This window comes from Chiroxiphia lanceolata, chromosome 5, assembly GCF_009829145.1.
Source record: "Chiroxiphia lanceolata isolate bChiLan1 chromosome 5, bChiLan1.pri, whole genome shotgun sequence".
In the NCBI taxonomy this organism is placed as follows: domain Eukaryota; kingdom Metazoa; phylum Chordata; class Aves; order Passeriformes; family Pipridae; genus Chiroxiphia; species Chiroxiphia lanceolata.
Window position 1 is genome coordinate 22,116,623 of NC_045641.1, and position 69,200 is coordinate 22,185,822.

The 69,200-nt window shown below is 39.6% G+C and overlaps 2 protein-coding genes and 1 pseudogene across 4 annotated transcripts in view; all 3 read right to left on the bottom strand.

The window, feature by feature from the left end:
• Window positions 1-5,628: 5,628 nt before the first annotated feature.
• On the bottom strand, window positions 5,629-43,087 carry SPAM1 (sperm adhesion molecule 1). 3 transcript variants are annotated; one of them, XM_032689050.1, is made up of 5 exons: window positions 43,041-43,087; window positions 11,317-12,507; window positions 9,744-9,833; window positions 7,531-7,974; window positions 5,629-5,856 (listed from the first exon to the last, which is right to left on the bottom strand). In XM_032689050.1, exons 2-5 carry the CDS (start codon window positions 12,283-12,285, stop codon window positions 5,824-5,826), a joined length of 1,536 nt encoding a protein of 511 aa, XP_032544941.1. In that variant the 5' UTR covers window positions 12,286-12,507; window positions 43,041-43,087; the 3' UTR covers window positions 5,629-5,823. The 3 variants fall into 3 exon arrangements, with proteins under 3 accessions (XP_032544941.1, XP_032544939.1, XP_032544940.1); XM_032689048.1 differs by lacking the exon at window positions 5,629-5,856 and having other exon boundaries at window positions 6,389-7,974; XM_032689049.1 differs by lacking the exons at window positions 5,629-5,856; window positions 43,041-43,087 and adding an exon at window positions 42,962-43,027 and having other exon boundaries at window positions 6,389-7,974.
• A 9,626-nt stretch (window positions 43,088-52,713) lies between these two features.
• On the bottom strand, window positions 52,714-57,526 carry LOC116786815 (annotated as a pseudogene).
• Window positions 57,527-68,108: 10,582 nt separating this feature from the next.
• The window catches only part of LOC116786816 (hyaluronidase-1-like), an 8,822-nt gene continuing 7,730 nt past the window's right edge, over window positions 68,109-69,200 (bottom strand). The window contains exon 3 of the mRNA XM_032687826.1: window positions 68,109-68,537. Coding sequence (XP_032543717.1) covers window positions 68,109-68,537 — 429 coding nt within the window. The remainder of the gene's footprint in view (window positions 68,538-69,200) is intronic.

Here is a 69,200-nt window from a genome sequence, read left to right on the forward strand (position 1 = left end):
GAAATTACAGCCACTGTTACAGTTACAGTCACTGCCAGGAACTGAAATTATATGTGATGCTCTGTAAAGGTTACAGTGCTGGTTGTATTGGTTGATGAAGGACATTCATGCGAGTATAAACAAGGCACACATTGAATGTGGATACCTCTACTATTGAAACATAGCAAATTCATCAAAACATTTTGAAATTGATTTTTGTGGTCATTTTAGAGACATAATTCAGCAATTTAGAGAATGAGGTTTGCGACAAAACCTCACTGGTTACATCAGTCGGGCCACAAAATCTGAAAGGTCTTAAGACTGCTCTGAAGAGCAGTTGGTTCTGGGCTAGCTGTAGAGGTGAAAAACTTCATGCTTTTTCATGCCTTGGTATTGGATATAGTCAAAATTACTCATAGTGTAATTCTAACAGATTTTTTTTTTTTTTACAGATACTCATTTATTTGCTCTTGTAAATTTAATTGTGCATTTCCAAAAGGAAATTGGACACTGGAGCTGGCCCTGCTACGCAGTGGGATTATTTTTCATTGCTTCTCTTAAATATGTCAGCTTTCCTCCTGATTTTGTGTTCAGTGGCAAGTCTCAAACGAAAGAAGGCTTTTTTTTTTTTTCATTTTTCTGCTATGTATCTTTTTATTTTTAAAAGTTTGCTTTGGCCAAAGCAATTACCATATTTTGGGTGAATAGGTGAAATGTTTCTGGCTGCCTTAAAGCTGATAAATGTAAGAATTTCCACCATCTCCATATACCACTCATCTGGTAATGTGTGGAATAAAGACCATCCGTTTGTGAGAGTGGTTTCTGGGAATGAAGTGGTTCTGATTACTGCATGGGTGAAATCTCACATAAAATTGAGCAGTCTCTAGAATTTTTGCAAGAAATATTAGATTTTTCAATAGTACTTAAGGCTCATAGTGATTGAAGTTTAATAAACAATATATTGCAGATACAGTAACATAGTCTCAAAAAGTACATTTTGGGCATATCCTCATAAAAGGCTGGCAGAGGATGTACAGATAAATTCTAAAATATTAATTTAGTTGTACAATGACTAAAGTCTTTTACAGTATCCAGGGGTCAAAAAAATACATGAAAAAGTCTTGGAGGGTTTGTCCCAGTTCAAAGGTCTGTTACATTATTCTAAAATCTGTTACATCTTTTGCGAAGCTATATGATTATGAAAGGCAATTCTTTATTTTACAGACAGTTTGGTAATAGAATATTGTATGTAAAAATATTACTGCCTTGCTAAAATTACCAGCTCAGAGGACATTTGTTCTTGTCGCTAAAAGCCTGACCTGGGGCCACAATTCGTTATCCTGTGTGACTGTAGAAAAGTCACTTAATCTTTCTGGGAAACATTTTACTACTGATAAAGAATTTCACTTTTCTGTCTTGTCTATTGAGATTTACACAATGCAGGACCAGTTTAGCAGCGTTACAGGACCAGGCAGCACCTAACTTACTGAATCTTCCAGTGCTCTGTCTCTGAAGGGGTACCAAAGCAGCTTACTCCATTGCAAAGACTTATTTGTGCTATATAACAATGTATCTCATGTTTCTGGTGAAGTTGTGGTGATGCTATAAACACATGGTTAGCAGAACTTGACCTGAATTCACACTGCATATCCAGATGTTTCACATTTGGGGAGGAACGAAGTATTTGAGACTCAGATCTGTATTTCAGAGCACTACCAGAGATCAGATCACATTCTCTGTAGTTTAAGCATGCATTTTAGTGACAGTTGAAGATCATAGAATCATTACAGTTGGAAAATACTTCCATGATCATCAAGTCCAACCTTTGACCTTTTCAACTAGACCATAGCACTAAGTGCCATGTCCAGTCATTTCTTGAACACTTCAGGGATGGTAACTCCACAACCTCCCTGGGCAGATCTTAAGGAGAAGAAAACTTCAGCTGAATGAAATCTCCAGAGAGGAGAGCATGAGATGAGGTAATATCTCAGTCATATTTTCACGTTTGTCCTGATATACCAAATGTTTGTGAAAAAACCCTGTAGAATAAGTCATGCATCTTTTCTGCTATTGAGGCACTGTGTTAGGCAGTGACTAGTCCTCTTTTCTGTCTGTAGACCAGAGTCAAGCAGCTGTGTTGCTGAAGGGAACAGAAAGACTGTGTTGAACTTTTCAGTGAGTGCCTTGTGATGTACCCACCGGTGTCTGCGTGCATCATCTATGTCCTCTGCTGGCTGGAGCCTCAGAGGCTCTTTAGTATGTACCTTAAATTCTAGTCACACTCCAGTGAGGGAAGAGGTGAAAAAGGATTCCTGTTTGTTCCTGATTGTTACGCTGGCAGAGGGGGGTTGATTAAGGTTTTTAACTCAAAAATGCTGTGGTTGGAATACCTGGACTTGGTCTATGCAGTTCATGCTGAAACAATGCACAGGATTTACAGACAGCCTAAGTCTGTTATTAGTCCAGCACCCTTAATTACTGACTGCCCAAAAAGTAAGGTACTTTGTGCTTTGTTGTGCCATTAACCATTTTATCGTTTTGGGACTGCAGGATGCCCTTAGCCTCCCTTTAAATGGGTGGTTGTTATGTCCCTGCCTCAGGAAATCACCACTTGACACAGGCAAGCTGTCATCTTGTCTCAACCTGCTATTAGCCTGAGGGAGCAGTGTCCTCCATGAGACTGCCAAAATATAGTATATTTCTGCTGCCAGATTTTGAAGTTCTATTGAATAAATATATTTCCTAATATGAAAACAAAGGCAGAAACAGGTGACTGCATGTTGTCTAGTGTCCACGTGTATATACTGCTGAACATGACCATCTGGAATTGTGTGCACAGAGCCAGAATGTTGGCTGAATATATAAAGTAGTGATTCACATTAATTTTCATACTGTCTGTTTGTGTCTGATTGCTAATCAATAAATACCTTATCAGTTATAAACTAAGGGTTATACAAGCATACACTGAAAAATGTCATCTAATTACTACTGACCAAGGAGAACTATAATCAATATACCATGATGCTGGTAACACATTAGTGAGCATAATGAAATCCAAAGTTATTCCCTTAAGGATGCTAATATTGATAGGCGCCCTTTACCTCCTTGCCCTTTACTTTCTTGTGTATAACAAGGGGACAATAAATGTAAGCCTTTGCAGTCCTGAGTAGTACTGACAGTGAAAGGTAGCTGCAAAAGATTCAGAACAGCTACACAAAAGAACTGTTCTATAAAAACCCAGATCCTTGTCTGGTATACACAGTAGCTTAGGATTGATCTTGAATATGGCCTGTTTACATGACCATCATCATAATGAAAAGTATCATGAGGCAGGGTTAATTTTCAATGGATTCTTTCCAGAAAAACACACAGAAGGATCTGGGATAGCCACACATTGGGAATCACTTAGAAGTGATAAGGGATGAAGTTAGACTAGGAAGCTTTTTGAATCTCTTTCCAGCCACCTATACAATGGTTTTCAGTAGCACAGGAGAAAAAAATACCAAGAAAGAACAACAACAAAGCATTAAGGAAGAAGAAGTTGTTGTTAAATAAACAGTAATTATTATTTTCTTTTTTTTTAAGGCATGCAATTTTTTCTATCAATGTTATTTTTTGGAAAGAAACTCATTACTCCAACTTGAAATCTCAGACCCTAGTTTTGCAGGCTGTTCTGCTTTGGCAGAATGGGCATCTGCCAAGTGCAAAGGAGCTGACACAAGCACATTGTGAAAAATCTTCCAAGTTTTAGGTATGCATGTTTGAAGGATGGAATTTAGTTGTCGTCTTAAAAAGGTCATCAGTGCTCTATAACTGAATATGTTTTAAAATTATATAACTGTCTTTGCTGTCTTGTTGTTGGTATTGAAAAGTGATGGATAAGTACATGTACAAATCTAATCTGTCTGGGAGTTGTCTAGTACCTATTGCACAGGTCTGAAATCTTCCACACAATTCTTTGCTGATATATATACAACAGGGTGTCCTAGTGTGATGCAGGGATTAAAGCAAATTTTGCTGAATTCCTTGAGATGCTAGTCACATCCTGTGCTGTCTACAAAGTGGTCTTACTGGCCTCTCAAAATATCTCTCCATGTTGCTATTTTTAATACAGAAAAGCAAAAAAAATGTAAGGCAGGGACTATGTTTCACTTCTGTTCCGTTTCTCTAAATGTCAACTGCCATCTCTCTTTGAAGTGCCAATATCTTTAGGTGTCCCAGAATAAGCAACACAATAAACCAGACTCAGATTCTTCAGACAGAAAAGCAGAATTTCAGATAAAATTTTAGCAAAATGTCTAGACATTGAAGGAGGGCATTCCAGGTAGTTAAACTGCTTTCACTTAGACTCTTTCATCAAACCCACTTTAGCATTTCCCTGTCCTTAAATATTGCCAGTCTGAGTTCAGCCTAGAACAGAAGTACGAAATAATGAATGGCAATCAAAGTGAACTGTTCCTCTAGTATTTAATCTTTTGAAAAATACAAGAACATAAGAAATTAAAATTATAAGGCTAACTAACGATTACAGGAAATACAGTGAATGGAAGGAAATATTTTTGGAAGGGGGTCCACTTTAGGAGAATACAAGTTTGGCTTTTAACATAAGATGGTCACCAGCAATGCAAGGCATAGCACCCCTTTCCTTCTTTTCTGCTTTTACTCCATGGAGACTCATTGACTCCATGGTGACTCTTAATCATAGAATATAGGTAAGACAAATGAAATACAGAGCAAAATAATATATTTGGAAAATGTTGTAATTTAACACATACCAGACCTAAATCCTGAAGTTTGTAAGATTTCAAGCATGAATTGCAGATACGTGTGGGTAACCAAAACAATCCTGAATGAACATTTAAAAGGGGGTTGGTAAAGTATGCATCAGAGCACAAGATAGATAGCTACTTATAAATGCATTTTAGGAAGACACAGTTTATTGCAATAGTCTGCTTTCCTCTCACCTTCCTTTTATTTTTCTGGTCCTGGCTGCTTTCAAAAACAAAAAAAAAAAAAAAAAAAAAAAAAAAAAAAAAAGAGATGGGATCAGATGAATAGGTCTAACATATCAGTTATTGTGTTCTGTTGTGTTTACAGTGAGCCTTGGGGAAAAGTTGTTAACATTAAGTACTTGGTAGATAAAAACTGTTGAATGGAAAGAGACTGGTCTATCTCCACAGCTTCACTCTCGCTTTTGCAGTTCACTTCCTCTGCGTCCACTAGGTGGTCCTGGGTGCTCTGTTTCAACTCTTCTGTGATTTTAACTTCTCATTCTTTCTTTTCTGGTGATTTCCTGCTTTCTCCATCACAAGTGTTCTGCTTGCTATTACTTGGCTGATAGTGAAAATATTTACGGCAAGACTTGTAGATTTTGCGAACCTGCAAGTGATCTTAGCACAAAATGCTATAGATCCAGTGTCTTTCAGAGCTCTGGATAGAAACAAGCCTGACCTCAGGAAGCTTTGCCAGACATTTAGCAAAATTGCACAGCCTTTAAACTAGAACTTTGTGTGCCAGCATAAAATTTTAGGCATTCTGAAAAAAATCAAATTTCATATAAGTCATGAAAGTTTTACTAAGATATTACCAGTCATGTTTCCAGTGAAAAAGCATGTTTTGACAAAGGTGATCAAAACCAGCTATATTCTTTTCTGCTGAGCAGTCTGCTACATATACATATATATTTATATTTGTGATTCCACTTGAAACATTAATGGCAGAAATAGCTTTGACTCGTGGACTTATCACCGTAACTGGGATGAGAAAATTGTCACATCCTCTTGATAACTTGCGGTTCAAAAGCCATAAAACACTATTTCTCCATGTTAAGTCTAAAGACTTCATCTATTTTTCTGCACCTCTGTTATGACCAACAACCTGAAAATTCAAAGAGAATGAATATAATTTTTGGTTTTTTGCTGAATTAAGGAATGAACTTTTTATAAACAAATAGCTACTATGAAATCCTTGTTATTTTCACTAGTGAGGCAAGCTCTGTCTGTGGAAGGGGGTGAATTATTTATGCAGATCATGCCTAGCTCAAGGGAGATTTTTTAATGTGTCCATGCCAGCAGCCACTCTTCACTCATCAGAAGTCAAACTGTCTATTAAGCATCTGACATAACAATTTGAAAAGGTTATTTTATCAAATAAACTGCTGTTAATTGCTTCTGAATGCTTAAACTGACTATATGTAAATCATAACCAGATTCCTGATATGACATTGGGAGTACTTTTCTTCTGAGGTATCTCTGCTACTTTCACACTGCTTTTGGCAATGGAATAGTACTAAGCAAATACTCAGTTCTGTCAGCAGACTGGATCAAAAAGTGGTTCTGAGATTGAGGACCATGGGAAGTGAATAAAGGGAGTCCCAGGTCCCCAGAGTCACTCATCTTGCTGCCTCCACTGCTGGGTTTTCCTGAGGAGCAAGCTGGTTTCCACCAAAGAAAATATGCTCAGGAAATAATGAAGCATAAAGTCCCATGTTCACAGACTTTTGTCCAAATGGCTCATACAGCCCTATCCAATTGGTAGGGATGGCTGGATGGGGAAACTGGGACTGGTGACCAGTGCTGGCAGGGAGCGCAGAAGCAGAGCAGATGAGTTGTCAGCATTGGCCAGATAAAACAAGTGGAAGCCAAGGAAGGGACATCTGAAATAAGGGGGAGAGTTTGTGAGAAGAAAGGATAAACCATTACAGCTCAAATTTTAACTAATGAAGCTGTAATATTTGAATTCAACAATTACATTAAAGTTAGAACCTTTTGAAGAATTAGAAATATATTTAATTACAAGAAAAACCACAGTGTCCCTATAGATATTGTGAAAAGTGGAGAAATATTACATAAGATAAATTTTATGCTGCAAAGTCCCACAGATCTAAAGTTAAATCAAATATTTTTAAGAGCTAATTCCATTCATATGGAATGAAATTAATTCTTGCATAGAGCATCAAACCTGATGAATTATTTTATGTATTATATATTTAACTGTCTTGACTGGAAGTACACAAAACAGCATTGTCACAATTTTTTTTTAAATATAACAGTAAAAAATGTAAACTGTAAAAAATGTTTTGTATTCTGGATTATCCTCTCATATAGCATAGTCAGTATAACAGACCAGTATGTCTTTGGCACAAATAGTAGTTTATAGAACTAAACTGAAGAAATACATTCAAGCTGAAGTGTCATCTATGAATTATGAAAAGTTACCTGATACAGATAAGACCATAAGCCTTTAGGAAATTGTTTGTTTGTTTGTTTTGTAAATAAAACCTTTAGAATTTCAAACATAGCCAGGGAAAAGAATATTCTCACTTTCATGGGCCATTTGTATTAAGGTTCTCAAAAGTACAATTAAGCAAAACAGATTAAACATCTTTATCTTATAGGATGAAGAGCTACTGAAAGTACGAGTATCATTTGCTTCTAAATCATATCTACTGGCAGCTGTGACAGTGTTATATTCTGCAGTTGTTATATTAAGTGTATTATTTCCAAAGGTAGATTGGAAATCTTCTATTTCAGGATGTGTAGATAATGTCACCTTACTCTCAGAGGGAAATGAAAATGCCGTTCTGTTAGACAGGATCTTTTCTTCAGAGGCTTCTATGTTAGAAAAGGAATTTGGGGATATCTGAATGCAAGTATCTTCTGAAATGCAAGCATGGAGGTAATGGATGTCATTTATATCAGCTCTAGGTTCACAGCTGTGCCCTGCATAACAGTGGCAATCAAATTTTTCTATCAATGTTTGCAGATCCTGAAGTGATGGTTGCCCTTGCAGAGTGTATTTCCCATCCTTTGTCATTTGAATTACAATATTCTCAGGGTTCAAGTGAAGATAGTCACTGGAATTCCATTTTTTCCGTGCACAAGCACCAGAGTCTTGGCATAACACTTGGCTACAGATTCTGGCTGCCATTGTGACGTTGATGAGGTATGGGATCAAAGTCCTTCTGAGGTAGTTGTCCAGAATTCTACAGGTATTCTGTGAAAAGAGCATCATACCTCTGTAGTTTAGTATGGAAACCATTAAAATGCTATCATTCCAATAACAGTACCATGGTGTATATCTATAATTGTTTCTCCTGAGGTTTTGATAATAGCTATAACTGGTTGTTGGAAACAAGTTTATCTGAGAAGCTATTATAAAATTCAAGGATCACAGCAAATTTACGTTGTGTAGTTGCTGGAGATGTTACAAAAAGCAGACAACTTTAAGCTTTCATTTTACCTCTATATTTCATGTAGTTTTTTGAATCAGATGCATTTAAAGAAGTTTCATGAAGGTTTGAAGTTCCTTTTAATGTCTTGAATAGTTCAAAGAGATCCAGTGAGAAAACCTCACTTCTTCAGCCTGAACAAATATTTTTTCTCTCGAGTCATCTCTGTGAGACTCTTCAGCTTTCCCCTGGCCTGAATAGCTAGGCTGCAGGGTAGGGAGCTTTCATGGCATTTTGGAATTGAAACAGTTTTGGTTGGAAGGAGAGAATACTAAGAGATCATTCTAACTGATCATGAAATTGGCATATATTCTGTGTATGCTTAGCACGGTTTAATAACGAGAGGTTTTGGGAACTCTTTCTTTGTTTCTGACACTGTGCCTCCTTAGAGCGTTTGCCCAATGCCACATATAGATTCAGATAATGTCTATATCCATGGAGATAGCTGAGGTATATATAGGTTTTTTTGTTTTTCTTTTAGGTATATATAAAAACACAAGAAATTTTGGTTGATGCAGAAGTACAATAATATTTCATTTCTGAAGGACTAGTTAATGTGAAAGCTGTAAAAAAATAGGTGCAATTAGTGCACAAATGCATAGTCTGACTGGGCTGTGGAAAGTTCATTTTACAGGAATCTCAAAATTCAGGTAATAAAACTTGCTGCTCATCTATGTTCTAATATTGGGATAATGGGCAAAAAAGTTCTAGGTGCAACCTGATATCCTTTCTCAGGGGCAGGCATATACAAAAAAGTCAAAGTGGAATGCCTTGGTGAATAAGACTCTTACAGAGCTGTGGAGGTTTATTTGCCCATACTTTCTGTAACAGGAGGTGTGGCAGGGCTGAAGAGTTTCAGTTCTTTGAACGCAAAGGACTTCACTAGAGTCTTCCCAGTTCGTTATATCTAACTTGCCTGGTTATGAATGAACTAGCTAGAAAGATTTTTTGAAATATCCTTGTAATAGTGTTTCTCAAACTATGTATTTCCCCTTCCTAAAATAACCTAGAGGTTTTTTCCTCTTCTGACTCAGATCTTTCATACAATTAAATGAAGTAGTACTTAACAACACACAGAACAGGCTAGGGCTGAAATTTTACAGACTGACTACTCCTAGCACTCTAAATGTTATTACCAAGTGCATTCAAAAAGCAGAAGGGTCTTCTAAAAATTGTTCTGGGCAAAACCAAGTAATTTTTTCTTTATCTCATGACTGGAATGTAAAGAAGATATAGCAATTCTTTATTTACATTAATTAAACAAGTGATAACTTGCCTACAGTTGTCATGATAGTTTGTCACTTACTCAGGGCCAACAGCACTGATACTTTAAAAGACTGAGCTCTTGTTCTGTGAAGTCAGTGATGATCTTCATAAGCCTCAGATGTGCTTGAGTTTTGACTATAGAAAGCTGCTGGCAATATGGAATCATCATTTTAAAAGTAGAAGATATGATGTAAGTAATCAAAATGCTTTATATTCTCTCCACTTTATTGCTTCTTAAAATTTTCATGTAGTAATTGATCTGGCATACCTTATTTTGTGTTAAATTCATATCACCCCAAATCACAATTCCAGAAGCACCCAGTGCAGCAGATTCTCCAATGGTATTTACCAGGTCATCCTGAGGGAAAATGTGCAAAGAATCATACTAATGTAAGTAATCTATAACACAAGGACAAAAGGTATAATGCATATAGAAATTGCATATCCAAAATAACTATTTTGAAGACAGCAAGCAATTATACATGGTGCAAATGTTTTACTCTCAACTGCACAATTTTATTCTGGGATTGAATTGCACAGGTGATGCCAGAAAATTTTGCCAACTATATCCAATTTATATATGTCATCTGTTAGAAAAACAAGGCTGTAAAACTGAGCCAGTGCTTAGGCATATGACATACACTCCTCCAACCATTCTAAGGTTTATTTTGCTGCATTGCTTCCTTACTGCTCAGAGTTGGTAGCAACGGGTTTCAGTAATGTTGAGGGAAGAAGATGTGGAAAGCACAACTTTTTTTTTTTTTTTTAAACTTAATTCCGGTTACCAGGAAGTGCTAAAACAGAAAAGTAGCAAGAGAAAGAGCTTTCACCAGCAAGAACCTCTCTTCTCCAGAGAATGGCTCTGACCTTTTACAGATATTGATTGGGGAAAGTTGTTTCTGTTCATTTCTCCTTTTAGGGTAGCTATTAACACAGTCCTAGCAAAATGCTGAAGCCTATCTGGATGGTAGAGGACTATGGTAATGAAAAGAATAATATAAAAACAACTTACTATGGGGGGACAACACCAGAAAAGGATTAATGTAAAGATTATAGGAATTAAATTATTAAGTAGGATCTCAGCAAGGCCTCTGACATTACCTCTTGTTCCCTGATAGTATACACAGCCTGGGGGGAATGCCTGCTGATGTTCTATGGAGAACATGAAACACCAGCTACAATGCCATCAGCAGGACCACAGCCTCTGACTTCCCCTTCCTCATGTCCTGGAACACCAGGAAGAGATTCTCTAGATCGATGGTATCTCTGATGGGGTGCGTGTCCATAAAAATGTGAAGGGAAAAGTATAGCCAGAACTGCAATAAGATGATTGGATCTTAATCAGAGCCTAACCTTAACTAACCCATAAGTTGCTGAAATACCATTTAGAAAGCTACCCAAGTACAACTAAGGACACAATTTTCTAACTAGCTTTTAACACTTTTTAGGGAAAGAAAGACTCCATTTTATTGTATTTTTTTTTCTTATAACCTAAAATGCAGGCATTAGATCAGCCCAGTTTTAATATTTCTCTTTGAAGAGGTTACCCATATTTCTTTCCTCTGAATTAATGTACTAAATATGCTTTCTAGCTTTGTAATATTTTGTTACAAGTGAGGACAACTCAGAGAATAAAACACTATTTGATAAATATAATGAGACAGGTTTGAAAATAGACCTCATTGTTCTGATTGATCAAATTTCTTTGATGGATGAATTTAATTTTTTGTATAAAGTTGCACACCTTTTTCTGATACAAGTTAGCGTATTTGCTAAATAAGTGTCACCTGGTAATTTCTTTCCACATAAATTTGAAATATTTAGGGTCTAGCTTCACTCACCTCAGAGAGATATTCCTCATAGACATCTGTGAATACTGGACGTGTATATACAAAAACTGGAAGGGGATGAGTAGAATTAGAGACATAGGAAGTTCTAATGGCTTCTTGAACTCTGTTGCGAACAAAGAGCTGGGCATTTCTGGAGGATCTTAAAGCTGTCTCTAGATAGACAGATGGATAAAGTGCTGTACTTTTCTTCCATAACCAATTAAGCTCATTATTTCTTTCTATTTCAATATCTAAGCAGGCTCCTGTGTAATTATGTGGGTTTTGTTTGTAATCATAGTTATAACAGTCTGGATAAAGGTAATATCCCCACAGACGATTTGGCTTCGTTTCTATGCCCAGCTTCAAAGTTTCCAACATGAATGATTTTGCTGCAGCTTCAAATTCCATTTTAGCTATAGTTCTGGCTTCAGCCTCAGATAGACTGAGGTCTCTCTGCTGAACCAGTTCAATGGATTCCTGTCTATAAATGTCTTTTGATCCCCAGTTCCTTATCCACACAGGTCTCCAGTTTTCCCAGTCAATGACAGCCAATCCAAGCTGTTCATCTGAAGGAATGTAGAACTGGATGTCCTCTTTGGCTTTTCTTAAATGATTCTCCAGCAGTGAGAGTTGAGGAAGTCCTCCATTGAATGCCTCTCCTGTGACTTCGTTTTTGTAAGGGTAGTAGCCAAGCCTGTCTGGATAGAAGAGTGTGATATTTTGCCCGATGGATGTCTTCAGTGTGCTTCCAATGAGAGGAAAAAAATTCATGTCCAGCTGCACTCCAGTCCTTTCAGTACAAAGTTCTGTAGGAGCATTCCAGATAGAAAGAAAAGGTGAATTAGGAACAAGTGGACGAGCTCTTATGGTCAGAGATGAGCAGCAAGAAACTAGAAGAGCGGTGAACACCACACCTGATACTACAGGATATGTACGGGTAACACAGATGCCAAAGCTTTGTATTTGTCTTAGAGTTTCCATTGTTGCATGTGCAGTGACATTAGGTTCTTGTGATTAGACAAAAATTAAATGCTCTCTGGGTGTTCAGAAGGTTGGTAGTCTGTCAAAAGCCTTACCGTACAATACATTTCTTCAGATTAATACCTATTAAGCAATATTCTTTAGGTATAAAATAGGGGTGTCCTTTTTACAGTGCTCTCTGTCATTTCAGGCTGTAGGAAGCTTCTCAACAATTTCTGAGACCTAATGCAGAAAAGGGGGCAAATGTAAATAAAGTAAGAAATTATAAATATTTCATTTCTAACCATGAAAGAAATACCATTTGTGATTTTGAATATATTGTAACGTTTGAATATAATTCCCTTTTGAAGGAAAAGAACATTCCCTTTTGAAGGAAAAGAACAATGTACAATCATATACATATAAACTGTATATATATAAAACTGTAGATATAAAACTGACAGTGGAATACTATTCAGTGACTCTCATCAGAGTGAGTGTGCTTGGAAGTAGTCCTGATTGTGCCATTTACTGATGTCTGTAGACATGAGCAGTTTCACAACGGCTTCTCTTAATCAGCAATAATGTATATGTAGTATTTCTCACCTACCTCAAAATAAAATTCTAGCTCTTAAATTTGTTAATTTTACAGAGCACTTAAGGAAAGATATAAGATAACAAAAATTGAAACCTGGACTGTTTTACACTTGCTAAAAACAAATCCATGTATACCCATTTAAATCAATGAGGTAACTGAAATATTTTAGGCACTCTATCTTCTGTCCAGAGCTCTTTTAAACAGGCTCAAAAACCTATGGTAAGTCTTGGTATATAGTCATCTGTGTGTTCAGGCCATTTGAGATGTACAGGTTAAGTGACCCCGAGTCAAAGTCTGCCCAGTTCATTAGGAAAACTGAGGCTGTCAGTACACCCACAGTGAGCAGTCACATTTAATTTAAATCAAAAAGATATTAGTGGTGGTAGCCATGGTACAGTCATCAACTTTTACATAGTAGCCCAGAAGCTAAAGCATTCCTCTGTGCAGTAACTCCTGAATCCCCTTACCTTTTGATTTTGAAATTGGTCAAACCTGAATCTGTCACTTTCTGCAGAGGCCTCATGATGAGGCTGTAAAGTATGTAAGGATTATGTGAGTGGGCCTGAAAATATAGGAGTCACCATGAAGAGGGCCCCAGGGTGGCTGACAGTGCAAAATCTCCGAGGACAAATTAAAAACAAAGCAAAGAAGATTTCGCTCTGTATTTATTGAATTCAGCTAGAAGCAGAAACTGCAAACCTTGATATAGAAGCAGTGAGTGGACTGAAATCTAAAAATTCCTACAGATATTTTATCATTCCACAGCTGCTGATGTGATAACTAAAGAAATCCTGCCAAGAATCAGTTTCATAAGCTAGACTTAGATCATAGATCCGATCACCAGGAAAGAAGGTATGGCTCTGTTCATTTAAATTGCTCCAAGAGCAATACCTCATTTGCATAGGATCAGCTTGACGAGACTTGTAGAAAACAGGGCTGCATGTACTACTCAGAGGTGACAGTAGAAGAAATACATCTTTCCTTTGAGCTAACCAATTTTGTCTCTCTCAGCCTCTCCTCCTATGACAAATACTATAATCCCTTATTCATCTGTGAATTTGCTGGACTTGTTCCAGTATGCCCATTGTTTTATTGTACTGAGAAGCCCAGGGGTGCACATAACACTGCAGGTGTGGCATTACCAGTTCTAAATAGATGGGAATAAACACATTACTACATTACTTGACCTGTTGGTGGCAGCTACTCTTATTAATGTCATCCAGGAGGCTCTTGGTCTTCATTGTTGCAAACATGCATTGCTCACCCTCTAAATGGCAGCATGATTCTCTGATGTTATCAACCATTCCTCCCAAGTTTGGATTGTTTGTAAAATTGCCAAGGGAGCACTCTGCCCCATTGTTCAGCAAATTAATCAAGACCTTAAATAGTATGGGAGCCAGTATGAACCCTTAGTGTACATTACAGGGAACAGGCTTCCAGCTGGACTTGGATGGGCCTCCAGCTGGACTTCCTAGCACTGATCACAACCCTTTGAGCCTGGCAGTTCAGCCACTTTTCAGTTTCACTGTCCATTTATGTAGCTTGTACTTAATCAGTAAGAATGTTACAGGAGACAGACTGTAAGTTGAAAGACTTGCCAAAACCAAGATCAATAAGTTCTTTCTTGTGCTGTCTGCCAGTGCTCTCCCCTTGTCCTCTCTTTGTAGGAGGCTGTCAGGTTTGGCAGGCATAATCTCCTCTTTATTAATACATGCTGACTACTTCCAATCACATTCTTGTCCCTAACATCTGTAGATGTTTTCCAGAATTATTTGCTCTCTCAGCCTCCCAGGGATTGAGGTGAGGCTGGTCTGACCAGCCTATATTTCCTTGGACCTCCTTTTTTAACCTTTAAGACATTTACTTTCTTTCAGTCCTTGGAACCTCCCCCAGTCACTGTGACCTTTCCAAGATTATCAAGAGTGACCTTACAATGACATCAACAGCTTCTTCAGCACATATAGCTCCTTATGGGCGCATACTGTTGTGTCCCAGTTTGTTTAAATGTTCCCTAACCTGGGCCTCCTAAATGGAAGGTGCATCTTCCTTCCTCCCATGTCTTTCCCATGGGTCTAGATTCCTAAAGGCCAGTCTTTCCACTAAAGATTGAGATGGAAAAGCCATTGAGTACTTCTGCCTCTTCCTTGTCCTTTGCACTGGATCTCCTGCCTGCCCCATTCAGCACTAGGCTGCTGTTTTCCCTTGTCTTCTGCTGTCCATAGACCTGTAGAAGCCCTTTATGTTGCCCTTCACATATTTTGCCAGAATCAACTCCAAATTGGCTTTGGCTTTCTTAACCCCAACCCAGCACCTCAGACAGTGTCTCTTGTTCACTTGTCCCTACTTCCACCTCATGTGTGCTTCCTTTTTGTGGCAAAGTTTTGTCAGGAGCTCCTCCTGCCATTGCTTGATTTCCTCTATGTGGAGATTTTTGAGCTTGGAAAAGCTGACTCTTGAAAATCAGTCAGATCCTGGACACTTCTCTCCAGGGCTGTCTCCCATGGAATTCTTCCAAGCTGATGCCTCAAGATGCCAAAGTGCACTTTCCTGAAGGAGTGGTTATGATCTTGCCATTTGCCTTGTTCCCTCTTTTCAAGATCCTGAACTCTATCTCATAGTCGCTACAGCCATGACTGTCCCCAGCCTTCACCTTCCCTGTTTGTTAATGTGAGGTCCACCAGAGTATCTCCCCTTGCTGGCTCCTGCATTATCCCACTTGAAATTTCCTGAGATGGTACAGACTGAGACTTCGAGGACTTAAAGAATTCCATACAGTAATTCTGAAGAAATATATTTTACATTTATGCAAATACAACTTATTCAAATGAAATAAAATTATCATACATAAACAGCTTATACAAACTGACATTTGCCGGGACAATGATCCTTTATGTAATTGGTTTTGTCATTACAAAGTGGGATCACCTCAGAGAGGAGCTGTAGCAGTAGTTCAGCTTTTACCGTGCCTCTGGCTTTGATTATAAAAGACTTTTTGCCCCCGTTGACATCAGGAAACTACAATTAAATGTTAACATATTTAAACTTGGAACCCAAAGCAGAATCCAAAGCTTTTTTTTTTAAAAAACAAAAAGAAAAAGGTACCACCAATATTGATACAGCCATAAACTTAGTTTCTCCGTATAGTATGAAAGCAGCACGCACTGCTAGGGAAGAGCTGCCTAAGGTCAATATTTGTGTTTTTCATAAATCAGTGCAAAATATTTAAGATGACTGATAAATCCCTCCTGCTATTGTGAGAAATGACCCCATTCACTCCCATTCTGCTCCGGAGGGGTCTTTCTTCTGATTGAAGGGAACAGTATCACTGTTGGAACTTCGAATTAAAACCTCCTGCTATTTTAGAGGTACATGTTCTGGGCTAGAGACTGTTTGTGATAAACAGGTGTCAGTCATGAAGGAGCCACAGAAGAAAGGGAAGAGTAACATTGTAGTTATATTGCAATCCCCACTTGTATCATTTTGGCATTTCTTAAAGAGAAGGCAATGATTCTCAATTAACCGAAACACACACGGGTGTTGTGATCATAACATTAACATTTGTGAGGAATAGGAAGCTCCACAGAAAGAACATCCACTTCTGGAGGTATGAACTGTCTGTGCTGCACAGCTGATGGCAGGTTTGACCTGCGAAGGGTGGTCTTTGCATAGTAGGATGTAGCCTCATTGTTACAAATGCATTAAGCTACACTTGTCTGTAAAGTCAGAATTTGGTAAGCACCAATCTTGACGGTGGTTTTAAAAGTCCACCCTCATTTCAGTTGGGCTAAGGCAACTGTTAATGAGGCCATGTAATGAATTGTTTAGGTTGAAAACATCTCAGTCGAAATAAAAGAGAGGAAGGAGTTTTTTATGACTGAGTACATGAACCAGCAAAACTGGCTAGTTTAGCCAGCATGTCTGATTTAAGACTGCTTGTCAAACTACACCCCACTCCTGTGGGCTGTCCTTATCATCAAGAACTGCCAAATCATCGCTTTCATCATTGCTTACCCCCATTATTTATTTCTGAACACAGGGCAATGAGTGCATGAGGACCTGAAGCCTGAAAAAAACTCCAAACAAATTTCATTGCCAGCATTTCTGACTGTTGTCTGTGGAAGAACTCAAAATGTGCCAATGATGTAGAGGTCAAGAACTGAGGATCCAGGTTGCAGACAGCCCCCCATAAAAATGGGTATGCAAAAGATTTAGTCACACTACTTTTTAATTATTTAAATGAGTTAAATATATGTTTTTAACTCATTTTATTTAAATGAGTTAGAATATATGTTTTTGCTAATATACCCCAGTTATTTTCATAGTCTTATGATGACTACTGTGGTGTTCCATGACTAGTTTCTTGAATTAGGAAAACCTCTATCCTCCTCATTCTCTTTTCTCCTGCAAGTTCTAATTCTCAATTTTCCAAAAATTCTCAATTTTTAAAAAATTCTTAATATCCTAACAGCCTGTTTATTGATGTTGTAATTTGGTTTTTAACAAGTTAGCCAAATAAACTGTCTAAATACATTTCCAAGAGTATTTGGAAAAATTTCCTTTCCTGTGTTATGTGTAACTAGGTTTAGCAGAACTCAGATTCTGTAATGACAGTTTCCATTGCAGAGGAATCGGGGACAAGATAAAGAATCTGTCACGTGTGACTTTGCAAAGTATTCTATCTTACTAAGGTTATTCTGCAAAATGTTCACCATCTGCTGAATCTCTAGTATTTTGTGACAAAACAAGTCCAAACATATTCTCTCTATAGCAAGAAATCATTGCATTAATCATTACATTAATCTAGATAATTAATAAATTATTTACACTGTGGCAAAAGTAGCTGTGCCTTTGGAAAAAGGGAGATTGCTCTCAAGAATGCCCGGGGAAGAGACTAGAATAGGCTTTTGATTAATCATTGAAAGTACTGCAGTATTAAAATTAACACAGCAGTCAGTTCTGTACGTGAAACTGTTTCAGTCACAGAATTATGCCCTCTTTTTTAGAAAAAACAGAATCTTCAAGAAAGACGGTAGTGATGTTCCCTTTCAAAAGTAAGGGAGAAGATACACTTCTGGGGTAAATGAAACCTGAATGGATTAAATTGTTCCTGGATTTTCAGTAGCCACGCTCCATGGAGTGTGTTGTTAGAGCAACAGGAGGTGGAGGTGAGGGGGAGTCCTCAAAGCAAATTATCCTTGGAAATAAATATGTATTATTAACCTCAGTACCAGCTTGTACATTAACATGTCTCCACAGTTGCAGTTTCAAGTTCTCTTTTGCAATACCTGAATGCTCTCTCTTTTTAATCTTCCTCTCCTGGGACTTTAATTCATTCCATATTCCTTTCTCCCACATGATTATATATAAATAAATACAATCTGAGGAAAATACGATACTACAGTAAAGAAATAAACCTTGCCTCAAGAGTAATTTCTCTTTCCTACAGTGTCTCTTTTCACCTGCTGATTCTTCACAGTCCTCACACAGCCTTTTGTTATTTTGATAAACCTACCAATACCGAGGAGCTGGTCTAATTGCCACCCATCCCTGGAGATAAGTGGGAGAGATGGGAAAGCAGATGTAGAAGTCTCGAAACAAAAGCGAGTACAAAGCTATGCAGAACACCGGTGATTTATGAAGGAGACATTAACATTATCGAGCATTGTTTTGGGAAGCAAGTGTGCAGAGAATTAACAGTTTCAATGGAAAAGAAGAAAAGAGCACAGCTGGGCCTGCCTGAGCAAGCGCATTAGCATAACCCTTGGAGAAAGCCTGAGGAAAAGGATTTAGAGGCGGGAGTTAAAAGCAGTGTCTCCTGGCTCTGAGCTGAGCAAACAGCGAGTTCTGTTTATTTGGACCAGCCACTGCTTAGGACGGCAAAGCTAAGTGCTGTCGCTATGGACACACAGCTGGGACATCTGACCCCATCACCATGTCTGCTTCTAACTGAAACAACCTGCAAACCCTCACAAATTTTGGCTAACAGCAAAGCTGAGAAACACAATGATGTCTACTGTTTTTAAGGTTAAAAGATCTTAACACCTGTCATGTTGAGAGAGTGAGTTTGCACCACTTGCATGGGAGCTAGAACTTGGACAACGTGTGCCATTCAGGTCTGGCTCTCACTCCTCATATCCTCAGTCCCCTCCTGGGCAGCTTCAGTGGATACTCATTGCCAGCCCACACCTGTGTGGGACTGCCCAACACGTGCTCCAATACTTACAAGCAATTCTGACTCAGACCTCTTGCCTCAGGTATTTTGTGGATTGTCTTGCTGGCTTGTGGCTTCATGTAAAAAGTAGCTATTACACTGCAATGTATCATTTACCAGAGTTGAAAGGCTGAAAACATGCAGGTGTCTTTTCTTTCACCCCTGATTAGAAGTATTTGCTAGGGACAAGTAACTTCTTATTAAGCTTTCACAGTCATAAGTGTATTCCAGTAGACTCCTAAAGAAACAAAAATCCCTATTAGCCTACTCTTACCTGTAAAGGAAACGTATTCCCACCCACTAAGAAAAATTGCCTAGACTTACAACCTAAATAGTTTGAAACAAGACTTACTTAAAGCAAGATTGTTTTAACAATTTTATCTGGAGAGATAGGTCTTACTCAATACTTCTGACAGCTACATATGTGCAGTTAATAAGTAATTTTATGTGTGTGTAATAAGTCAATGAATCATTTGCATTGAAAAAAAAAAACTATGCTGAGAGAGAAACAGGTGATAGTGTCAAATGCAGCTCAGTGTGTGTAACACACAGGTAAAGTGGTTGTTATACCTCAAGATGCCTGGCAATCTTTCTGTAAAGTCCTACCAAATTTAACTTCCCTGTCTGAGATTGAATTTAAAAATAATAAAAATTTAAACAGCATAAAAATAATGCACGGGTTAGTAACAAGTGGTTGTTACACTTTAGGATTCCTGACAATCTTTCTGGAAAGTCCTACCAAACTTACCTTCTCTCTCTGAGATTTGAATTTAAAAATAATAAAAATTTAAACAGGCATAAAAATAATCAGTAAATACTCACCTCCAGACAGGCCAGGTCTTGCTGGAGTGAATGAACAGTGTGAGTGGACCAAAACAATTATCTTGACTAGAAAGGCAGGGCTCTGGCCCAGCCAATGGGATTTGTCATTTGTGAAACCCTTCGCATAATTATAGGGTAGTTGATTAAAGGTGTCTCTGACACAGCTGATTGCAGTAAGTAGTATAATAACACATTACCTGTTAGAGGTCTTGCACCATGTTCTGTCGTTTACTGAACAAATTCTTTGAAAGAGTTCTTTTTTTCTATAATAAGAAATAGTTTGACTTAATTTTGTTTTTCGATGTAACAGTGACTTGTTCAATGGAGGTAAAAATTTTTTTCATGGCTATACAAAGGTAGGGTGGGGGGAGCAAAACCGTGTTCTGCTTTGTCAGAGTGTAGAGTACCCTCAGGCAGTGGGTCCATGCAGAGTGGGAAACAAGGTTGAAGGAAGAGATCCTGTGCTGGAGAGCAGATACCGAGGTTGGCATGCTTGGAGATCACTGAGCTGTGTGCCACATTGACACTCTGACTGCTCTCATAGAGATTTGGCCAGGACCGCTGGAGCATCCTTAGCAGATGCTGATGCAGCATTTGTTAACACCCACATATAGATAATTAAAAAACCTTCCACTATTTGTTTTTAAAGTGCTAGCTCTGATTATGCTCATACAGCACTTTGGATTGAGCGCTTTGCACAGCAATGTAATGGCAGCAGTGCCATGGGTTAGAGCAGTTTTGAGCTGTGGACTCTCTGTTATACTTGCAACATGGCAATTTAAAAAGTATTTTTCTTCTTCCCCAGCATAAAACAAATTTTGTCTTTGGAATCAACTTCAGTGTCAAGATATTAATTTCTATATTGAAAGGTTTTTGTCATTTTAGAAGTCGTATATCATGTTTGTGAAATATTTTTACTAAGTTTTTGGTACTTCTCGACATATCCTGCTTAAATATATATAATGATAAACCTCCAAAATTAGAAAATAGTAAAAATATTCAGTTATCTAATTTTTTAAGGTCAGCTATAGAAAAATTATTTTAGATAATGATTTAGAAAAGAAATTAAAAATATCAGTTTATAAAACTATTCTAAAATTATAAGAAAAATACTCTAAAGCTATTTGCTACGCTGAAGAAAGAAGATGGCATAGAACTTTTCAAAACACATATTTTCATTCCTCAGTAACATCCTACTATGTGTTACACTTATTTTACGTAATAATTTTAAAACAATATTGCTGGTAAAGGTCTAGAAAAAATGAAATAAAGTTTTGAAATTTCAATGCCAATGCTAAAATATGTTTTTGTCTGGGTTGGATTCTTCTGCCTGCTTTTTTTCATAGAAAATAGGCAACCAGCTTCATGTGTCAGAAGAACAAGGAAAATAAGATGAACAGTAATTAGACTATGTAGGTCAAATTACTGCAGAGGGACTCGGGGTTGCCGTTGCTGTTTCAGTCCAAGTTGTGGACTACAAGACTTTTCCACTTCATGTGTAGCAGCAGCTTTCTTTACTGTAACATTGCATCTTTATAATGCAGGATCCACTCCACAGAATTCTTGCAGCCAGAATCCCATCTGGTATCTTTAGGACTCATTTTCAGTCTAGCATTCACTTCCTTAGTCAAATAGGGATTTCCTCCCAGAATACACCAGCTCTTTCTGGCTGCAGTATTAAATAAAGAAGTGAAATAATTCTCAACATTTGAATGAAGCATTACTGTACTTGGTGGAAGTGATGGGGAGTAGAATAAAGCCAAGGAAGGCTGAGGAGATACAGAAATGGGTTTGCAGAAGTACGAGAAACACAAAGAAAAGAGGTGCAGAGAACAATGATCAAACCATTCTTCACACCCCATTAACCTACCAATTTGTCTCCTCCTTCAGGCACTATACCCTCTGGCTTCTATCATCAAACTATTTCTTTCAAAACAAGACCTACAGTTACTGGTGTAGATGGTTCTCATCCCCACAACAAGCCCCAAAGAGGAATGGTCTGCAAATTATCCATTCCAGTGCCCTCTGTGGGCACTGCTTAGTGTAAGAACAGCCTCACTGCCTGCTGAGGCTGCCAGCAAGAGCATTAATTTTTGTTTGGGGTTTTATGATGTGGACATCTGTCCATTAGCAACTGGAGTAGAGCCACCAGTATCACGCCCCACAGCTGCCAGCCCATCAGCAGGCACTAACCATTTCCAGTTGCTACTGAATGAGCTGGATTCAACCCAATAACCTGGTCCTAAACATTTCTGTGCTCCTCCAAATCATGAGTATGACTGTTGGGTGGCTCCTGATTTCACTTTGATATAACACAAATTGGAATATGTTCCTCCCGTCAGTGGGGCAGCAGGAGAAGATGAAATAATAGAAGAGCCACAGCTGGCAGCTACTAATAGAGGAAATGTCTTCCCAGATGGGAAGAGAAGCTGGATATCTACAAATACCACACAGTCTATATCACCGAACACCATAAATAAAAAAATAGGATGCCTAATGTGCAAAGACAGAGGTGGACCAAAAGTTCTAGGCAGTGTAAACAAAAATTGAGCTTGGCTGACCCAAGACTGAAGCATGATAATAATTGATCTCATTATTAATGAGTGGCAAAAAATCAGCATTGTGATTTTGCCAAAATGGGTTGCAAGGCTAAGGGCACATGGTGGAGTGAAGGGAGGCAGGAGACTGAGCTGAAGATGTGGTATCTCCCTTCCCTTCTCTCCACACATCATCTGCTCTCCTGCCAGTCTGATTCCACTGAGATGAATCCTACATCCCTGGCACCACTTAATCTCTCAGGAGAACAAGTCATTAAGGCACCTGTAACATGTTTCTCAGCAACTGTCCTCTGAGCCTCTGTCACACATGTCAGATCCTATCCTGCACACACCATACCCCCTTCTCCCACCCTTCACTGAGGCCCTCTTCTCATTCTCTATTCTGGAACAGCTTGGGACACCCCCAAATCCAACCTTCATTTCTCCAAAGTGCCCATCCTAAATTTCACAAACCGTAGGCAGAATGACCCACTCTGTATCATGCTCACCCATCATGGCCACGGGACAGAGTCTATCCTCGAATTTACATCCCACAGGACACTCTTTTCCTTCAGCCCATTGCAACATGGGTCTGACTCCCATAACTTGCTCCCAGAGTTCTTGGCATTGGCGAGCATTGCCCTCACATGCAGTCAGACCCAGGCAGGTTTTATCCCTTGCAGGTAAGCTATGGGAGCTCAGATTACTCCAGAAGTTCTAGTTAGCACCATGTGCATTTGACATGTCCTGTGCACACCTAAGATTTGCTTTCCCCATGTAGGAATAACTTTGTCACTTGCTTTTATCTTGATTTACCTGTTCTGTCTCTTTAGTCAAGATTTCCTAGATATCTTTCACAGTTCATTGTCAGCTCCAGCCTAAAGAATTCAAACTGTTTTTTTGAGAACTATGTCTTGACTCCACTGAGCCCCACCGTCTGGTACAGGGTTCAACCAGGGCACTGAGGAAGAGACATGGAAATCAGTGCAGTCACACCAGGATGTACATCAAGCATATAACAAAACCAGGAAGCTTGGGAGCATACTGTTGTTCAATCTTCAGAGAATATTTTCCTTCTTATGTGCACATAAACTTTCCAGGTGGAAGTATGTCCTGCATGCACCAGAGACCTCTTCTGTATTATAGCAGTTCAAGACACTCTGACAGCTCCCACTGTCCACTGCACACTTGGAGCTTTGGTGGTGTGTCTGTATCATGCAATGGAGACCAAAGAAGAGTTTCCCCTTATTTCCAAATAAAATAGTTTACCTGCAGGGTACAATGAAATACAGAGACACCAGCCTGGATTTTGAAAATGGTAAAGCATGGAAAATTGCAGTGTATTTATTCAGCACAGGACATTTTTAGTTTGTCTGGGCTATTTTTAGGGCCTGAGATGGTCTCCATGTGGGATAGTTCTGCACTGCACCTTCTAAGTCTAAAAGCCACCATGGACTGAACTGGCAGGTTTCAGTCCCATACTTGGTTTGCAGAGGAGCTCTGCTGTTGCTGTCTCTGCGAGCTTTTAGTTGCAGTTCCTGCAGTTGCAATTTTTCCCTGTTCTGGCACATTTGCATATGCAAGGTTATCTCTGACTTGTGCTTCTCTGTGCAGCACAGGAGAGGAGCAGCACAGCTCTCCTCTGGGAGGCCTCCTACAATGTGGCTTGCACTCAGTGCCTTCCAGGGTTCAGATCCAAGCTTTTAAAGGCAACACAGAAGGCTTTTTTGCCTTTTTTTTTTTCCCTACAATTTTTTAATAACTAACTCATTTTCATTTTGAGAATGACAGATCTAATTTATATTTAAATCTTTCTAATCCCTTGCCAAGCTGCCATCACAATAGGCATTGTAAAATTAGTAAATAAGAATTTTCCTATTTACCTGATTGCCATTCATGTCTCATTGTCTTTTATGTCGTTCTATGCCAACGCACTTTTAAATTATATCTTCCAATGTGAAAGCTAAAAGTAATCTGAGTGAAATTGTTTTATGTCAAGAAAGATAGATTCCTGTGTGTCGTGTATATATTGAAAGCAGTAGCTTTAATAGAATAAAGAAAGAGACACCCTTCCTCACGCAGCCCAAGTGAAAAAAAGTTTGGGAACCTAAACTCCATCTTAAACCAACAGCACAGAATGCTTCTGAAGTTTATCTCATCCCAAAGTCTCACCAAGGAAAATCCAGACAACACAGGTAGCTCTGGTGCATCTCTGCAAATTTATACAATGAGCCCACATTCATTACTGGATATTTCAGATCATGCCTTTAGCAAGAGTAAGCCCACTAGACTATTCACGTGCACTGATGTGGTCATCTAGGAAAGGATCCTTTCCACATGGACAGATTCAGAGCACACTTCAGGAGACAGGGAGAAGCACATGTCCTCACCACAACAGCATAGAATGGGAACTTAACCAACCTTACCATTGTAAATAGTGGAGAGTACAAGAGGCACTTAGCAGTGTTCCCTATACTCCTAAATTCTTGTTGTGTAGGATACCAGGATCACTGGATTTCAGCAAATCCAGTTTCTTGTTCTCAGCTGGCAGACTTTACTTTTTTGTACCAGAATGTGTCTTAGGGCCAGAACATTTCTGTTATGGAAATATAATCCACCTGGGTGCTATTCATGTGGTAGACATGCAAAATCCATGTTAATGCTCTCCACTCATTTTTTCTAAAATGCTAATATTTTTATTAACCATAGTTACTGAGAATAATATAGGGTAGAAAACATGACAGATGATACTGACCAGCAACAAACTATCTTTGGTAAATAATATTGGCTTTCACTCCAAATAGAGAGACAGATCACTGCCCCAAGCAAAGATACATGCAAGGCTTACAAGGCAGGAAGCTTTGTTTCTTGGTTATTCCTTCACAACAGGTTGTGTAAAAGGAGGTAGGAGAGGAGGAAGGAGAGTACCTGGAAATAAGGTCTCCCATCTCTGTCTGGGCTGACTGAAGGAGTTACAGTCCCCTCCCGTCTCTCACTTGTGCAGCAGAGACACACAGATGTAGGCAGCATTCCTCAGCCAAAATCACTCTTGGCTGTATCTTACTGGAGCAGGCACATCAGTGCATCTTCTGCTGCTACGCCCATTTCCAACTCCGAGAAAGTCTATTTTGTTAGTCAATGTGGAGTTAGATTAATTTCTCTAAGACTGTTACACTCCTTACTAGCTTTTGTCAGGTGTTTTTTGTCTTTTTTCTTAATGATTTTTTTAAAGTAGATTGGCATTTTCTGTCAAATATAGTTTGATCAAATAGTTCCCATGCAGTAGTACTTCACAGTGTATTTGATTGATAGGTTTTTTGTTCTCCTCACCTTTGCATGTATTAACTTGATTCAGACTTTAATCTCAAGGATTTTATTCCAAGACCTTCTTGGAGCTAAATCTGCTCTGTCTGCTGAGCATTGAAAACTTGTCTGCTGAGTGTGCTTTTTTTCTCCTCTACCCTGTTTGTGAATTCAAGGGCAGTTAAAACTCATTACAGCTTTGCTGTAACTATTTGTGTGCTGAAAAGAAGTTTTGAGATGTAGTTACTAAAAGGTCATGATCCATGTTTACCCTGTATTACAAGAAATTCAAGGGCTCCAGAAGCCTCTTTTGTTTATTTTCTTTACCTGTTGCTGGCTTACATATCCCTTCTGCAGAAATCAAAAATAGATTACTACCTATTTCTAACTAGATCTGTCTAGAAATAGTTTGTCCATCTTGCACAAATTGCTAGAAGATACTCCTTATTTGTTTCCACCAGTGAGACATCAGACCCAGATTTGCTTGTGATTTCCATATTAAGAACAACAATAAAAGTAATTGTAAGTCCAGTCTGACAAAGTCCTTATGCGCTTCTAAAATAACTTTGAAAAAATGGATTATTTAAGTAAATAGGAATCTCAGTTTATAGGAATGCTTGAGGCAACAGATCCTTCTACTTTCAACAGTCTTTTACTTTCAAAATCTAAGAGTCCAATTTACTAAGCCTGCTGAGAAAAGTGCCAATTAAAGTAGACTATAAACGTTCTGTGTGAAAATGATTACCTGAATTTGAATTAAAAATAAAAAGTCAAGACTTTTCACAGGGACTGGGTAGGAGGTTGCTTACCTGCTAGCTCCCATACCAGTGAGTTTCCACACCTAACACAGCTGGAATGCAGCCTTAAAGAAAGTCTGCATAATAAACTTCCTTGGAACTGCTTCACCTGCTTGGGAAACTAATTTAAATGACTTCTGAAAGCTACAGAGGTAGCAGTTCATTTGGATTGCAAAGCAGTGTAGAAAAGGTGTTTTCCCAGGCTAGCAATCTACATGTTAAAGACATGAAAAGAGCTACTTGGAGTCATAAAGGCTAGTGCCAAAATACATTCAGGAAGACCCATGGTAAGTGAAATGGTGAATCTAGGCAGCAGTGTCACTGTTCACGGGCTATTTATCTTGCATAGTCTTAAAATGTTGTTGTATGCTATAAAAATTGCACTACACTTCGAGATAGCAATATCCAATATTTTTAGACCCTAGAGGAATAGCTTTAGGAAATAGCAATTTCCATGAGAATTTCATGTCTAGACTACATTTTATTTCCAATAGTTTAATTCTTTGCGATATAGAAATAGAATTTCTGGAGGCTATTTTTTATACTCTTCAACTAGTCATTTGAGAACTATTACAGTTTTTTCTGCGCTTGATTCTACTTGGAAACTGTCTATATAAACATGATATATGAACTTCCAGAATGCCTGTATAAAACAGAATTAACTACTTATTTCCAGTTCCACTTTTCAGACCATACAGATATTTGAATTTGCTAATAAAACCACCTGTAATCAGATCATTATGAAACATATAATATAAGAGTAATATAGAGATTTAAAAGTTCAAAAGCTTTATGTAGGATTGTTTTAGATGGGTTTTTTTTGCTATTTTCTTGCTTCTGTGTTGAGCAAACAGAGTAAATCATCTAGGACAGACACTTCTCCGAATATAAAGGAAATTATCACTTTACTGAGGAAAGGGGAAAGACCTTGCAACTGGTGTAATCATGCAAATGTAGGAATCCCACTCTGAATATTATATCAGCAATGAAACATATTAAGAAGTATCTCTTTCTCTGCTGTTATATTACTTCCAAAATCACATTCCCCTAGATAAAAGAAGAGCTTAATAGTGGATTAGACAATAGTTGGAGTCTTCTATTTCATAAAGTGGGATTTTATCATACTAATTTTTTAAGGAAAGCTTAGGGAAATAATAATTAATTTTCAAAGAAGTAAATCACTTCCAATTACCATAGGATACACAACCATTTTGCAACCATATTTGATGGATCATCTTTTATTTGCTACTTCAAACAGTTTTATAATCCATAATTATCTATAAACTACTCTGGGGAATCTCAGGAATAGATTTACAGTCAATGAAGATACATCTTGCTCTGATCCTGCCCTAAAAACCTGCTGAAGCTCTACACAGAAGGAAATGTTCACATGAATAATGCTAAAGCATTTAGCACCCATCTAGAGTAGAGAGAAAAAGCAGTCTTTCATTGTGACCATTTTATAAGAACTTGGCCAGAGTTACTGATTCACTTTTTGTAGACTCAATCTATGTCACCTTCTGTGGGCCAGAGTAGAATCATAGAATCATAGAATCAACTGAGTTGGAAAAGACCTCCGAGACCAAGTCCAACCCTTGATCCAACACTGCTGTGGTTACTAGACCATGACACTAAGTGCCACATCCAGTCTCATCTGAAAAACCTCCAGGGACAATGAATCCACCACCTCGCTGGGCAGCCCATTCCAATGTCTGATTACTCTCTCTGTAAAAAATTTCTTCCTAATATCCAACCTAAATCTCCCCTGGCACAAGTTAAGACCATGCACTCTTGTCCTACTGCTGGTTGCTTGGGAGAAGAGACCAATGCCCACCTGGCTACAACCTCCTTTCAGGGAGTTGTAGAGAGTGATGAGGTCTCCCCTCAGCCTCCTCTTCTTCAAGCTGAACAACCCCAGCTCCCTCAGCCTCTCCTCATAGGACTTGTGCTCCAGTTCCTTCACCAGCCTCGTTGCTCTTCTCTGGACCTGCTCCAGCACCTCAATATCCTTCCTGAACTGAGGGGCCCAGAACTGGACACAGCACTCCAGGTGTGGCCTCACCAGCACTGAGTACAGGGGAAGAATCACTTCCCTGGACCTATTGGCCACACTGTTCCTGACACAGGCCAGGATGCCATTGGCCTTCTTGGCCACCTGGGCATGCTACTGGCTCATGTTCAGCTTCCTGTCAATCCAAACTCCCAGATCCCTTTCTACCTGGCTACTCTCCAGACACTCTGCCCCAGCCTGTAGTGCTGCATGGGGTTGTTGTGGCCAAAGTACAGGATCTGGCACTTTGTTGAACCTCATCCCGTTGGAATCAGACCATCTCTCCAGTCTGTCCAGGTCCCTCTGCAGAGCCCTCCTGCCTTCCAGCTGATCGACACTCCCCCCCACCTTGGTGTCATCTGCATATTTGCTAATGCTACGTTCAATCCCCTCATCCAGATCATCAATAAAGATATTAAACAGAACTGGGCCCAACACTGATCCCTGGAGGACACCACTGGTGACCAGCTGCCAACTGGATGTGGCATCATTCTCCACCACTCTCTGGGCCCAGCCCTCCAGCCAGTTCCTAACCCAGCACAGAGTGCCCCTGTCCATGCCATGGGCTGCCAGCTTTTCCAGGAATATGCTGTGGGAGACAGTGTCAAAAGCTTTGCTGAAGTCCCAATAGACCACATCCACAGCCTTCCCCTCATCCACCAGAGAGGTCACCAGATCATAAAAGGGAAATCAGGTTGGTCAGACAGGCCCTTCCTAAACCCCTGCTGGCTGGGTCTGATCCCTTGTCCATCCTGTAAGTGTTGTGGGATTGCACTTAGGATGATCTGCTCCACAACCTTGCCAGGCACTGAGGTCAGGCTGACAGGCCTGTAGTTTCCCAGGTCCTCCTTGCAGCCCTTTTTGTGGATTGGTGTGATATTTGCCAACTTCCAATCATCTGGGACCTCCCCAGTGAGCCAGGACTGTTGGTAAATGATGAAGAGTGGCTTGGCGAGCTCTTCTGCCAGCTCTCTCATCCTCCTAGGATGGATCCCATCCGGTCCCATAGACTTGTGAGGATCCAAGTGGCTCAGCAGGTCTCTGTTTCCTCCTGAATTACAGGGGGCTATTCAGCTTCCTGTCTCTGTCTACCAGCTCCAGAGGCCACTTGTCCTGAGGACAACCTGTCTTACTGTTGAAAACTGAGGCAAAGAAGGTGTTAAGCAACTCAGCCTTTTCCTCGTCTTTGATGACTATGTTCCCTCCCATGTCCAACAAAGAATGGAGGTTTTCCTTGCCCCCTCCTTTTGCTATTGATGTAATTGTAAAAGCACTTCTTGTTATCCCTAACAGAAGTGGCTAGATTGAGTTCAAATTGTGCCTTTGTCTCTCTAATTTTAATTGCCATTAATCCAAAATGTGCCACTCATTTGAATTACATTAATAATTTACAATTTTCCGTTGGCATAAAACAGCTTCTTCTTGCTGGTAAATATTTCCATACTGGTTATAAATGAGCAGAAAGATTATGTTGAAGTAATTTGCTTCCAAGGAAATATAGAAAAATAATCAGGAAAATACATGGGTATAAAAAAATGCAAAAACCCCACAAAATGGGAATGCCCGGTTGCCCAGTGGGTAACTCTTGTTTGCTAGAGGCATGTAGCAATAAGTCTGTTCATTAGTGTGACATGTACATATATGCAGTCAGAGGTAAAACTGTAGAAGGGTAAATACATTCCTCTGTGTGTGTTGATCAGCACTAAATTTATATGTCAGCTCAGCATGCACAGCCTCTTCAAGATCCTACTAGAGGCTTACCTATATCTTCAGACCAGTGTTATTTTTTGCATAGTGTGGCTCACAACACAGACAGCCAACAGGTGTGCCAGAGCTCTGGTCTAGTATGCAAAAAACCCTAATTCTCACATGGAAGAAACGACCAGGAAAAAGTTGGATTCAACTGAGCAGAGAGAGATGCAAAAATTTATACCAAGGCAGAAGTTATAACCGAGTAGAACAACAAAGACGCAGCAGAACATGGAAATCAGTAGAAGTCCAGAAAATACGGCATTGTATTGATGCCTTAGAATTTTTAAGATTTTTAGCTTAGATGGAAAAAAGGAAGGACATTTCTTTAAAGATTATTGGGAAAACATGGTAATAGTATTTACTGGCATGACATGGAAAAAGAATTAAAAGGGATGAAGGAACATTTATGCTCTCCATGTCCACTAGGGGTTACACAAGGACTAATGAATCTCAATCACATTAAAAAAATCTGAAATTGAATATTAGAAAGCCTTGTAGCAGTAAGAGTACAGTAGAATACTTTGTCTAGGAGAACTGGGAAATCTTTCAAGCAAGTTGTAGGTATAACTAATCCCTAACTTTAGAAATCAGATGATCTCCAGAGGACCCTTTCAGGATTGTATTCTACATTACTCAAACATCAAAAATAATTCTACATTACTCAAACATCTCTTTGACTTAGAATTATTTTCTTTAATTTGGTTGATGTGAAATACATAATACTTTTTGACTGCAAATGTGTCAGGCAACATATTGATTCAAGAAATGAGGCATAGAATCATAGACTCTCCTGAGTTGGAAGGGACCCACAAGGATCATCAAAGTCCAGCTCCTAGGCCTGCACAGGACAGCCCCAGGAATTACACCTTGTGCCTGAGAGTGTTACCTACACATGCTTCAGGCTATTCCCACAGGTTCTGTCACTAGCCACCACAGAGAAGAGATCAGTGCCTGTCCCTCCTCTTCACCTCACAAGGAAGTTGTAGACTGCAATGAGGTCTCCCCTCAGTCTCCTCTTCTCCAGGCTGAACAGACCAAGTGACCTCAGCTGCTCCTCATACAGCTTCCCCTCAAGACCTTTCACCATCTTTGTTGCCCTCCTTTGGACACTCTTAAAGAGTTTAATATCTTTCCTAAATTGTGATGCCCAAAACTGCACACAATATTCAAGGTGAGGCTGCCCCAGTGCAGAGCAGAGTGGGACAATCCCCTCCCTCGACTGGTTGGTGATGCTTTGCCTGATGCCCCCCAGGACACGGTTGGCCCTGCTGGCTGCCGGGGCACTGCTGACTCATATTTAACTTGCCATAGACCAGGACCCCCAGGTCCCTTTCTGGGACCTGCATGTTGTTGGATTGTTTGCTAGATAAAGCCTTTAAAGACTGCTCACGTTTTCATTGCAAACCAATGTAGAAATATGAGAAACAAAGTAATTTTGAAAACTCCTTCCAGTCTCTGGTGCCATATATTTGATATCCAGAAGCATTAAAAACTCCTTACGCTGCCTCAGCAAGTGTAAGGCTAATTCAGAAATTTTAACTACTAATCTCAAACTAGGTACTTAGACGTTGCACCAGTGAGAATTAATAGCTATGTTTAAAAATGTAGACTTTGTTTTCCAACTTCTGAGGTGAAAACTTTTGGTTTAGGCTCATTTATTGCCTCCTTGAACAAACCCAAACTTTGACTTTCTGTACACTGCCCCCAGTAACACTAGTATGACTTGAACTTTAAAGTAACGCTTGATCTTGCTTCTGCACTTAGAACTCGTCCAAGACCACACAAGTCAATACTAAGAAAATTGTCCACGGCTGGTCTGTGTAGCCTTGCAAGGAATTTTTCAGTGTAAAAACCAGTTGTTCCCTCTTGCATGCAATCTGATTACAGAATTATTAGGACATTTAAAGGATTTTAAATCTATCAACCTAATTTATATATAAAACCCTCAAACACTAAACGTTAATTGCAGGCATTTTTATCAAAAATATGATCAAGACTTGAGAACATTAAAATCTTCATTAATCTATAGCCTTTATCCCATATTTGAACAATAGCGGTCCTTTCTCCATCTCTACTCTTAATGGATCCAAAGAATCTACAGTTGAATTTATTTTTTTCTTTTATCATGGTGTCACAATTGAGTTAAAAGCTCAATTCCAACCTATCTAGTTAGTATCTAATCTACCTGTTTCATGGCATAAAATTGGTGTAGCGACAGTTCAGTGCCATGTCATAAAATCTGTGGTACAGCTGAAAGCAATTGAGTTAATGGCAATGAAGGCTGAGCTATTTTCCCACTCTTCAGGCAAATTGGAACCTAATAACTTCAAATGATACTCACTACAGTGAAGTTTGCATCCTGCTGTCTACTTTATCCTACTGGATAAGCTGTAAAATGACTATTAAGCTGCCAAATTGATACTTTCCTTTATCACTTAGGATGGGATTTCTCTCATCCATCTAAAAGTTATGTCCTTGCTCTGAGGTAGTTATTACAGATACACTTTATCATTGACAGAAAAAGACAGAAACACCTAGAGCATGACTCATTCCATCTATGTACAACATCTATCTAGTAGATTTATCCTTGCCAGGAGGTAACTTCTCCCTCTAATAATGACTCAGTAAATCATGGACACATAGCTGGGTGCACAGACCTAACACATAAATGGTTAAGATTGTGCTAATTGGATGCCACAGAGCACTTTACTCAGGCAACTTCAGGCATTTAGCTGAGGTGCCTGCTTTAGGAATGCAGTTGTCATAGACTCTCTCTGAAGGAACCTCTTGAGTTCATGTCCAATCCTCAGCAGTGGGTGAGGGGGGATGAATCACCCTGCAGAAGTGCCTGTCTCTCTCAGTTGCCTGCAGATGATACCTAACAAGAGCAGGCCTTTAATTAGTGCACAAAAGGTAAGGTATGTAGATGAATTCAAGACCTAAATAGTCAGTTATTTATACAGAAAATGAAAAGGAATTTCTCTCCCTAGGTGATGGAAGCACTTTCTGCACTATATTGCACTACTCAGGATGTTATAAAGAACAATGTGAATATCATCACACAAAATTGCTCAATTTGAGTCAGTGCACAGCCTGAAGATGTGCTAGTGACCCACTGGGGCAGTAACCATCCGCCTTAGTGGCTCATCTATTTTTTTCTCCAAGATACTGTATAGGCAAATGCTTGATGTTTAGCCTAATTTTCAATAAAATTATATAAGGATAAATTGTAAGAATTACCTATTTAAAAGGAAAAAAAGACAAAAAGTAAAATGAAAACATGTATGTTGATGACTTTTCCAAAGAGCACACTGCATTAGACAGTTAAGTCAAAGCATTGCCTGTACCAAGTTAGCTCCAAAAGATGCCCACTATATAAACAATTATTATCAAATTGCTGCAGTAATAAATTGGGCAAGTTATTTTTATAAAGAACAAATATAGGACATCATCATGTTACAGTCTGAGCACCAGCTGGGACAGGTTCAATAATGGTGACAAAAAAAAACCACAAATGCAGACACCAGTAGCTTAAGGAGTTCATATGTACAAGCACATGCACATTCAAACCCTTTGGCTTTATGAGTTGCAGTAGTGAGGCTAGAAACCTAGTTTTAGAAAATCAGAAATGGTAACATCTGAGTGCTTTGTGAGTGCCATTGCCAAACACTCCTTCATCTTCCCCTAACATAAACAAATAAACCAGCTCAAATTAGTTTGTGTTACAGATTGTTTACTCAAAGATTGGCTGAAAACACTTTGCAAGCGAAGGAATCACTTTCTTAAATTGATTTACTTTCCAGAACAGCTGCTAAAGCAAATCAAAATAAAGGAACTGCTCTGTAGAAATCCAGTAACAGACAGCATTCTGTTTTACACAGGGTGGCTGCTCTTCCACATGACATGAGAAAGTACAACTCATATTGTATCAGCCAGTCCCCAGCAGGATGAGGAAGAAAAGACCTGGCATTGTTTTAGTCTCTTAGTCTCTTCTCTGCACCACCATAGGGAAAAGTGTACTTGGGAAATGTCAATGTACTGTAGTGCCTATGCCTTTCAAGCAGCACTCAAAATCACAATACACTTTTGCTGTGATATACCAAGCTCGGTTCCATATATCCCGGTAAGGCACAATCTGTCTGGGAAACATGGGAACAAATTCTTCCTTTGGATATTAACTACCCTGGATTAACAGCTGGCATTTAGCAAATAGTGCCTATGCTCTACCGATTTTACCTGTTTTATAGCTTTCTCTGTGACTGCCCTTGACTTAGTGGTTACATCATGCATTAGCAGGATAGCGCTCGTCATTTATTTCCCAACACAACGAGTGTTGTCCCGTGCTGGATCCTGAGCAGGTCCGAGCCAGCCCAAGTCCTGTGTAATTAACTTTGACCCTGCGCTACAAAGTGTGTTTGACAGTGAGCATTATTCTCCCCATCAGTTCTGCAAAAGGAGGATGGGAGAATTCAGATGGGTGGTATGGAACAACCCGGCACAGTTTTGCAGATTGCAGTGCTACAGTTGCAAGTGAATGTCTCTGCATCACACTACAGGGAATAGAGCGCTGCAGAATGAGTTGCATTGGCCTCAAATGCTTCAGTTCTTTTAGTTCTCATCCAAAATAATTTGGGCAATGATAATGTACATATTAAATAAAATATTTTATAATTTTTTTGTACAGGAACAAGTATACTTTTATTGAAACTTTCTTTTATTGAAAGCATCAATGATATTGAAGTTAATGACATTTCATTCCCTGAATATATTTGTCAGAATCTTCCAAGTGAGGTAAAGTTTAATAGGTCGCTTTGTCTGTTCTTTGAAAATGTATGTATATTCCCAAATTCACATATTCTTTTCAAATACTTTCCACAGAATAAAATAATCTTACAATTTTCACTTTATCCTCATATTCACCAGACTGTCCCTCCTTTCCTAGGTTGGATCCATTGTTTTTATTTATAATCTTTGACATCACACAAGATAGATTTTTCTTTTTCTGGTATCCATAGCAATTTTTATTATAACCTATGAATTTTGTCCTTTTACTAGGAATCATTGTACACACCATCAATTATTTGTGTGTGTGTGTGTGTGTGTGTGTGTGTGTGTACACAGTGGTGTCTTCAGTTCTCATTCATGTTCTTTTTCCCTAAATTGCTTATAGTGCTTAACGTATTTTTGAGGTCAGGTTCTGCTCAGATCAGTGTGCAATTCAAATTTTTTTGGTTTTTTTTTTGCAGTTAGATGAAGCCACTAGTTTGCTAACTACTCATATTTGTTATTCTCTTTCAGCATTTCTTTTTCTGGGTACGACTCTTTCACTGAACAAATGCTTTGTATTATTTTTCTTCAACTATCTCTCTTTCCTTGAGGGAGAAAAATCTTTCCTGCTCGGTTTGTTACCGCTAAGTTTACCCTATGCCCACTGACTTGTGAAACCTGAGCAATTTCCTACAACAAATTCTCTTAGAACTGCTACTAACTCAGAATATATATTTTGGTACCCAGTGAATACAATTTACTTATTCACTGGCTCTTCTTGTCCCTGAGGGAAAATCAAGCAGACATAGATCTTTTCTTGCTTTTACTTGTGAACAAATCAGTTTGTTTATGCAAGGTAAAACTAAAACACTGCAGAATGGAAATATAGGTTGAAAAGAATTAGCATCCTCTTTTAAAACAATTTTTTTTAATAAAGGAGAGAAAGGAAGAGAACTTAGTCTTGCATAAGAGAGCTAAGGGGTAATTAAAAAATAAGATGGGAGGGTAAAAAAGGTAACCAAAGGCTAAAAAATTATAAGTTGCTAATAGAAAGGAATAAAGAAAAGAGAATAAATGTATATTGACTGAGGAGGGGCAAGTAAATATATTTATTTACTGCATTCATTCCCAATTTTTAAAAAATTGCAGATAAAATGCCTTGCCCATCAAAATTAAAGTACTTCTGTTTTTATTGACTGTGCTATAAGACCAACATCTAGAGTTACCTAAAGATTTAGAATGTGAAGAATTTAGTGGAATAGGGCTGTTATATTTGCATGAGCTGAGGGGGAGGATTACTTTGTGAATGGAACACAGGAACTACTGCTCTGCCATGGTGCATTTTTATGGTGAAACTTGGAGTGAAAATATTTCCAGAAGCCACAGGAAGGCAGTATCTAACAACTTTATCATAGTTTTGAAAGCTTCATGTCCAATATCTGAAGAAAGGACATGTGATATCTGTCAATTGTTCTACCTGAACTCAGCTTAGAGTTAGTCGAATATTTTTCAATGGCACCTTATTTTCAGGCAGAAAATGCTGACTTTTTACCTTTTGCTTAATTCTGACCTTATCTTTTTGATTGTTATAATGTAAATGACTGATACAATGTAAATTTGCAGCTAAATAATCACAGAGTTGTTTGGCATTTATAACATTTCCATTTCTTTAAAGTGGAGTCAGCCTTCTGTAAATGCCCTGAAGCAACTGCAAAAAAATGTGAATTTTTTTCACAAAAAGATGAGATGTGTCAAGCAGTAAAATGCCTAAAGCCACAAACATTCAAGCGTCTTTCACAGACCCTGGGTGGGCAGACAGAATGCTCTCTGAGTTTTCTTCACCATAAGGAGAAGACTACTCAGGGCCCATGAGTACTGATTTCAGAGATAACTCATGTAGGCAGTAGGCAAAGACGCCCTCGCTCTCCTTTTCGGCTGCCATATTTTAGTGCCCCAATTGCTCAGGTCAGGATAGCCAGGGTATATAGTGTGACCTAGCCTGTAATTGCACTCCTTCACGTCCCTTCAGAGGAACTGGCAGGCAGAGGGGGTGAACCCACACCTTTTCTCATGTTCACATACAAAAGAACTGAAAAAAAGGTCTCTGTTTTCCTGCTCTTCCAGGATCCAAGGTGTAAGACACTTTGAAGGGAAATCACTCCAAACCTGCTTGAACTCCTCCTTTCTGGTTCCACTCCTATAATTTTGTCATCATTGCATCATTGTCCTTGTGGACAATTGCAATAGTAATAGCAAGTATTAATCCATGGGTGTAGATTAATAATCCAGTGTGTGATTTACACTTACGGAGGGAAGTAATAGGACATTGGTGTATAAAATCCCTCAAATACAGGTGGGCTCAAATACTGAGAGGCTGGCATGTGTCCTGGTGCAAGGGATTATAACCTAGCTGTCCTGTCTTTGGTGCTCACTCTGTGCTGTCTCCATCTCGGGGAACCCGGCTGTACCAGCCTGCGGTCCTGGCTAAACTGAATTCCCTGCACAGTTGATAACAAAGTCAGTGTCTGTTTGGAAAATAACGGTTTAAAGATTTCTGCACAAATTCACAGTACTACTGGGTCCTATGTAAAATTTTCTCATTTGACCTACATTTTTTTTTAAGATCGCCATATTTTATAACAAAATAATAGTAACTGTTGCCCTACCCTTAGCCTGATGCTCAGCCTTTTTGGCAATAAAGTGATCATATGAACTTTCCACCCATTTTGCTGTTTTCCAAAGGGAAGAATGTATTTTCTTTCAAAAGGCATTTTTCCAAGTTAATTACTTGACATTATATAGACTTTTCATTATGCAAATCAGCTTACAAGCCCATTAGCTATTGCAGATGTTGTTGGTGTTCTTAACTAGCTTAGTTCTGCAGGACAGTGTGGAACAGCTTCACACAAAGCTTTTGCTACAAGAAAGAAAACCTTATTATCTCACTCACCTCAGAGGGATATATTTCAGCCAAGCAGAATTTCAGAGCTGCTGTGTTTGCCAATGGGTGAATGTCTGTCATTGAACTTGGCTGGATATAACCTTTTGATAGGGGATGTAGAGAATTCTTGCAGAAAGAAAGCAGAAAATTGAGGGGGAAGAGTAGTTTCACTGAAGCAGTAGAAAATGCAATAGTAGCAGGGAAAAGCATTATTTGAGTTTTGCATTTTATATGGGGTAGAAAGGAACAGCTGGCTTGTGACCCTTAGAGGAGTTTTTTGAGGTATTTGCTCTTTGCAGTGTGGAAAACTGACAACATTCAAGCCCCAAAGGGAAAAACCTTCAATTCTGCCCAAAGCCAGTAAATTCAGTGTCTGGTTTTGTGACCTTTTTGCATGCTATACTTTCTGGTTTTCCTCAATTGCTGGTTAAAGTATAAAATCTGTTTTTATATACAGAAATATGAATATTAAAACCAATGTTTTCATCAATAAGAGAAATTTCAGAGACCTGAATACTCAGAAACTTTATTCAGCTTGCAAAAAGCTGAAACTCATCTAAGTTTCCTGAACCAGACAGCTTTCCTAAGTGAGGTTTTCTAATGCAATTTCCAGTAATTTCTCTGTTCTTGATTTTGGTAAGGTTATCAGAGTACGTTATATTGTGGCATTTTTTTTTTTGCCATTTCTATTTTCAGTTTAATAAAAGGAAATTATTACAAGGAGCATAGACCATGACAGGCTGAAAGAAAATTCCCTTTTTTTTCCCTAAGAGTTCAAACTTAGCTTTCTTTAGGCTTTAGGCAAGGATCGCTAAAGGTGCAGGTGACTGTTATTGAACCTTGTTCTCTAACCTCAGTTCTTACTTTGGGTGGTATTTCTTGTTTCTATTTTCAGTGCTGTAATCCCTGAATTACCATTATCACAATACATTAGACCAGAGGGAGTAAGGTTTAGGCCCACAGAGCCACTTAAGTATTTAAAGCATTTCAAAGCCTGAATTCTATTTAAATCACTTAGAGCAGGTTGGTAAAATGCAGTCTTGAACATAGAATACACGGTCTGGAGTGTAAAGTTAGAAAAATATCCCCATCATCTGTTCATTTACATTCTAAATATCTCAGGCTTTAAAATGTTAAACTCCCTCTGCAGGGGTAGAAATAAGCAAATGTGTTAAAGAGTATTTTGACTTTAGTATTTAAAATGCAGGAAGTAAAGCTGCTAAAAAAGCTGTTTTGCATTAAAAAGGGGCACGACTTTTAATTAAACATATTTCTGATATAAATTAAATTGTTTATTTGTTCTCCAAACAAAATCTCAGTGAAAAGGAAAGAAAAAGTTGTAACAATATCAAAAGGTTCAGGGAAAAAAGTTTGTTGGTTAGTTGAAATGACTTTTCATTTTCATTTTGTATTTAGTTAGAAGTTGAAAAGTTGAAGGCAAAATCATTTGTTGAAATGAAACAGCTATAAAAGGATTTTTTCATTTCCTGACTGAAAAAGAAATTTGAGTCTTTAAAGTGATACACAGAGAAGCATCTGTGTTGCATTATCTGTGTCCCTTGGATTTAAGAAGACATAAGTGGTGGAAAATGCAGTTGAAAATAAAGATCTCTGACAGTTTTTCCAAATATTTTCTTTTTATTCCCACTCCCCCAAGCCTTGCCTGTTGCCTCCAGGTTTCTTTCAGAAGCCCTGGTGCTGCTCTGGATCTGAAGGTCAAACCTGGCCTAGGGTACTGACACCTCACCCTCAGCAGGAGCGGGATCAGCTCCTCCGCTGGGTTGCTCCTATGCAGATAGTAGGTGCTCTAAGCTGGGTCATACCATGACTGGAACCTTCCTTGCAGGGCATTAATCTGGGGGAAAAGCAACAGAATTCCTAACCCAATGCCTGCATTTCTACCCTACCTGTTGCACTTTTGGCTCTTTGACACTCTTTAAAAGAAGGAAAAGGAGAAGGTATATTTTTGAAGGTGAAACTTCAATAAAAAGAAGCCCTTTGTATTCTCATTCCTAAAATCTCCCTTTACTGATTTGTCTTATGGGCTGCTTTATGTGCTTATTAGTTTAACTAATAGTAAAAATAAATTTATCATAATGTATGGCCCCTTGATGTGCAGATAAACAGGGATACAGCAGACCCTGCTCAGGCTGTAAGATACTCACTTACACGAAAAATGGGTGGTTGAATAACAGTCCAAAAATTATTTTATTTAGTATATTGCTCAACTACCTAAAGCTAATTATAGTACTTTGATAGAAAGAATTCCAAGTGACAACACTTCCTTTATTGCCATTAGCATGTGCAAACACAGTGAGCCAGCAAAGATTCATAAGCTCTACCACTTTGTGCTGATGGAGTTTGTCTACCTGTCTGCATCACATTTCTTCCCTAACTGGGTCTCTCTAAGAGAGGAAGGTGACTTTTTGGAATCTCTCTGCCATTATTATTGTCAATTCTGAGAGTTATTTTTGATATTGCAGCTCTGTTTTATGCCTGTTAAGTAGATATTTTACTGTATACAGTGCCAGACTGTGGGAATTAATGTACACACTAAAACTCAAACACACAGTCTTGCAGTAACAGTGTTAAGAGCAGTAACCAACACTGTAATGTTTATAGCAGGTCTGTCTGTGTGCATGTAAATAAATTTGACAGATTGTGCAATATATTAATGAAATGATGCTCATTATCCTCGAAGAACACTTTTTAGTAGATATTACTCACAGATTTCAGCAATTTTTTTTTCCAAAGGAAGTACTGTGTATTTTAAGTTACTTGCTATTTTTGTGCATAAAATTCTTGATTTTTTTTTTCTGGCTCATTAGGATATTAGAAGCTATGTGCTAAAAAACTGGGCAGACTGTGCACTTTAGATACTAAGTGATTTGAAGGGGTTTCCAAGATTGTACGCAGAGAATCTGTGTGGTAGAGCTAGTCTTTTGTTACTCTTAGTTTTTTACTAAAGGAGGTTCTCTCATATCTGTCATAATTTTCCTTATATTTCTAGTTCTCTGCATTCCTGACCTGACTCTATTCAATTCTAAGGTTAAATGAGACAGACAATAAATGCTTTAATAAATGTGTAAATTCCAGTCAGAAAAAGAAAATGTATTAGGAGTTATTAGTGCTGATATTTCCACAACAGATCTCATGAAGATGAATTAAGAAACTTTTTGATGGTGAAAAACTATTTCAGACTTTCATATGGCCACAAAATATGTTGAGGACAGAAGGCAGGGCAGTTCTGAGATATCTTGACTCAACACTTCACCCGCAGCCTGCAGAGTCCTCATCTTACAGGGAGTGTTTTTGTTTTAACTGTGTTACTTATAAGCTTCAGAAAACTCACTTGCCATGCCTTTCTCAGACTAAACAACTAGAGCACACTGCTGAGGGCTTAGGGAACTTGAGCCTTCTTCCTGCTTCGCCAAGGTGTTAGGAGAGGTACCTATGTCACAGCTTCCAAAGCTTCTCACAGATATGGTTCATTCCATGCCTGGAGGCCTTACCTTTGATGTGTTCTTGACTATTTGACAAAAGAGGATCAAACACTTCTCTGCTGCATGCAGCCCTGAGGGCCCTGATAGCCTTTCTGTCCCTGCCCAGTCTCTCCTGGGGCCTCCCTCCACCCCAGCCCATATCCCAGGAGCCCCATTTTGGTTTGGCTTGGGGCTACTGGTGCCCGTCTCCACCCCTGTCTCTGTGTAGATCCCTTGGAACCATGCTGTCAGCTTGTCTTCAGCCCCAAGTCCTACTGCTCCTAACTGGGCTCTCTGGACACCTCTTGGACCTGGCTCACCACTTGCTTCTTCCGGGGCTGTCAATGGTCCCCATTACCAGCAACTGGCCCTGTCCACCATGTCCAGCCTCCATCGGTCAGGGGGCATGGCCCATGCTGGCATCACCCTGGGCTGCCCATCCCTCCTGGAGCAGCTGACCCTCACAGTCCCAACACCCTTGTCTTTGGCTTACTATTCTGAGAAAATAATCATATTATGTGTACAAATAACAACTGCTCCCTACTTTTTCCACTGTAATGTTTCAGCAAAATGCTCAAGCTGAGTTAGAAGTGTAGGAGGCCTGGGTTTCAGTCTCTGCTCCCAAACAAGATCAGCAAACAGGTCTCTCAAATGCATTTTGTGAGTACTAGGCTATCAAATAAAATGAGATAGAGTTTGGGTTTATCGGCATCAGCTGGCTCTCCCTCAGATATGCAGAAGATATGTTCTAAGGACACTTAGCAAATCCCTCTCTGCTGGTCGCACAGATGAGAATTCCAGAGAATTGCACCAAACAGTAAATGTGAAATAGGTCTCCAAGTAGCCAGGTGGCAAGAGGGGTCAAGTGCTGATGAGACATTACTAGGAAAACCTGGTGTGTTGAAGGAATGTAGCAGTCTACAGCGCTAGAAAATATCTGAGCAGAAGATTTTAGGGGTTTGGTAACATTTTCATACTAGGTGTAAGCATCCTGTCTCATTGTGGTTGCTACCATTCTGCATCTATTAGCAAGCATAGAAAAACAAACCATCTCTGTAAGTATCCCCATATATTAGGAGACAGACATTTCTTTTCTAAACACAGTGTCCCCATATATTAGGAGACAGACATTTCTTTTCTAAACACAAATTTATGCAGACTAAAACCCCAAAGCCCCAGTGCAAGCAGTTTTTAAAACACTTGGTGATGATTTACCTGTCTATATACATTATATTATAACTACTGTGTTCTATCCCAGGTATCTCCATAGGGTTGGCAGGTATGACATAGGGTGCATAGGAGTCCCACATCCATCTGGGACAGCAGCTGAAGGCTGGGTGGGATATACCTGAAACCCACCTTTTGCTTAGGAATGACCCAGCTCAAACAGTAGCAGGCTTAAACCAAAATAAGCAAATTCATACAGAGTTTTTTTACCTGGTTCTGATGAGATCTGTTGCTTACAAGGCTCTGCAAGAGAGAGCTACCAGAACTGTCTGTTCCCAGGTTACCTTACCTTTATACTGGCTGGCAGACATTCAGTTCTTCCAGTCCTTCCCTAAGTGGCACAGAGTGAAGTTTGTGGCACACCACTTATGCCCACATTCACTTGTTACAGCATGTACTCTTTGGCACAGCAAACAAAGTGATCCCAACCTCCTCCCAGAAGTTGAGATCAGGAGGGGTGAGGGCTCTTGGTATGCAGACAGAAACATTTGCTGCTGTGTGAAAACTGAAGTCTCTGATCAGAGATATCAAGAGAATGAAAACCAGTCATTGGAAAATCTGCAAATTTCTGAAACAGCACAAGTCAGAAACGTGATAGACAGATGGATACTTGAAGTGAGGGTGCTTGTCCTTTTTACTGACTCCTCTTGAGCTAGTACACCAGGCCTCCTTAGTCAAGCTAGACAAAACTCACTGGCCAGCAATGCTACATAACAGCATTGGGGATGCTCAGGCAGCCCCACCACATTTATGAAAGCTCTTCCCATACGCCAGTGCACTGGTTCAGAGCCAGAAGATCTAAAAGGCAGCGCTGCAAAGGAGCTGTACAAATCCTGCTCCTCATGAGCAGGAGCAAACCTAACAGGTGCCCACTTCTGCAGGTGTAAACAGGCTGTATTTCTGATTTTCTCTCCCTGTGTGGCAGAGCTAATCGCCTGGAGGAGTTTGGTTTGTTGACTCTGTTGCTGTGCTGCTTTACCAGCTGCCCTGGCTCCTGCTCGCAGCACCATGGCACAGGAAGGGACGCGGAACCACTCAGAAAGCAGAGCCCTGGAAGCCAGCATGGGACACAGGGTTGCCAAGGCAAACTGAGTCACAAAACATCCAGGTTTTTTCCTATCTCAAGTAATCCTGGAAAAAGATTTGGACTGTGTAAAAACATATACTCGATAAAGAAGTCTGGACAGGTAAAGTCGCTCTTCAATCAGAAGACAGGTTTACCTTACTTTGGAAGTGGTCCATTTCCAGGAAATATGAAATAATATGAATAAGTCATATTTTTTTTCATTTCTATGCCACCAGATCTTCCACGGAGCAACAAAAAATTAGAACAGCTATCTTGTCACGTTTTGCAGTGCAGTGAGTTGATCAGTGCTATAAAATCTGTTTGAGAAACTAGGTAATCACATTCCTCTAGGCAGATTTCAATAGATATGAGACACTCTTCATAACACTTTTCTCTCCATTTCCAATTAATATTTTAATGAGCAAATTTTCTTCAAAGAACCTCTCAAGGAAACAGCAAATTTTATTTGAAAGGAGAAAAAATTTCTAAAAAAGTAGTTTTTCCATTTTTCTCCAAGCCTGATTGAAAGAATTTGATTGATCCGCTCAGAGAGACTGAGTCACTCAGATAACACAATAAAATTGTGGGTAAGTAACCTATTCCTAAAAATGACAGAACATAAAAAACATAAAGATTTTAATGTAAAATTCAGGTACAGCATTCTATTCCATAAGTAGAAAAACCATGTAAATAAAGCTAATCTGCTACAACTAAAGCAAATTTCTATTTCATAGGCTTGGTCACAACATAAAGAAATAGCTTTTCATAGACTGTAGTTCCCTTATGTTGAATTATGTGTATGCAATACCATTTTTAACAAGTAGACTAGACAGTTCTCACAGTGCTTATATATCTATAGCTCAGGTATTAATACTGTGAACTAAATAGCCATTAACCAGGCCCACCACAAGGCCCAAGGGCTCTTACCCTGTTCTTGGCTCAGCCATCTGCAAGACTATCTCTTTGTACTACAGTTTGACTATCTGTAAAATGGTTGTTTATGGCCTTCGTAAAGCATTTCAAGCTTCATGGGCTGGAGATGCTGTAAAAGAGCAGGTATTCATTGGAGTCATTATGCCAGTGACTTAAAAGCCACCAACTATTGAAAACAATAGACATTAAGCGCTTTCTGACATTTGGGTTTAGGAGTTTTCAGTCGTTTTTCCACACCCCATAGGTTAAACCTAGTGTGCATTTGAGCAGTGGTCCAGCACCTTTGGGAAGTGTTGGCTTTCTGGGGCAGTTTTATAGCTGATCTGCAGAGAATATTTACTGTGTCTGAGACAGACTGGATCTTAAGCATGCACAGAATAGACATGGCATTTCTTGAAAGGGCCAGATTCTATGTTCAGATGTCACTTACCTCGTCTCATCTGTAGCCACAAACATGAATAGAAAGGCCAGACTAAACTTTCAGTCAGAAAAAATGGTCATGCTAGAAGAAATCCATCTACAAGCTAGCCTCAGCCAAATGCATTCTTTCATAAATGAAAATTATTATTTCTTCTGTACTCTATATTTTGCCAGCCAGAGCTGGAGGAAATCCTCCAGGTATTAAAAAGCAATAGTAAATGTGTAGTAGTTAGCAAAGCTGTTGCCAATACACCAGCCAAGAAGTTGTCTGATGGCAACCAGCAAGTAGCCCAGTAACTCACCTAACAGTGATTCAACCCATTGCAGAGCAGATGGGTCACATCTCCCAGAGGTCTCAGCTCACATTCACCTTCCCCTTTCTTTCAAAGCTTTGCAATGTTCAGACACTTTGCCTGGCCACAACTCAGGTGCATGTCATGGCCATTCCTTTCCCTGCCCAGGCAGGAGCTCACTGGCGTAAGGAGAAGCAGTGTCACAGATCAGGATACAGACAGTGCTGAAGAGCACAGCCTGCCTGCAGCACTGCACCCCAGGCCTGGCTCCATGGCAATACTTGCCACTGCCCTGGCTGCTCTACCTTCACATCCCACCACAGACTACAGTCCTGGCACTACAAAGCTGCCAAGTGAATGTGTTCCTCTCTGTCTGCCAAGATTGCACGGGGACAGTAATACCGATTGTTCATTATAAAGCCCTAATAGGTGTTTAATGACAGCAATTTTTTTGCAGTGCCAGTTGGTATTTTAATAGCCTTAATAATAGCACATATTAGTAACATTATTACTTGCTTGTGTAACACTATGCTATGCCAGTAGTAACCAATGAACACACATTCTAGGAAATTCATCCACCTGGAGCTGATTTCTCTGAGTAAAGCTTTAAATTCAGGGAAATGAGATGTGAGCTGGGTGTGGGAGTGAGAGAGATGTAATGCCTTTTTGGAGTTACAGATCAGCTTCCAATTCCTGCTGATGCAGAAATCAGTTTAAAAGTAGATAATTCCACCTGGGCATTTGTGTGCCTGCTGCTCCAGACTCAGCCAAGAGCGACAGACCTGCTGCTCAAGCCAAGCTGCCAAGAGGTAGGAATCCCAGATGGGGAGATGCCAATGTGCCATCTTTTGAACAGTCTTTTCCATCCATCCTCCATATGACTAAAAAAATGAATAGTAAGAACAGATGAAACAAATAATATTAGTGGGTTATGATATCAGTTTTGGAGTGTCTGACAAAAGCAGCTCAACCAGCAGCCTCAGATATGTCCCAGCCAATGGGCAAATATTGTAACCATTGATAGCAACTGCTGTAAATGATTTTAAAGCTATTACTCAAAAGATAGTTGTCAGCACCTCCAATAGGAACCTGCACTTGAGTGATTCTATGGTCCCTCAGTGGGAGCAGATGTTGGCCAGACTTGTGCTGAGCACTGGTTCAGGTTGGGTATTTTGCTTTTGCTATTTGTTATATACTTGGTCTGCACACTGAGCATCAATACTTTGACATCCTACACGGATTATCTTTTACTGGCACTGCCCTTCTTTCTGTGCCTGTTGAGGATTGTGGTTAGCATCAGAGAGCTGGTACTAATTTCAGGCACACTATTATGCTAAGTCAGTCCTGTTATGACTCAAAGCAGCTCCCGGGATGATATGTGTGGCATATCAGTTTGGCACAGTCACCTGGGCTCCTTCCTTTGGCTCCATGGTCAATCCTTTTTTTTTTCTTACCCATCTGCCAAGCAAAATGATCCCAGCACACAAGTCCCATATGGCTGTATTCCCATTTCTCCCCCTTTCATGTACTTCTGGGCTTCTTCCCCTGCTGCCCCAAAAGCATGAGAGGCCATAGCAGCTGTTTTGAGCAGAACCTGTAACTGCTACCTGGACAGCCACTAAAAAAAGATTGAGACAATTTTCTTTGCAAAAATTCCACCAGAAAAGCCAAGGACTGAACTGGCAGTTCAATGCTATTTTTCACATACCAACTGAAAGTTTTTCTAATTGATTGGCACCTAGCTTGTTCTAAAAGACTCAGGGTCAAACTCCCAGCTGGTATAAATTAGAGAAATTCCAGTGAAGTCTCTGATTCATTTTCCAAATGATTAAAAATTCAGCAGCAGCTTTAAACTGCCAATGTTATCCATCAAACAGCTGGCTAAAATTCAGAAAGATAGTACATTTTCTGTAATGATGTTTGACATTCAGTATTCTTCATGGACCAGATATAATCAATAGAGATGTTAAAGCAAACATCCTGAAGGTTTAAAAAAAAAACAAAACAAAACCCCCAAAAACCATGCAACTGATAAATATAAATTTTAAGAATGCAGAATCAAATTTGTGATCTCTACAGATGTGTGTTAGTTACCCTAATGAATCAAATTTAAGTTTTAAGAGTTCTGCTGTTCTCTTGGATGGAAGATTGACACTCCTGTCAAAGTGACTGGAAGGATTTTGCTAGCTCTCAGTGGGAGTGGACTGTATCCCTTGTGAAGCACAATTCCCTAGCAGGTATGAATACCGCCTGTGTGCACAGCACAGTTGTTGCATTTTTGTTTCCTTTCTCTTTTCAGTTCTGCTTCTCAAAACATTCAACATATTACAGTTACAGATAAATATTCTAATGAAATTAAAGGCCCTAGAGCTGAACAGCCTTGAGAGAATTAGGGTGACAAAGGAAGATGAGGGAAACTCCAGAATCTGCCTTTTCTCCTGTAACAGACAAAGACTTTGTCTTAGGAGATAAACAAACATTGTCCAAACTTGTTTTATAACTTCTGGGAAGTCTAATATCAGGTCTGCCTCTAACACTTGTATGTATTAGGAGACTTTTGTAAACCTGGTAATTCTGACTGCAGAATTCTGTTTTCTTCAGTTGCCAGACAAAACAGAGCTGGTTTGGGGCTCTTCCTCTTCAGTGTACGCATCTTACTTCCTGACATAATTACAACCACACTGTTTTCTCTGTCTGCTCCACACTGTTGGGCAAGAAAGTCACTACTACTGAAGTCTATATTGTATCAAGGTAAGACAATGATATATGTGATATAGAATGAGATATTTTATTTTACAGGCCAGGAACTCTAATAATTTAGATAAAGGCAAGCCCAAACTGTAAATTACACATTTTCTTTAATCCTGTATTCATTTAAAATATAACCATAACTGTTTCTGACTTTAGCATACAATAAGTCACAATGCAGAATAAAAAGAAATGTAAGAAAATATGTGTTATTGAAATAAAAGCTATATATACTCAGGAAGTGGAGAAAAGGATTTTACCACGCATAGAAACACCCACTTCTTCCTTCCCAGGAGTTACTTGTAAATCTTTTGCACTCATGTTGCCTTAATTGAATGCTAGTTAAGTCTGTGCTGTGTTCTATGTAAAGAGTGATTTCCTTGGTAGCAGAGGCATGCGTTAGTCTTTATTTCAGAAATCCAATCTTTTAGACTAAGGACTTTTCCCTAAATGCTCAGCTGCCATCCCTCCTCCCACTCTCTGGGAGAAACTAGCCAGTGTACCACTTGTTTAACATAGATGGCTCTGACAGATACAGTGAAAAGCTAGGAAAGCCTTCACCTTCGGCACCGAGCCCATTTCCATGACCTGTACCTGAAGACTTGGAAAAAGGCTAGGCTTTTCCTTGCTGAAGAGCATATTCCACGTGCAGCAGGAAACTGCAGAGCTGCCCAAGCCCTAAACAAATCTTCAGAGAATCGATGCTCAAGCCTTTACTAACCACATCCAATGAGGGTTAAAAGAAGAGCCACTTCTAAATATCAAGGAAGTCACATTTAGTTGAGACTGTGAAAAGTAATCTGAGTAGCAACCCCATTGGCTAAGCCAGAAAATCCTGCTTTAAACTGGGAGCCCAGTAGAAAATTCAGGTACTAATTCAGCAGGTTAGGGTTCAAGATATATTAAGACTTAAATATAATTCTGTAATTTTCAGCATGTGGCCTTCCTCAGACTTTCACCAGTGGAGCCCAAGGTAGAAATATGTGTAAAAAAGATATAAAAGATCTGTAATTTGTTCCACTATTCTCAATACAGTGACACGGTGATTAAATTATTCAATATAAGCATAAAATAATCTGTCATAACTGAGAGTACTAGGGATCAGATAGGTAGTTCCTCTTTAATCCCCTCTACATAAAAATGAGAATAACAGAAACAAACTCCTAACTATTAATCTGACTCATTATGTGTACTTAGGAGCCCTATTCCCATCAACTTCAGTGTAGAACACAATTAAAAATGAATGTGCAATGCAATCTCTGCAGTGTTTGAAATGCTGTATTTAATAGTGTTATCGCTGAGTTTAAGCATCATTTCAGGGAGTTAAGCACCTGAATTATGCCAAGGCAAATCTATTTTGCACTTGACTGTCAAACTGATTTGCAACAAAGCCCCAGCCTGGGATTAAGATCCTCATCCAGACATCTGGAATGGGTTGAGTGATAAAGAAAAATCCTGACTGTAAGATCAAGCAGTAGAAATGGGCAAGAAGGTGCAGCATTACCCTTCAGCTGCCTCGAGGCATATGAGAAAAAAATAATTTAATACTGAATAAGTTAAGATCATTGGGAAAAGGGCTGCCTACACTGGATCAGAATTTCTGATTTAATTCAAAACACTAACTGAACCTTGTTGTCACTTGGATCTGTACTTCCTAACTGGCTGCACATGCAGATGGGGTTTGCCTGATTGGATCTAAATGAAGAAACAAGGCCATGAATTTTATAGCCACTTCACAGTATGACGGCAACCAGGCGCCAGCTCAAACATCTGTCCTTTGCCAGGATGACAGGAAATAGAAGCGAAACAAGAAGATACCTTTGTCAACATAAAGCCAGTGGGAAATGTGATACACAATGTCAATGCCAGAGAATTACTAAAAATGGATGTTCCAAATAACCTGAAATTCAGAATTACTATCGTTCCCATTGCAAAATGAACTCATAGAAGAGCCTAGGAGGCTGATCAGCAGGTAATGATGTCAGAGCAGTTTTCCTTCTGTCCTGTTCTCATTCACAACTACAAAACCATTTCAATAACCTTGGTTGCCTCTGCTAAAAGACTAGATGTACTGAAAATTATACATGGTTTCAATTATTAGTGAAATACATGCAGATTTTTATCTGTTTGTTAATGTTTTGGTTAGGTGAAAGAACATTTAAGCTTATTCTTACACCAATAAATATTTTTTAAAAAAATCACATAGGGTATTTTTTGGCTATCTAAATGCTTAGTAGCTTATCAAAACCTTTAACAACTTGGATAGCAAGCTCTTTCAGATATTTCTGTGTTTAGGTGTCTACACAAGCTTCTTGAAAACTTGTGTTTGCTTGTAACACACGCCTTCTGATCTATTTTAGGAATGTTCTAGCATGGAAGAGGCACCTATCAAGGTCTCAAGACCCTTGTGTGTAACTCCCTGGGAGGCACTCCAGCTTGATGCTAGGCCTATTGAAACAAAGGGAGCTTGCCATTAACTTCATATGACTTTGGGTCATATGAAAGACCATTGAAAACACTCAGAGAGTCCTGTGCTTATCATCTGTCCTCTGATTTTTAGTTTCGTATATTATTATTTCCATATGATATTTCTAAGAAATGTTCTAAAACATGAAAGTAAGAATCCCAATTTGTACTATAGCAAGAGAAGGTATGTTTATTATACTTAAAAGCATCCATTCTCATAGATGTACAGAGATTTTTTAATTCTATCACTACCATTCAGCAGGTATAATAACATAAACTGAACTTTAATCCTCTTCAGGGAAAAAGCCTACTGCTAGATTAATTTTTTCCGCCATTGACTTTATTGTGACATGTTATGTTATGTTCCATATACCACGTACAAGAGTTTTAACCATGTGGCTGCTGAGAGCCCAGGTGCAGATATTCAGGCCTGTTTAGGTTTTTAACTCCTACTGAAATCTTCAAAATAATTTAGCCACTGTAATGGTAATTTTTGGCACATCTAATATAGATGCAAGAGGAATCCATGATCTGAAGTTTAAGCCATCTTTATAGGATGCTCTATGATGGTTAGATCCCAGGAATGAAACGTGCAAACACCAGCACATCAGCTGAGGACAGCAAAACACAGCAAATAGGAAACACAACAAGAAGAAAACAGAAGTAAAAAAAGTTATAAAATTAGAGATCAGAAGTGCTCCTCACAGGAGAACAGAAGAGAGGTTGTTTGATCTTAGAGGTGCAGCTGACATGGATTTATACCACAGCTCATGTAGCCTGAGTGTCCAGCCTCAAAAGGAGAGAGAGGAGTCAGAAGGACCACCTGGGTCAGCTTTCCCCATGAGAACAGACTCTGTATGTGGTGTACTCTGCTGTGGGGGCACCCTGCTGTAGTTTGGGAGGCAACTCCTCATTGTGCCGTCCTGCACATCATCTCACACTGCAAATCTCTACTACTTGGCCCTCACAAAATCATCTGGCCTGCCAAGGCTGTTGAGAGGTACAAACCAGCTAAACTCCACTGCACCTGAAGTGCTCCTCAGGAGGTCCCCTCCCCCTGATGAGTACACTTCTGATTTAGTTGTCCCACTTCAAAGGATATATTGGGTGGGAGAAATCTGGGCCTGCATTCCTGGATACCAAGGAATATCATCAGATTTATACAGGATGCATTCATGTCTTACAGACAGTTGCAAATTTAACTCATTCACAGAAGAGTTTGAAATTTGATTTTATAAAATACTGGTTCATACATCACTGTTTAGTTACTCTGAGCATGACTGTCTCATTATAAGATGTGACTTTAATGAAGACAGCAAGAAGAGTCAAAACTAACATCTAATCCAATGCTGCTCAGAAAACATTAAGAGACATTTTGTTTCTTATTAGCGTGTACTTCGGTCCTACAGCACAAGCAGAATGTGAAATGAATCATTTTTACACCCTTCCCTTGAAAAATCTGCCACAATCAGCACTCTGATTTTAACACACTGCATTTTTCTGAGAAAGACATTCCATAAAAAAAGCCAAACGAAAACAGACAAGCAAAATATCTCTATATAGTTTTCTTCACTATAAAAAATATGCTTCAGAAAAATTTTAGTAGATCTCCTGAATTTATTTTTGAAAGAAATAGCCTATCTTTAGTTTATATGTTTTTCTTTTAAAGAAGGATCATTCTAAATTCAATTTATTTCTTATTGATTGGTTGTGGTTTAGTCACAGTCTCCCCTAACTTAAATGGAATTTAAAATATGTCTTTCTGCAGTGGAATTCTGTCAAAAAATAATGAAATTTTTTCTCACGAGCCTTCAAGAGCTCTATTAACATAATGTTTGTTCACTGCACAATTGCTTTTCTAACACAGTTATTATGGCAATAACTCACTTAAGTTAGATATAAGGGTAATAACACATATTTGAAAAATGAAAAACTTCTAAGAGGTGCAAAATCACAGAGGTCTAAGCCTGATGGGATCTTTAAGGTTCTGACACAAAAAGGAATAATGGGGGCAAGTGAGAGCTGGATGGTATGTTTCAAATATTTGCCTGGATCAAATAGAAAAAAAAAAGCAGAGAACTCAGCATAGATCTGATTCTTGTGTAGTTGCTCTGCAAATGGTAGAAAAAGAAATTTTAGCTAATGTGAAACTATTCACTTTATTTTTTCCTTGAACGTTCTAAGAAATATGTAATACATAGACAGCCTGTGTTAATAAATTAACTCAGGATAACTTAAATTTGGCTAGTTTGAATGATTGATAAATTTTATACAGAAAATATAACCCAATTGAGGTGCAAAGGGCTTCAGCAACTTGCACTCCCAAGGAAACACCACAGTGTGTAGATCTGCAAAGAAGCCATGTTATATGCTAGAAATGCAGGTGATGTCAGCAGGGCTGTATGGCAAGACTGTAGGGGTCTGGAGCTAATGAAGATGCTTCAGAGGATTGTCTTTCTCATTTAACTCTGGTGGAAGGAAGTTCACCCTCCTGTTCATGTTGATTCTGACAGAAACCACATCCAAATGTTTTAAAAAATTGGCTGAAGTAATTGAATTTGCTGAGGACAACCGAACACTTATTTTCAGCCATTTATTCACGTGCTAGCTGGGTTTTCTATACTATCTGTTGGGAGAAAATCAACCCAGAACACCCATTTCACACAGCTTTAAGGAAAAACTCTTTTCTCATTACAAAGTTTGATGTACAGCTTTCTGAAAACTCCAGGACATGACAGAGCCTTAGAAATCAATCTTTGATTTTAATGGGGCTAGGTCTTTTATGTAATACATAACCTTTCCATCTGATCTTATCAGCCTGCTTCATTTTACTTACCTGTACACAAGGACAAGGAGAGTTCTCATAACCTGACAAATTGCTGAGAACCACTGGTACACCTCATCTAATCTGATTGATGTGTTAATCAGGCTCTAGATAACTTCCTAGTGTTTTACCCGGATGGAAAGGAATTTGACCGTAATATAACTATTACGGAACTGTCTTCCAAAATGCCTGGTATTAGCCATTGGCTTCATTCCCTACCACTGGTTGCCTATGAACCTCACAAGACCTTGTTAAGCCAGGAAAAACTGATCATATTTCATGGTTGTCCTGAATGGAGGGCAGCAAAGACTGGTTAAGCAACCAGCTCTGCTGGTACTGAATGCTCAGGACTGGTGCAGTCAGACAGTGTCTATTAATAGGATAAAATTAGGATCTTACACATTGCATCTAAATCAGGCTCAAGCTTACCTCTAAAGAAGTTAAATTCATATCTCACCAAAGAACAACGCCTGCAGTTCCCAGGGCACTCTCTCCAACAATGTTAATAAGATCTCACTACAGTGAAAAGAGTAAAGACATCACTGTCAGGTTAATTCAGCATTTCATAGCCTTTCTAAAGTAATGCAATGGTATGTTATGTGACTGTCTCTTGGACTATGTTTTCTTTTCATTCTGGTCCCTATGAACTGTATTTTATTCTGGTTAAAGATTTACTGTCTAGACTACAATGATTATGAAACAAAAGTTGCAAACTTACGTACTGCCTGAGATGTTGGTAATAAGCAAGTGAATAAACATGGGGGGATAAAAGCATTTTAATTCACTTTGATGCAAAAATTTAATCTATTTGATGTGCTGGTTTAAAGGTAAACCAGCAGGGGAAATGAACTCAACTCAAAAGAGAGATTATAAGTCAGAATAATAATTTAATAAAATAATACAATAAGTACGATTATACAGACAAACAATTGGTTTTAACCCACAAAACCCAAATGTATAACCCAGCACCCTGGGGCATGAATAGAGTGATGTTTGTTGGGCCCCCAGAGTCCAAAGCAAACTGAGAGGGGAAAACCTGCTGGTGAGAGTGCTGTTGCAGTCTGGTCAAGAGTGGTGGTTGCAGTCCAGTCGAGAGTGGTGGTTGCAGTCTGGTTGAGAGCGGTGATCTGCAGTCTTCTCCTGGATCCCACAAGTGGTTAAAAAAAGTCCCAAGACTCCAAGATTATATATCCTCCAGTTCAGGCAGGAATGTCCAGTACCTCCCTCAGGGCGGGGGACTCCTCAATGGGCATGAGGAGTGCCCAGGAGCACCCTCCTGTCTCACAGGTCTCTTAGCACCTAGTTTATAGGCTGAGGAGTCAGGCTCTATGGGCAGATGGTGTAAATGGTTCACTGATAACAGTTTCTGGGAAATGGCATGGAAGGCTATAGAATATACAGTTTTGGGTTACACTCATACAATGATGAACTGGTCCCAGCTGTTCTAACTAGGACATTTGATTATCAATTACTAGAAGCAACTGAAATCCTTTCATTGAAGTGGTATTCTTAATGCGAGAATGCCCCAAGGCATTTGAATCATCAGTTCTGTTTTTGCTAATAAGGGGAAGGAGAGAGCTATTTTGCTATGTCAATAAGCTGTTTTTCAGTTCCTCTCCAATTTGAAAGCTGTGATTCTAAAAGCATCCATTGTTTTTGATACTTTCCCATAAAAGAATCTCATTCAGATTCTTATAAAAACCTAGAAGTGCTTGAAAATAGGCACACACTATAGGAGGAAAATATGGGCATGGTGCAACCTTAAATGAAAGAGAAAATGCAACACTTCATGAATCTTAAGAATTTCAGTTTCAATTTTTTTAATCTTTCTAGTTTTGTCTTTTACTGTACCTTTTCCTCATACAGCAGGCTGTAAGGAGAGGGTATCTGGTGCTTGAATGTTTATACTTAATTTGAATGTTGATTAAGAAATCAACAAAAAACAAATTGCTATGCCACAAGCACAGAATTTGAAAGGCCATTGATATGCAAGTGACTTCCTAGACGTTTTCACCAACTTAGAGGATTTTGAGAGCCACAGCACATCAACAAATCAAAATAGAAAAGCTTCACATGAATTAGTTGCCCAAAGGGAAAAAGAAGTAGGAACTGGACATAAAATGACAAAGGGGATGCACAGCAGCCCACAGCAGTTACTGATGTCTGTCTATTCTCTCCTTGCAAAGCTAAGGAAGGGCAAACTGGATAAAACCACCAAAGCAGGTGTCAGCACGTCCTTTAATGTCTTCAAGACCAAGAGAAGTGAAGCCCCTTACTGGGAAGTGTAGTGTGTGATGGATGGCAGAGATAGGGGAGTAGTGACACCTGATAGAAGAGGGAGCTAACACTTTCCCAGACAGGGGGCCAGCTTTAGACTCTCTACCTGGACAGAAAATTTGAACGTAGCCTTTAAAAAGTGAATACAACTCACTTGCTGTCCTCTGAAACAGAGAAATTGTGGCCTGCTGGTAGTGTAGTCACTGTCTACAGGTGAGAACAGAGCCAGGGCAGTGGCAGACAGGTTATACTGCTTTTTCACAGGAAGCCTACTGTCCTCATCCAGGTCCTGGGAGGATGTCCAGGATGAAGTAAAAAACGACTAGGGTAATGCACTTATCTTGAAAATACTTTTATGTGTATGTTTGTATGTGTTCAGTACTCCTTGGTTCTTGTGCACCTTGGCCTGTCCTGAGATAGGTATTATGGGACTAAATTAAATGGTTTTGAGGTGGAGGCATGCAGAAAGACTGCATTTCCCTTTCTTATGTACACTGAACAAGTTGGTAACATCTCTATCTCAGTCCCTTCTATAAAAAAAGCAGTTATCTGGAAATTAATTAATGATTACATACCTGAGCACATCAGGGAGGATTAATGTATTAACAGCCTCCTATGTACTATATCATATTTCTGGAATACTTTTAATCCATTCAGATGCATAGCAATGAATTAAAGAAAAAAACCCCAAGGTATTCTGGGCTGCAATTCTTATTCAGAACATGGAGCTCCTTAAAGCATGTGGATAATTACCATGAACCAGCAGACCTGGCCCAAGTAGGAGCTGTTTCGTTCCAATGCACCATCTGCAAGAATGGTTAAAGGATAAATGCAGGCTACATTGTTCCAGCAAAAACTCCCCATAGAGAGAACTAATAAAGGTTCATCTCTATAACCTAGTCAGGTATACACAAATACAGGCAAAGCATAATCTTGGGATGTCATAGAAGAAATCCTTATGGATTTATTCAACCTAAACTGAGAAAAGTGCAAAATGTTTATGACTGTTTCCAAGGGGGTTTCTTAATGTCAGTGGAAGGACACGGGTCTGTATTACTATCACAGAGCCAGGAAAATGCACTGTTCCTCTTCACTCTTTGGGTAGAAACCAGGGTGGTTCTAATCATGGAGAAAATAATTATGACAGTCAGGGTATAAGCAGTATTCGCACAGGCCCTTTGGTTTTTTTTTCATTCCTAATGCAAGTGTTTCCTTCATAAAAGCTTTTGCACTTTCTTCAAAGAAAATGGCTAGTATTCAACATTTTTTTGCTGAAATATTCCCTTCACTTCAGTTGTGAGTTTCCTAGACTTTCTTTTGTAGACACCTTTTGCACCACAGTTGGCCCCCTGAGGTCTCCAGTGCACCCAGTCTGTGAAGCTAACCCAGTGAAGTCCTTAGCTGTGATGTAATAGTTAATGCCATGCCTTTTCTTTCTGCATGAATTTGAAAACTGAAGTTCTAGTGTATGCCACCATTAACAGGGATTTCCTGTGATGTGTCTGCCCTCTTGCTTTAGCTAGTGGGCTTCAAATCATATAGAATATTTTCAGGTTCAGTACATCGTACCTCAGGGATCACAGTTCTGTCAGTCATTGCAGGCAGTCTTAAAAGGTTTGCTCTCCCAAAATGGTGGTTGGGATGGTTTCATAGCAAGGGAATTCCAGATGAGAGCTATGTGCAGCCATGCCAGGGGCTGAAAGGTGGACAATGCACAACATCGTTTCATTTTCAGGCAGTACTTTCATGACTTAAAAGACAGCAAGAGGCAGATCTCCCAATCTGTCTGTGGAACATAATAGAAGTATAGGTATTTATTTCATATATAGATATATGGATGAGTATCAGTCACTCCTAAGACATCTACCATGCTAACACTGAAGAAACAAAGTGAACACAATGTAACCCAAAGAAAGGAGGAAAATTATCACCAAAATAAATCAGTGTAATTCTGTGGAAGTCAGCATACCTCAGTTACTTGTCTCATAGATCCAGGTCTTACTGAAATCACGAAGGATGTTGCCATCACTTCAGTGGGCCCCAGGATGTCTTAGTGGCTGTGGCTGTTGCCATTGGAAAGCTTGATGAATAAATGGTTTTCTTATTCTTCAAGCTTTCTCAATAACAACAAAGGTAACTGTAGTATCAAACCTTGGCTTTTACCACCATCTTCACAGCTTCATGAGCATCCTTGACCTGTCTAGTGCAGTGTCTACCAGAGATACTCCAAATAACTCTAAACAAACACACATATTTCATTGTCATTGTGCAGTACCATAAAGGGTTCCAAGTTCAAACCCTTGATAGCAATAAAGCAGATCCATGAAAGCTTGCTCTGAGATATTGATTAGCCTGGCTGCACTATCACATGGAGCTAACACCTTCCAGACTGACTCTGATAGCTCTGCATAACACTGCATTGTGCAATGTAGACTTTGAAGCTAAGCCCTGTGGCCACTGCTACAAGCAGCATCATTAGACACAAGGTGTCTGCCAATTGCGTGTGTATTAAGCAGAGAAGAAAACAGATATACATCAAAACCTACATACTTACATGCAAGAAGGAGAAAGTCTTATCCATTCTCCAACTCCAAGATTTCCCTTGCATTCAAAACCCTGGGAAAATCCCACATAGCTGTACAATTAATCATCATGGATTTTCATTTAGGTTCTACTGTTGCTCTTCTTCCTTAGTTCTTGCCTACCTATTTGTCTCTCCTGGGATTGTGACCTGCTGAAGGCAAGGATCATGGGTGTTATTCAGGCAGCCGGACTGGAAATAGCATATCTATTCATTTCTCTCGAAACAGAATAACAATAATGAATACCTATGCACCTGAGGTACTTTTATGGGCCTCCTCACTCCCTCATTTCTTTGCTGTTTTAGGGTAGGACTAGCATAATCTAAAATCAGGTACCCACATCAAAAATGTCATCATGCGAGGTAACCAACCTAGGTACTTTCAATGAGCCATTGATTCTTTTAAGATATAGGGTACTGACAGTTAGAGGCATCAGAGTGCTTTGAAGCATCCAAGATGTGCCTGTTCCTCCTGCTGACCAGGCAGGCCATCCACAGGACCAATGCAGTACAGAGTAGACATCACAGAACTCAATGTTTTATCAGAGAAATCTCACCCCATGAGACCCACAATACCTTGCATTTAGTGAAGACCAAGCCCAGATTTTCAAAATCAGTAGTCACATATTCACAAGTGCCACATTGGCATTAATGAGCCATTTAGAATTTTATGTTAAAGAAAATTAGCCTGATTTGCTGAGTTTCTCTCCGAAAGCTTATATCATACTAAGAAAGCAAACTTGGCGAAGCCACTTAAGGCTTGTCAGGATTAAAAGGAAGTCAAACTGAATTTTCTCACCAAAAGGATGCACAGCTAAAGCTGGAAGATGGTGGGCTTGCTCTTTTGAGGAGACAACCAACAAAAGGACCACCTTTAGAGAGTCAGGCTTGCTGCTCCATTACCCCACAGTGATGGAGAAAAGGGACAGGGAGCTCCTGCCAGCCCAGCATCTCTGCCTCTTACACCAGTCCGTGCCTGGGGTCAGCATGTGTTTCTGGCTTTCCAGGAGGGCTCCAGGGAGGCTGCAGCACTGCTACCCAGCAGCTTTGCTGACAATGAGCTGGAAAATGCAGACCTTACTGTGCTGCAGAGCTATTGCTGAGCACTGTTCTCCCAGTTCACAGAGAATCAGACCTGTAACAAAATCCTGCCAGAGGGCAGCAAATCCCTACAATTACTTGTTTTTCATATTGCTGAATGTGATTCTAAACTGCAGCATGTCGAGTTTCCCCTGTGAGAGCTGTACTACCGTCCTGCCCCTCTGCTCTCACACTTGTCACAGCCTGGTTTAGGGAGGTGTCACTAGCTGGGCTGGGTACATCCTCTGGTGATTCACCCCCGATTTCAGGGAGCACTTCCAATGCAGGACCTATGTCACAAGCATGCCAGTGGCATGCATTGGCACCCATCCATGCTCTGGGCCACGCCATGGCATCACACCAAACCCCATGGGGCTCACAAGAGACTGCTTTTGCTGGGGTCTGTCTTCCAGTGGGAAGTGGGAGGCACAGCACTCCTGCACCATGGTCTACACACCTCTTCTCAGGCAGGGCTGGGGTGTAATTAACCCTATGGTTTACTGTATGCTGGATGTACTGATTTGCTGCCTCAAAGCCCTCTGAGCTGGCACATGGTGAAGGCAGTGTCTGCAAGCTAAAGAAAATAGTAGTAATAAAAATCATCAGCAACAGCATAACAACAACTATAATATTACTGTAGTTTATTGAAGACTGCAAGGAAGTGGCAGACCACTCTGGCCCTGAGACAAACTTGTAATGGAGGACTTAATATTTAAAAGTTAGACTCAATGATCCTTGTGGGACCCTTCCAACCCAGAATATTCTGTAATTCTGACTCAGCATAGAAAGATATTTGTAGTTGCTCTGTTGTTAAGGAGGAAAAAGTTGCTGGTTTATACTTGGTGTGATAGCAAATGACTGACTTCTGACTTCTGATTTTATTCCACTTGATGCATTTAGCCACCACACAAACACATACATGCTCCATCTGAAGTCACGTGTTTGCAGCATGCAGAAAGGATGCCAAGCTCTGCTCAATATTTTTCCCTTTCCCCAGACTTTTCAAATTTACTCCCTGTTGTGCAGGATTGCTAAGTTGTACCTCTCTTTTGGCTAGGTATTTCTTTCACTTGTATCTGTCATAGTCGACAAAATCCAGATTGAATATATCCAGTTATAACCCTTCTGCTAACTATATTTTTGTCTGTAAACTAAGGCAACACAGAGGTAGCCCATCTTGGTGTCCAGCTGACAGTGAAAATGCAGAGTGGACACCAATCTCCAACAGAGAAATTCCACGGGTGAACAAAGAGAACGTGAATATTTCATATCTGCTTTTCAGCTACTGCAAATCAATGAAGATATACTATCTTACAGGAGATGAGTGTATGCCCCTTTAAGAGTGGAGAAATCAAAACAAAATTAAAATAGGAGATCGCATTCTGGTGAGGTTAATGTGAAAAGTGAGATAAATCTACCCCTCAAATTAGCATCTTCAATGCAATTGGGTTGGTTTGTTATTGGATTTTAATCCAAGTATGCTCAGAGCTGAATATTGCTGCTGAGATACGAATACAACAATGGTGCTTACACATCACTACTCCTTCTAAAACAAGGTGTAACAGTACCTGAATTCCTGTGGAGGTCCAGGGAGAGCTTGTCTTGTTCCTCCCTACTTCTAGGTTTAGAAAAAATGTCCAAATTCCACACCATAAAGTTCAATGCTGAGACTTAAGAAAATAATACTTGTCCATGGAGCAGTCCAAAGATTCTGAAGGGCTTCAGTGCATGCTTATATTAATTAATCTCATGCAATCAGCATCATTTTCTATTATAGGTACTCAAGGGCTTTGTGGGCTCTTTAAGCCTGACTCAGTTTTACCAGGCTTGAAGAAGCACCTTTGATAGAGCACTGAGTGGTATGCACTGGCCCTGCTTCAGTCCTGTCCCTACCAAAGCCAGACTGTGTCTTGCCTGGAGCAGTGCTCCCCCATCCCTGCATCCCCCGGTGGAAAATCAACATCGTTACCATGGCCTGTGGTCTCCCATGTGGGGAAATCCCGTGTCAAACTGCCCTACCAGTGCTTTGGGTATTCCCTGTACCCAGGAAGCAAAGGTAGCCTAGCACAGGGGGGTCAATACCTGGCATAAGCTTGTTTTAACATTCCCATCAGCAGCTATGTGCAGAAATGGAGAGGCAGATTCCCTGGGCATTAAAATGCTCACTTTCCTTCACAATGGAGACAGGCATGACCAGCTATACACAGAGGGCAAGGGTAACAACATAAGGTGAATGCAAGTGCCAGCTGAAGAAAACCCAGCTGTTCTCTGTGTACATGACTCGCTGCCTGCACCGCAGTTGAGGAGGGAGGTGTCATCCCTGTAGGGTTTCCATAGCACATAGGTCAGGTGGAAAAAAACCAGGGTAAGGAGCACCATCAGTAAAGGGAAAAACTAAATGCTTTTAGTTCTACCCTGGAAACTCAGCATCAGAAGGAGCAATACAAAAAATGCTCTTAAATAATCTGCTGCCCAATTGACTGAGAAGGTTATTACTACCACGGAAACAAACATAATTTTTCAAAAAACTGCCCTCAAATATCAGACTTCTTGACTGTCTGAGGAGAAAAAGCAGACTGATGATATGGTCTGCTTTGCTTCTCACAGACACTGGAAAGCACCTTAAATAAAAGCTGGGAGAGTTCTTGCTGTAATGGAAAAATGAGAAAGGAGCTCTGACTTTCTCTGAGAAAACAGGCTGCCACTGTGTTAAAATATCACCCTAGTAAAAAAAGAAATAAAATTTTTGAAGAGGCTGAATTGTTGAAATAAGAGCAGCCACATAAGTGAAGTTTAAAATACTGTTCTTTGAAATTATAGGAGTCTGTTTATTTTTAGCTTGTTAGATGCTGTTAGCTTCCTGTATAAATGGGGTTACATAATAGACATAATCCGCGCAGCAGCACAGGCCAGACGTGCCAAGCTACAAGGTTACGCAACTGCCTCCAAGTTCGCGCCTGCCAGGCAGAAAACAAAACCTCACGTCCCTCAGAACTGTTCTGCTGCTTTTGAGTCAAACTCAGACACATGCATTACAATATGAACATGCATACTCTCATTGACATACACATGTGCACGTAAATATGTATGGATATCAACACGCATACACATATCCCCATGTTTTCTTATTACATCTTAAACAAGGTACTTGTTGAATCAGAAAAATACTACCATGGAATTACTCTACTGACATTCAGTGAGGGATAAACTGGTATGTTGTAACTATTAAAAGCATCAAAGTTAACCCTCAAGTGCACACTTACTTGGGAAAGCCATCAAAAGACTTTTCTCCTCTTTCCTAATGGGTCCTCTAACTGCTCCTTACTGCTTTGTGCTGTGGTCTGTGGAAGGCACACGGTGCCATTGCTGAATAAGAACAGCTCAAAGGCTTTAAATTCATTAAGCAGTATGCAACAGCATTGTTTTCCCTTAGGTTCTTAGAAAGATCAGACCTTTATATCTGAGAAATTGTACTGTTACCAGCTAGCATAGTTCTTCGAAGTGTACAGAACTACTACATACAATTTTTAGAGTAACCTATGTTTTCAACCACTCCCACCCTCTGAGTCTAGCCCAGATTGACAGGAAATTACTTTTCCTGAAAGGTAAACAAAAGTGGAGTTGTGGTTGCCACAGCATCTTAAGCATATCAGAGTTTCTTCTGCAAAATCTTTCCTATGTATTCTTATTACGCATGGTGTGCAAGTTTAATTCACTATCTACAACAAATTCTTTCAGTGCAAAACTGGTGTAATTCTTAATTTAAGCAACATTTTTTTTATTTAAGCAGGGAGTTTTAAAGGAAGAAATGTACACACATATTTATTTATGTGCAGCATTACAAATCCAGACTGGTCTGAGATTTCATTCTGTTGGTTTTGTCTGTGAGAGCTGTTAGCTCCTTTTTAAACAACAATATCATTCCCATTTTTACAAAGCCACTGACCCTAGCAGAGAACATTGCATTTGGGAAAAACTGATGAAACACAAAAATGCCCTGTGATTATGTTCAGCCAACAAGCCTTTCTTGTCCTTTTTCTACTTAAAGACTCAGTGGCAAAAGGGTACTTCAGAAAATGTTAAATACCCAGGTTCCTGAGTTGGGCCGCACCAGGAGAGTTTTATCTACCCCAGCTTTAGCATCTGGTGAGGCACTGAGGTCTGGGCTGATCACTGCAAGGAGCTCTCAGTTTTGAGGGAGTCCATCAGATGCCCTGACATGGCAATACTCCTTGGAATGAAGAGCTGCTCACTGTCCCCCAAGGAGGATGGGAGGAGGGCAGAGGCTGCCAGGCCCTACCCTTCCTCTGCCACACAGACCCCAGGGTGTAGGTTGGATGAGCCACAACTGATGCTACCAACTACATACCAAGGCTACTTACTCACTTTATTGTCTTGAGTGACAATACTCAGCTTATGGCTTTGCTACCACTTCCTTGTGGGTTTTGTCCACTTCCTTAGCCACAGCTCAACTGTATAAGTATCACAATGTGAGTCAGATAGAGGAATTATTCTGACTTTCAGAAAAAAAACATTGTGGGGAAGCACCTTTTCTTTAACAAGGGAATTTTTGACTTGGATGGTTTCCCAACTCAGATCAGGGCAAGGGCCTGCGAACAACTGTGCCAGCACAAGCAGAGGACAGCACACTATGATACAGGGATGGGAGTGAGAGGAAAGGTTGGGAGCAGGAACAAGATGCCCGGGACACCTAAAACTGGTCAAGTGGGAACCACAGCCCCACACATCTGCCAGTAAGACTGAAGTGGAACAAAATGAGTCCCAGTCATTCCATACATTTATGAGTTGGTCAGAACATACAACATTTTATTAAGGGCAACATGCAGTTGTGGTGAGAGAGAAAAAGGAAATGAGCATAACATTTCTCCAAATTTCAAAATTTTTGAATAATAAATCAGCGAATTTGAGAAAAGCTGAAAGCCTGCCAGTCTCTTTGTATTGTTTATCCTCAACTAATTAGAAGACCCTTCAGCTCAGCATTTAGGAAGAACTGGAGTCTGAGTCCATGATCATCTTGAAGCAGAAGTGGTCCAAAATAAATAAATAAATAAATAAATAACATAAACCCTTATTCCTGTTGTCTCTGGAAACCAGTGTTTACTTCCCAGGATCAACTATGGTTTAAGAGCTGGTTCTAGATGATAGACATCATCATGAAGGTTCTCTGCTGCTTCAAACTCTCCCATCTCCAAAGAGTTCTACCACAGATACAAGCTGGATCATGTGTCTCCAAAGACTGGACCATATAACCTGTTTGAGGTGACCAATGAACCAGAGAAAAAAAAAAGAAGAAAATAAAAGGATTTTCCCTACCTTCGAAGTTGCTGGGCTTTATAAGAAAGCCTATTCGCTTGAATTTTATTTCAGTATTCAGACATGATTAAGTGAATTGATTAGTTCATAGTTTATTTTGAAGACTTGTATTAATTTAATGGCAACAGAAAGTAAAACTTTATTACCAAGGTTTGGACTATGTTTCACATTTCTCCACAACAGTGGTACATGAAGGTGGTGCATGCTCTATGTTCCTGCTGAGCATTAGGCTCCAGCCAACCTTGCATGATCCTGTCCTGCACTCTCCCTGGTACAGGGCACTGATGCAGCACCACAGCGTGCTGGTAGGTGACCCAGCATATAGTCACTCGTGGAGCTAAGGAATCAAAAACATCCTGACTTTGGTACTGGCTGGTGTAGTTAGTAGTCCCACACGGAAACACTTAAGTTGTGGGAGTACTTGTATGAATTTGTGCAACCTCTGCCTGTCCTCACTATGTAGCAGGGCTACCTCCAAATACGCTTCTTCCAGGGACATTGTCTTATGGTAAATCTTACTTTTTTTACAAAATAAGGGGCTCTAACCAGGTGAAATAGAAAAAAAAACAAACATGAAATTACATTCTCTTAGGTACTTCTTTAAGAAGTTTAAGTTCCTTCATTAAGAAGCCCAGACCAAATTCAGATTTTTGTCTTCTACCTAAGACAACCTAGCGATGAGGATACAGAACTGGGTGTGCAGTTTTTCACAGAAATATATGAGCCAAATTAAAACACCTTTGTGTCCAGGTAAATGTACTACCACAGACACTCATACACTCTTTTGTGTGAAGCGGTAACCTAATGACTAAAGAAGGGTCATTGGGCAAATTTACACCTGGCATAAACTGACAGAGCCTTATAGACTTGCACAGGGCTCTACTGCTATTCCCTAATAGAGAATATACACAACAGACTGAATCAGGAACACTGATACTTCACCCACAGCACTTGTATAGTTTGCATGAACTTCGCACAAAGTAGCAGAACTTTAGCTGATGAAGACCTTATGTCAGTTTAATTGAATTTATGCTACCCAAATAAATAGTGTATTTGTCACTATGCTGTTTATTTTTATAAGCCTACAGAAATAATGAAAACACATTACAAAGTGGCACAGAACATTTTATAAACACATTTCACTGACACATTGCATAAGCATTACACCGTTTTCACATCAGTTCTGGTTTCAGAACACAGGACAGCGTTACACAAAACAGAAGCATCCAGTTTAAATGCAGACCTACATTGGTGACAAGTATTTAGCAAAACTGGGCTAATTGTTTCTATGCTCTCAAGATACTGAAGTATGTGTAAGTTCCCTTGAATTTTAGCAAACTCTGAACCAAATGAAGGAGCTAAAGCAGAATATATATAAAATCAATAAAAAATATTTTTAAATGTAAACACCATAACTTCTGTCTAAAGGCGTAGGCCCCTTAATAGCTATCCATTTTTCTAAACTTTAATTTTAATCCTTTCTCTCCCACACCAAAGTAATGAAGTTTTTTATCTTCAAGTGTGCTGTCATCTGTTGTCGTTACAAATTGCAAAGCAAAAGTTCTTCTGTAGCTTCTCAGCACGTCATTACAGCTATAGCTGTATAGCTATAGCACTACTCACTATAGGTAGCACTAAGTCTCTGTTTAACTGAAGTCAGTCCCATTTCAGTGTCTAGGTTTGCAGCATTAACATATCCACTGCAGATGTTTTGTGAGCTGGGTATTTGATTGAGTGAACCAAAGCTTTAAATTTCACATCAATTGTGACATGTTAATGTTTAAAGTAATTTAGGGCAGTATCAAGAAGGGAACCTGACTGAGGGCCAGATTCAGACCTCTTTACTCAGTTGAATATTCTCTTCATATAGCCTTGCTGATCTTAATCAAACTGCTACAGCAATAGGGTGCTATGTACTGTAAGCAATGTAGTCAGGCCACAGATGATCAATACAGCCACTGGTAAGAGCCCAAAAATGTTTTAGACCCGTATGTGGGATTCTTATTAATGTCTGCGTCTGTGATCTGGAACAATATTTAGTTCAATGCATCATACAAAAGCCTCAAAAGAAAATCATTTTAGTATCTTCCATAAGTCAGAGAGATGTAGGGAATGTTTTGGCTTTGTCTTCAATTCAGTGAAAGCATCCATTGTTATATCAAAAGGCTGTGTGGAAGACAGAGAGGTCTTTGATGAAAACACATTTGTTCACACATGAACGTGAACCAATGAATAACTGCAAATGGACGTGCCACAGTCTGAAAGTATGACGTGTTATGGATGCTAAATTAACCAGTAATCAGTAGTTCATTAAGCTATACCACCTTCAAAGAGGTTCCCATCTGCAGCTGAAGGCTGCAAGCCAAAATATTCCAATGAATAGAGTTCTTCATTTTCTCCTGCCCTGCATCAGGGAGATGGACAGTGAGAGTGGGATCTGTCAGTTTGTTCCTGTTTCCCAGTCACTGACCAGACAGTGGAAAGCATAGACCTGCAGCAGCTCCAAAGGCAGCAGGGGTGCCAAGCAGCAAGGCTGCCTCCTTCCCAAGGGCTCAGAATGAGCAGAGAAACACTCCACCATTCCCTGCCCAGGCAGAAGCACTGTGGGGTACCAGCTGCCAGCACTGCTCTCAGAGCTCAGGAGCCCCTCACTTAAAAGGAATTGTTCAGTCAAAAGTACCTTTGAAACTTATGGCATTGTAAATACCTCTAGAAGTAATGAGTCAAATTAGGCCTCAAAATACTGAAATATACAATTTTAAAAGTGTGTGCTGATGTATAACTCCATACTCTTCACACTGCCCATGAAGAAGCAGTAGGATCAGTGAGCTTTGGGCACAGTGGATGTGGTGGATGTGGCTTTGGGTACAATGCTGCTGCTCACACAAAATGCCACCTGACTTCAGCAAGAGCTGCAGTGAACAGTTTGTGATCCCTGGTCCACATGAAGACTTTCCTCATCACCATGTTAAATCACCCAGCCCTGAAATAAAGAGGTTCTATGTTCTTTTTTTTTTTAAAGTTTCTACATGGTTGAATCTTTGTACAATTTCATCCAACTTTTTTACTCCAGTAAAAAAGTTTCACTGCCACTGCAGAAGCATCTGTTGAATGTACGAGTAAAACATGAGTTAGGAGTAAAGGAGCTGTTAAAAAAAAAAGGGATCTGCTTTCAAAATGTTTAGTGTCTGAAGCAATTCCAGGAGTGAGAGATGAATAAAACAGGATAAAGTCATTTAATCCACAATGCCTTTTCCCTGTACAATAAAAATTTGCCAAGGAGCAGAACTCCTAGAGGCACCATTTCTTACTTCCTTGCACTGCCTCAGAAGACTTTAGTGTGTGGAACAAAGCAGAAGAAGCTGTATGGCTCCTAAGAGGAAGATAAAAAGCTTTTGTTTTCTTGATCTACTGAACACTACATGAATCCAATGCTCCAATAGCCTTTGGTCAGGCAATTCACAAAATATTCCTGTCCAGCCCTGGTAACACTGACAAACGAATCTCTGCCTCATGGCTTCAATACTCTCCAGGCTGGGTTCACCAGTCACCTGGAACCTGTGGCCTTTCTCTGAGTGATGGCTTCGGATCTTAAAATCGGTGGGTGACAAATGGAGGTAAGCAGAAGAGTTGCTGATTTTGCGGATACACCTTCCATTCTTCTGGCACAGGACTTTGCTACAGAGTTTGGCTGCTGAGGTCACATTAACGATGTAATGTCCTAAGGGTCCATCAACGTACTGTTTCACAGTTAAACAGCTCTCCTGTAAATAATAAAAAACCATGACATATTTCTCAGTAGCTAGCACTATGCCCAAGTTATATCTAAGATGATAGTACTAAACTGTTCTTGGCTAAAGTAACCAGTTGAGATAAAATCTTGTTGGACTTACATACTGGAGTGATCTAATTGGCTTAATGATCTTACTTCCAGTGTAAGATTAGAAAAAAATTGACTTTTACTATACTGTCTATTTGAGTGTCTGGTAGAAACATACAGTACTAGGCTAGGGATGAGTCCCAGGAAGCAAAGTTTATGTGTTAATCTGAGACTAACTAGTTCCTTAAGTAGTAGTAATTACCAACTAGGAGCAGTGTATGGGACTAATAGGTTTTCAAGCACATATTGGGTTACTACTCTGGCCCTGATCTCTCCAACCCCATCAGTTTACCAGGAGCCACATAATTTTCATCGACCAGCAGAAAAGTTGTTGCAGCTGCAGCTAGAAAGTTCCAGTTCAGATTTCCTGCTTCCTCTGCCCAAATCAGCAGTGCTTTGCCGGAGACTTAGGAGAAGAACAGACTGCATGAAAAGCAGAGTGGGCACTAAAGCCTAGCCAAGGTTTAGGAGTGAGTGGGGGCTAGACTGCCATGCCTCCTGGGAAACTTCAGTGCAGCCTCCCATCTCCTCCATCACCTCAAGAGGG

Bases quoted from the DNA above. Each gene is read 5' to 3' on its own strand.
- SPAM1 (XM_032689048.1), bottom strand. From the start codon at position 12,285: ATGGAAACTCTAAGACAAATACAAAGCTTTGGCATCTGTGTTACCCGT. The intron at 9,834-11,316 runs GTGAGTGAAGCT...ATTTTCCCTCAG, and splicing joins ATGAGGAATATCTCTCTGAG to GATGACCTGGTAAATACCAT. The intron at 7,975-9,743 runs GTATGCCAGATC...CTCTTTTCACAG, and splicing joins TGAATTTAACACAAAATAAG to AATACCTGTAGAATTCTGGA.